We start from the raw sequence: 72,089 nt of genomic DNA, 5'->3' as shown, positions 1-72,089 counted from the left end.
TTGTAAAGCCTCTAACCAGGTGCAACATTTAGATTAAATGTTGTAAAATCCTTTAGCAAGGTAGATCTAATAGATCTTGTTACTCTTAATAGGGTAAGCTATCAGAAATAGCTAAAATGTAGCTCTAACTGAGCACTCTTTATTATAGCAGTAGTGAAGTTGTGGGTGCCATCCCCACCACAATTTTTCTCTTTAACCAAGAGTTTCTGCGTAACCAAAATATATGTGTTGTGGAGTGAATAATGTATGATTGTTATCTATTAGTTTTAACTTTATTTTATGTTACTACACTATTCTATTTATGCATAACTGTAAAGTTATTATTCAAGAAAAGTTTTGGAGTACTGATTCACCCCTCCCCTCTCAGTACATTAGCTTTCCATACTGGGCCTAACAATTGGTATTAGAGCTTGTATCTTGGAAATGGTTTTAACTACCTAAAGAGAAAGATGTTATCAATGGAAGGCTACAAACAATCTCGGAGGATTGTATATCTACAAGAAGAGCTGGATCATGCTAATCAAGTGATTGCAGACATGCAAAGGCAAATGCAAAAATCTCTGAAAGTAAGAAGAAGATTATCTGATGACTTGTAGGATTCTCAAGAGTTAGTGGAACAAATTGAGACATCATCTGAGAATAGTATATCTAAAGAGATTGAAGAAATTATTGGAGTATTGAAAGAAAAGAACAAGGTATTGGCTGATCAACTAAAAGCAATGAAAAGAGAACATGAACTTTTTAGCACATAAATGACTGAAAATCTAGATGCATTAAGGACAGCTAAGGATAAAGCAAGAGATCTAGAAAGAGAGAAACAACAACTTGAAGTCTTAGTATCTGATAAAAATGATGAAATCATAAGGTTGACTAGGATTCGACAAAATATGACAGATCAACTAGGTTATGCACATCATGAAGCAATTCTGAAGAATGATGAAAATCAAGAATTGAAACTTGAAGTATCAATATTGACCGATGAACTTGAAACAGAGAAGAAATCCAAAGAAACACTGAAGAAGAGTTATGAAGCATCAAAGATGTTGGATGAACAATTGAATACAAGAGGACCCAACAGAGATGAAGGACTCAGTTACAAAGGAAAAGACTTTACCGAGAAAGGAATTCATACTACCGAGAGAGGAGAATCATCAAAGCAAGCTGGAAAAAGGAATAACATCAAAAGAAAGAAGCCTATTTGCTACTACTATGGAAATCAAGGTCACACTGCCAACATATGCCAAATCAGAAAAGGTAAGCAACCGAATATCACTAAGTCCAATGGTTATTGTTACAATTGCAATAAATATGGTCACACATCTAATCAATGTAGGACAAAGTCTGTTAACAACTATCAGAAGGCAAAATTCAAAGGGTTTTGTAGAAACTACAATAGATATGGACATACTACTGAGAAGTGCTGGCTTAAGAAAAAGAACTACATGTGGTTTGCACACCGAGCAAACACTAGAGGTTACCAAACTTACACAGATTCTTACCGACAATATGCAGTAGTACCATGGGATTACAATACAAGGATATGGTGTGAGTGTTGTGGAAGATATGGACATATTAGTACCAATTGTTTTATCAGGTTTGGAATGAACAACTGAAGATCATGGAGAAATCCTGGTATGGCATGTTTTCATTGTCACAAAGTTGGACATTTAGCTGGAGATTGCAGAGATCAACCTAGAGGAGACACTAAAGAAATAAAAGAAAAATTAAAGATGATTTGGAAAAAGAAAGAAATTGTGTCAAATGAGTTAGGTGCACCTATTCCAAATTAATCAGCAAAGGTATGAAGGGACTGCATTCTCTGAAGGTTAAAATCATAATAGTTCCTATTCTATTATGTACAAAATTCAAAATCTGCATAGTGAAGATGCATTAGTAAGTTTGAAATTCTATTAAAAGTACTTTATAGGAAACCTATCAAGTCGGTGAATACAGGAAGCCTGTCAAGTTGGTAAATGAAGAAAATTTGGTTACTCAGTTAAAACGAAAAAAAGAGAGTAAATCGGTTAAAGGTGAACCGAGTGCATTTAATATTTTTGACCTAACCGGCATGGAGCCCGATAAGGTATTTTGTGTATTTAAAAGCATTTTCGCGGTCATTTACACTTACCAAGTTTTCGAAAGAGCAGAGCAGAACGATTCCAAGGCGATCAAACCTCATTCTAAGCGAATTCAAGGTATTTACATCAAATCTCATCACACTGTTAAGCTAGCTTACCGATCTTATCAAATTGTTATTATCTATTGAGTGTGAAGTGTCTGTTGTTTGTAAACCGTCAAACCCTAAGGATAGTTTGCTAAGTTTTTACTTGAAATCTACAATGGCGCCCAAGATCTAAGATCCCATTGTTGTCAAAAATGTAGAGAAGCCCTCACTGAAATACACTTTGACTCCTAAAGTCGCCTCTGAACTAGATGACAAAACCGCCTTTTCACTCATCCCAGATCGAGTCTTGTTAGTTGAAGATGTTAGATTCTTCACCAAATGCCATGTTGAAGAACTTGGTCATGTTGAAATAAGAGACACCTATGATGAACTATGTACCGATGGTGTATTAAACAACAAGTATGAACACATCAGAATCAAAGGATTGACTGAAGCCCTAACCTATCCTCATGTGCTCAAGCCCCAATGGGTCAAGTTTGTTTTAAGCAGAGTTCATGATGATTTCATGTGGCTAGAAGAGAAACCATTCAAAATCACCAAGGAAATCATTCATGTGATCACCGATTATCCTATCTATGATCATGCACGAGCACAAAAGATGATATCACAGAAGGAATTAATTAGTTTAACTGGAGTTGAATCTGATTACAGAGGATTGAAACTGAACAATGCCATTGATGCAGAACTTAAGTTTGCCATTAGAGTAATTGGTTACTATTTCTTCCAATCTGCAAGGGAAAATAGTGTACCCTGTTCCGCAATTGACATAGCTTATAAAATTGTGAAAAAGGGAATGAAAATTGATTTATGTGAAGTGTTACTGAAGAACCTGTTTGAGAACCTGAACACAATAAGGAAGCCAAAGAAGAACAACTCGGCAAATACACTAAATTTTGGTTCACTTCTTGTATGCATGTTTTTCTACTTTGAAAAATTCTTTCCATCAGTCGGTAAAGTAGTTTGGGAGCTACACCGACCAATCACCCATCAGATTAACGACTTTATCAAGAAACTAGGTGATAATTTCAATGACATAATGGATGATTATTTCAGCAAATTTCAAGAGAAGATGCACAACACGTACCAGATTCCACCCCAGCTAGTGGAGAAATATAAAGATGACATATGCTTTGAGGTAGATACTGATTACTGTTATGTGAATGCTGTGGAACCAAGAACTCAATCTTTGCCACCTATGGGTTATGAGATTTACTTTGATATCACACAACAACAAATTGATGCATATATTTCATTACCAAGGCATGCCACCGAGCTGAGGTATGGAACCTATGAAGAGGTGAATGGAAAAGTAAAAATGAGCATTGTAGTACCCAAAGCTACAAGGAAAGCAACAAAGATGATAAAGGTTTTAACTGAGAAATTCGGAGAAGATTCTTCCTCCACACCTATCAAAGGCACTCTTGCCATCACTGAAGAGGAATCTGAAGCTCAAGAGGAAGCCATAACATTGAGCACCGAACTGCTTAAGGGTAAAGTGTTGAAAAGAAAGAAACATGACATTTCAAAGGCCCTACCGACTCCTCCAACAAAGAGACCTAATACAAGAGCATCAACTGCATCACCAAGTAAGAAACAAAAGAGTGTTACTGCTCCCAAGGTAACAAAGACCTACAAGAAATCTACTCGGAGACTCATTCTGGCAAAAGAGTCTAGTGATACAAAATCTGAGGATGCCAACAAATTCCAGATTGTCAAGAGCAAGAAGGTAAATATACATAGTGTTGAAAACTTCTGTGCCAATCTAAAAGAATATGGCGGATTTGGTTCTTTTAGATATGTCAAGTATGAAACTAGAAATAATGATGAGAAGAGACAAATTGAAGAAGCTGTCATCTGTACACTTCTAAAGTTTTGGCTAGCTCCATTGGAACTAGTAAAGTCACTTCCAAATAAACTTTACTTACATATTGATAACAGGTGGAAATATGCAATGGACTCAGAGAAACAAATTAGAGAAAGAAGTCTAGTCCATCTATTTCCTGATATGCCTATAGCAGAAATAAAGGAACATTTGACAACCTACAATTCAAAATTTCTTGTCAAACAGAGAGCCTTAAAACTGATGAATGGGCTATATATTGATGTAGAAAATGAGACAAAAGCAAAATGGCAGGAAATCTTCAAAATCAAAGATGTTGATGAACAATCTAAAGTTGAAATCATTGATGTCACTGAGCAAGATCCTGATGTCACCGAGCACAGTCTTGATGCTACCGAGCAAGACCCGGCTGACACTATTCAAATTGATGAAGATGTCATGGATACAGAGGAATAGGAGCAAGAAATGATGGAAGGCACTACATATGCAAAACTTGTATCTAGTGAATCCATTTTAGAACAAATTTAGCCTTATCCACTTATCAATCAACCTGTCTCTACCGAAGCTCCTTAGGATACAACACAAGGCACCAAAGGTCACAAGTCTACAATAGGAGAAGAGACTACTCAAGAACAAACCTCTCAAGCACCTTCGAGCACCGAAAATGTAGCAGTTGAGACACCCAGTACCGAGACACCAAAAGACACCACAACGGCTATAGGTACCGACCAAAGTATTGCCTCTATCGAGCAACCTACCGAGGGTCAGCAAGCCTCTCAAGCTATTGTCTTGGTCCAACCAACCAAAGGTAAAGAGAAAAAGGTGAAAAAGCATAGTTTCAAAGTTGATTTATCTAAACCAATAGTGTTGCCCAATGCGGATATATCAAAATTAAAGGGGCAAGCACTCATTGATTTCGGTGAACTATGAAAAGCAAAGGCCGAACAAGAAAAATAGATGGCCATACAAAAGAAGAATAAAGTACTTCAGAAGGTGAAGACACTGCTATCAGATATGCTACCTATAGCTACAGTGTCAACCGATGCAGCCATCCACATTCAACTAGATGAACTCCTTAATCAAAAGGAAACATCTGGAGTAGATGCATCTGAGTACTTGAGCAAGCTAAAAGACAAGGAGCTTACTGCAAAAATGATAGAAGAGGTACAAAAAGCTCTAGCTATTGGGAAAGTCAAACTTGTCAAATTCATTGCTGAGTTGTCCCCTCAACTCAAGCATATTCTTTATTTATTTCAAAAACTTTGTACATTTTCTATATTCATTAAAGATATCAAGAATAAAACTGATGCAATTGAGAAAGAGATCACCGATCTCTCAAATAAGTTGACCCCTGAGCCCAATTCAGTTCAAAATTTTTATACCAAGCTTCAACAACTCATGGCTCAACAATTGGAACTCAGAAATGAAGAACATAAGATCAAGATGGATATAATGACACTCTAGACATTATTCCTTCCTCATCTTTCATCAGTTCAAGAACAGATTAACCAAGCCACACACCTATCTACTATACAAGAGGGAAGCACTCTTAATGGCTTAATATCACTATTGGCTAATATTCAAGCACAAAATTCTTTAATGAAAAGTGTCAAAGATGCACTCTTTGTTGCTCTCACCGATGCCCGAAAGAAGTATAAATCTATTTTTGACTAGTTACTACCCCCAGATGGAAATTAAGTTTTTGATGTTTGTCAAAAAGGGGGAGTAATACAATATATTGAGTAATACTATATTTGTGGAGTGATACTATATATTTGGGGAATAATACAGTTCTGGTGATACAGTTTTGATATAGTATTCGGAGTATTGTATACAGGGGGAGTATACCGAGTAGAGTATGCAGAGTATCCAAGGACAGTAAGCAAAGCACACAAGCACAGAACCGAGCATGCAAAATCAAAGTTATGTACAGTATAATGATAAGGGGAGTATATCTGAATATACTATTTCATTGACTATTGTATATACTATCAAGTATAGTCATTCCGGCGAAGTATATAGATTTTTGAGTTATGACTGTAAAAGTAGTTTTTGTCAAACATCTCAACTAATATCAAAAGGGGAGATTGTTACTACTTATCAAATTGCCATTAGTTTTTATATTCAAAGTCATACTATATACTCTAGTCGGTTAACACTACTGAATCATGCAGTCGGTATACACAGAGAAGTTGGTATGCACAGTCTAGTCGGTTACAGAGGAAAGCAGTCACAGAACGCAGTATACACTGAGCTATCTATCGAGTATCTTTTTATGACTACCGAGCAGCAAAGATGACACACCGAGTTAATATACACCGAGTGAAATGTGTTACCAAATACATTGAACCTAGACATGCATATGAAAATGTGTTACAAGATTAAGGCACATCTAATCGTTATTACATTGGAAATTGCACTAGAAGATTGTGTATGATTTTGAGATCAATCTAACCAATGAAATATTTTGTACAGTTATTCATTCGATAAATCTTGTTTGTAAGATTGAAGCAAAGAATTAGATCACTGTCTTAAGAGATCTATTTATACAACATGAGTTAAGGGTGTATATATGAGTGTAAGAAGACTGTTACAGAGACACAGAGGTCACCAAGAAGGTTTTCACAGAATAGTCGAAGAATAGAGTAAACAAAAGGGTTTACCAAGTTACTTTATGGGTTACCGAGGTATGCTATAAGCAAGGTAATCTATTCTGAGCACATAGAATCTGCTATAACATTTTAGATGTAAAGTTGCAGATATTTGTAATAATTTTATTGTAATATTTTGAAGTTGAAAGAGAAACCTTTAACAGGGTAAAAGACTCTAACCAAGTCTATAAATTGTAAAGCCTCTAACCAGGTGTAGCATTCAGATTAAATGTTGTAAAATCCTTTAGCAAGGTAGATCTAACAGATCTTGTTACTCCTAATAGGGTAAGCTATTAGAAATAGCTAAAATGTAGCTCTAACCGAGCACTCTTTATTATTGCAGTAGTGAAGTTGTGGGTGCCATCCCCACCATAGTTTTTCTCTCTAACCAAGAGTTTCTGCGTAACCAAAATATATGTGTTATGGAGTGAATCATGTATGATTGTTATCTATTAGTTTTAACTTTATTTTATGTTACTGCACTATTCTGTTTATGCATAATAGTAAAGTTATTATTCAAGAAAAGTTTTGGAGTACTGATTCACCCCTCCCCTCTTAGTACATTAGCTTTCCATATTGGGCCTAACAGATTCCAGTTCGTACGACACCTACTGATGGGGTTTACTTAGCCTGCTCAACACTCCACCTAGTTGGTGTTGCTTAATTCCACCAACTCACCAGGCCTAGATGCACTCTAGACCTCCAAGTCTTTCTCAATCTCTTCTAGGGCTTGATTCTTGACCTTACTAATGTGTTTGATTCAAGTGTTTTGGGTAGGAACCCTATCAATTCATTGTGCTTCTCAAGTGCTCAATTCTAGCCTCTTGGCTTCAACTTGTCAAAATGACCTCCAACTATTGTGAGAGGATGCAAAGGTGTAGAGAGGTCTTTTAACATGTTTTTAGTACATTTGGGGTCCATTAGTGGTTTGCAACCTTGAGGTTTCTTAACGATTTCAAAATCTTGCCTAGAAAAGGGCTACAAGGAATTAGCCCTAATTAGGCCTCCAAAACTGGTTTTCTAGGGCTTGAGGGAAAATGATTCAAAGGACTCCCAAAAAAGTTTGGTTTTTATTTAATAATTCACCCATACCTAAAGGATTTTTGTGGTTTTAGGCCCTGGTCTGACTATACAACATGTGAACCCCACAATGAGGGTTTTGAGGGTTTTGAAGGCCTTTAACCGACAATGAATGGACAAATTGGAGTTTTGATATTAAATGGATTTTTCAAAGCTTCTCCCTACATGGTCAAGTCTTCCCCAACCCCATGAACCCATCAAAACTCTGAAATAGTGATCTTGCACTCACCCCTGCACTTTACACCACTTTTTTTACCTTATTTTCTCTAGCTGGGTTGCTCCTGGACTTGCCTAGAATAAGGGGGAATTCATGTTTAAAAACTTCTCCAGAACTTGAACCTGAATATGTACACTATAAAGAGTTTTTCCCATCATTTTCCAACAAGCCATGATGGTAGCATGTGTGGAACTCATGGGGCAACCATATTTACAAGAAAATTGCTATTTACAAGCCAAAACTAGTTGTTTACAAACTTGAACAAGAAAAAACCTATATATAGTAATTAAAAAGCTCTAAAATGAGAAAATAGTACAAAAACATGCAAGAGTAACTCAATCCATTGCTGGATCAATGGATTCAATCCATATTCTATTGTAAAATTGAGTAAAACAAGCCAAAATGTTGTCAACACGACTGAAAATGAGTAGTTTCAGTTGTTAGACTTACAAACACACTTCACCAATCTTGGTAAATGGGAAAGAGAGGTTTTATATAGCTTTCCCACATGTGGATTCCTCCCAGGGTATTGGGAAATCCCTAACTCCACCGCTAACCAATTTCAGGACAAAAGTTGTCATGACAACTTTCAAAAGTTGTCATGACAACTTTTTGCAACTTTGTGATTTTTGCACTTTTGGTCTCTCCAACCTATGAGACCTATTTCAAGTCATCACATATGACATTTCAAACATTTCTAAGACCTATTTAACACTCTCTAATGCTTTTACCAACTTTTGACACTTTTGACCAACAAAAAGGCCAAATACCTACTCAAACTCACTATTTACACAAAAATGCAAACCTAAGTAAAATGAACTCAACCTAGGCCTACATTGACACAAAATAATCACTCTTGGACCCTCCTGGAGTCCTTATTCACCACTGACTTGGATAGGGTCAGTACAAGCCAAATTTGTGAAAGTTAAATTGCCTAAGTCCTAGGTGCTCCTACACCACCTGTAGTTTGTCATTTTGGCCTGTGAGAAATGTCGTACGATATTACGTAGAGACTGTACAGATGAAAATCCAAAAAGTCAAAAATCTAATAAAATAACAAAAATAAAAAGTCAGTCTTGGAGGCCGAAAAATGTAGTCTTCTGCCCCACGGTGGGCGCTAGAAATGTGTGTGTGAAAAAGTGAAAAAGAGTCTGATAGCTATAGACACAACACTTCAATTAAGTCATTACATGTATGGTTAGTAAATCAATAATCAATAAATAATAAACCATAACAAAGTGACTAATTGCCTTCTAAAAGATGCGAGTATAAGATTGCTCTCAGATTTTTATAAGCAATACTAGTGACTAGACTACACTAAGACGAAGGATTTAATCTATATGATAATGACAAACAAGCTAAATGGATGCAAGATGGATGAATAATTCAAGCAATAATGGAATAAACTAAATATGGATGCAAATAATCAAAAAAGCACAATGTATTCAATGACTCCAAAGAAAAATCATCATAATAATAATCTCCAAGGTTCTTTGGATGAGAGCTGAGGCTGAATTTATAGAGAATTCTCAAGAGAGATAATGAAAAAGCTCAATTTAGGATTAATTGAAAATAATTGAGAAATCGGGTTCAGTTAACCTTGAGATAGATTACAATTATGGTTTAATTGAAATGCATTTAATTAAGAAGTTCAAGTTGCATTCAAAATAAGAATTAATTAATTCCATGCATTTGTGATAAAAATAGATAATTCTTTGATTTATTCAAGAAAAGAGTCTTTTCAATGCAACTGAACTTCTTTTTCTGAAAAGCTTTGAGTTTTAATTTTAGAGAATGATTAATAATTCAATTAATTGCTTTTCTAATCTCAAGTTCTAAATTTAGAAGAAGAAATAATATCTCAAGTTTGATTTCTCTCTCAATTCAATTCTTTTATTTTATTTTCAATTTAACTCTTGCTTTGTGATTAATTCCTCTTTTGTAATAAATTAATTCCTTTTTTGCATGATTAAATGGCAAATTTATTAATTAATTAAATATGCTAGGATATTTAATAAATTAAATAGGATAATTGATCAAAAATGATATTGTTGGAATGATTCAATTAATTAAATAAATATTTAATTAATATAGAGTAATTGACTTGCCATGTGATATTTGATGATTGAAGAATTAATTAATGTGCTCAAGATTGATTTAATTTCCTTTGGTTAGGACATTGGTGATGTTATCAAGATTAGGGGCCCATGGTTTAGATGACCAATTTTAGGGTATTACGCTTGTTTCAAGTCCTCTGGCAGATTATTCCAACATTGAATCAGACAGTCAATTGTAGTTGCACTTTCATTCTCAATCAAGTGTTCATATGCTTGGAATATTTCCTCCCTCATTGGTAATACTTGACTCCTTACATCTGGCTTTGCTAATAACTTTGCCAATAATATTAAAGAACCTTTGGGTCCTTGGATTTAGCCCTGAGTGGCAATGGACAATCAAATTCAAGATTGTTATATGCTTTGGCTTGAGCTCGCATGCTAATTTTATTTTGCACCCATGACATTAATGCTCTTATGTGGATATCACTGATGTATAACAAGGGATTCCACTCACTATCAGAAGTCACAACATAGTTATGCAAATAGAATTCACACAATAAATTTTTAATAGTTGCTAGAGAGGTCTGATAAGCATCATAAAATTCTTCTGAGGTGTCTAAAGAAGGGCTAAGGTCTCTAATAATGCGGTTTAGCTTGAAACTTAAATACCACTCTTTTAGATGCATCGCTTGCTGGATGAAGTTTCTATGTACTATGTCGAGTCCTTCTTGCATATACCTTTGGAGTAGCTGTAGGAACGATTTCTACTAGAGACTTTGCTAAAGGAGTATTTCCCCTCGGCTTACGCCTCTTGGCTACAGGAGGAACTTGCGTTGCTTGTGGCTGAACCATAGTTTCTTCTTTTGCATCAATTGTCTCTACTTCTTTTCCTTTTCTTTTAGAAGATATCACTCCTCTTTGGAAATGAGTGGAGGGTTGCTCAATGTTTGTTTCCACCACCACATCTTCTACTACAGTCAAAGCTTCTTTGGCAATGGGAGGTTCATTTCCTATAGAAATTCTATGAGATGAGGGCTCTCCTATATCCTCCTCTTGGGCTGCTAATTCCTCTACAATAAGAGCATCTTCAACCCTAAATTGCAGTATATCTTCAAATACCCCCCATGCTATTTCAGAAACATCCCTTAGAGAATGTTCTACCAACAATTTTATTAAACCATGATGACTGACAAAACGATTTCCATTTTTTTGTGTTTCTTTGACACTTATGGAAATAATGTGGTATAGAAAATTTGGAACATTTACCCTTCGGCCATGCCATAAATGACTAAGCAATTTGAAACAGACCAAATGTAAATTTGAATACCTTCCATCATAGGTAATGTATTTCATTATATACAATGCCACCTGGGGCCATTCTGCTGGAAGAGATACCAGTCTGGCTCCCTGCTGATCCATCGTTAGAGGTCCATCTGTGGGGTGCGTAAATTCTGCTCTGGTGCTTCTTGCATCCTTGGATTCAAGAAACAACTCTCCTTCCTATAGTAACCCAATAACTTCAGCTATTCATTGTTCTATAGCAATAACCCTCAATCCTTTGACAAAAGCTTCCCCTTGATTAAATGAATGCATGAAATTAGAAGCAATTTCTTCATCATAATATGTTATTTTTAGAAAGTAGTCAATCCACCCATGTAGCCGGAAATAATGCTCACATAGGGCATCCTATAGCAACGTGTCATGGATTACTGGTTCATGGCAGATAGGATCTCTACCCATTACTATCTTAGCTCACAAAATAATTTCTGTAGCTGAGAATGAGGGCCTAAAGTATTCTGCAGAACTGAAAATATTTTCTTGAAAATTCCTTCCTTACTTCCAGTTTTTGGCAACAGAATTCATTGCTCACTCGTACCAAAGAATATCTCCTTAAAAATAATGATGGTAGGCAATCAAATCAAGTTACTGACAAGGATGGATAATTAGTAATCTTGGAAATTGGACCATAAAACACCCCCCCAACTTATTTTAACATGTGTCTACACATGTGGAAAGGACAGAGGGAAGTGTACGCGGATTTGAAATAGGCAATAATCACAGTAAAATAATAAATGCATAATTAATAAAGAATAAGCTATGTACATACTTGCAGTCACGCGAATAAATGCTACATGAAACAGTTAGCCAAAAGAATGGTGAAATGAAATGATGTGATGTGAATGAAATGGTAGATAAAGAAATGAGGTGGGATGATGTGGATGGAAAAGTTATTAATGGAGAATAATATTTCCATAAGACATGGAAATATCTTTATGAAATGATGCTTGAAGAATTATTAAGTGCTAGAAATGTTCCCTACAGAAGCTGTAGGAACTACACCTTGAATGCTTCCTTCAGTTGTTGTAGGAACTTCTCTAGTTGCTCCAAGAACTTCTCCAATTGCTATAGGAAATTCTCCAATTGTTGTAGGAACTGATATTTGATCTTGATTGGTGAATTTCTGTAGGAAATGTTCTTTGGTTGCTGGCTTATGATACAAGCATAGTCGATGACCATTTACTAAAAGCTTGAATCAAACTGGATCAATAGTGGTCAAGCGAACTGTTCCATTTTTTCAAACTTCTATATCATATGGGCCCAACCATCTTGTCTGCAACTTTCCCATAGTATCCTTATATCTAGAATCATATAGCAGTGCCCAGTAACTTGCTTGAAATTTCTTCTCCTTTATGTACTTATCATGCCACTTCACTCTTTGATTTTGAATAAGTTCTATTTGTTGGACAACCATCTTTATCAGCTCATCCAAAACATTCAATTGTTGAATACGGTCTTTTTGTGCTTCAGAAAGTGTAATATTCAATTGTAGAGTTTTTCTTAGAGTTTTGTGTTCAAACTCAATAGGCATCATTGCTACTTTTCCATACACCATTTCAAAAGGTGTAAAACCAATTGGTGTTTCCCATGTTGTTCTATATGCCCCAATGGCTTCAAGAAGTCTTTGAGACCAATCTTTTTTATGAACAACTACTGTTTTAGTAAGAATGGTTTCTAGATCCCTATTTGTGACTTCTACTTGTCCATTTGCTTGTGGATGGTATGGGGTAGACTTCCTGTGCCTTATATTGTATTCATTAACCAATGCTACAATCAATGTGGAAGTAAATTGTGGTGCTTGGTCTGAAGTAATTTCTCTTGGAACTCCATACTTGGTAAATATTTCCTCATAGATAAATTCAACCACTTTATTATCTCTCACATGTGTCATAGCTCGTGCTTCCACCCATTTGGTTACATAATCAGTACATATCAGAATATAAGATTTCCCATTGGAAGGGGGGTCAATTGGCCCAACAAAATCTAATCCCCATTTATTAAATGGTGCAACTAATATCTATGGATATAATGGCATCTCATCAGATCTAGTAGGCCTACCCATGCACTGACATCTATCACATTTCCTGGTGTATTGTGTTGTATCCTTATATAATGTTGGCCAATATATCCTGTGCTCAGTATTTTAAGTGTTGTTCTCTTAGCAGCAAAATGTCCTCCACATGGCTCATCATGACATGCATGAAAGATATCATATGTTTCATCCTCTCTAACACCTTCTCATGACTTGATCAGGTCAAGTATAAAATAAACAATCAACAATCCATGAGAAGTTAAAGCTTTTCTCAACCAACAATCTTCTTTCTTTGGGAGAGAAATGAATTGGCATTTTATTAGCAACTAAATAATTGGCAATATCAACATACTAGGGAGTGTGTGCTTTTATAAGGAATAAATGTTCATCTGGGAAAGCATCATCTATGGTTGTAGGATCATCCTGCAATTGAAGCCTAGAAAGATAATCTGCAACCACATTGGACTTTCCTGGTTTATCAACAATTATGATATCAAATTCCTACATCAACACTACCCAACGAGCCAATCTTCATGTAATTGAAGGTTTATTCATCAGATATTTGATTGTGGTATGATCAGTATGCACAAATATCAGATATGCTATTATATAATGCCTGAATTTGTTGAGTGCATATATAACTGCTAACATTTCTTTTTCAATGATAGTGTAATTAAGCTCAAGCCCCTGCATGTTCTTGTTGATATAGTAGATTGCACTCTCCAAATTATCAATCTTCTATCCTAAGGCTACTCCTATGGCATAATCTGATGCATCTGTATGAAATTGAAATGGTAAGGACCAGTTTGGACCCTTAAGAACTGGTGCTTGGGTTAATGCTTGTTTGAGCTTCAAGAAAGCTTCATTGCATGAGGAAGTCCAATTAAATTCCATATCCTTGGTCAAAAGAGAATATAAAGGAATTGCAATTTTGTTGAAATTCTGATAAACCTTCTATAATATCTAGCATGACCAAGAAAACTTTTGACATCTTTTTGCTTTAGTGGTGCAGTGATATTTTGAATGACTTCTATTTTTGTTGGGTCAACTTGTATTCCATTTATAGAGATATGATGACCAAGAAGTCTAACTTCATGTATCATCATGAAACACTTTTCACTATTCAATGATAAATTGCAGTCTTCACACCGCTGCAAAAATTTCTTCATGTTCTTCAATGCTTCTTCAAATTCTGAACCATAGGTTGTAAAATCATCCATATAAATTTCCATGTTGTCCTGTGAAATATCTGAAAATATACTTATCACTGCTCTTTGAAAAGTAGCTGGAGCATTACATAATCCAAAATGAAGAACAAAATATGCATATGTTCCCCAAGGACAAGTAAATGTAGTCTTTTCTTGATCCTCTAGGAAAATTTGAATCTAGTTGTATCCACTGAATCCATCAAGAAATGAGAAGTATCGCTTCCCTACTAAGGATTCCAATACTTGATCTACAAATGGTAATAGAAAATGATTCTTTTTGGTTGCCAAATTCAAAGCTCTGTAATCCACACATACCTGCCATTTTCCTCTTTTCTTGGGAACTATCACTAAAGGTGATACCCATTGACTATCTGAAATAGGATAGATAAATCCAACATTTAACAATTTTTGCAATTCTTCTTTAACTATTTCTCTTAATGTAGGATTGATTCTTCTCTGTGGCTATCTAAGTGGTCTATAGTCTTCTTTTATGTAGATATGGGGGTACAAACTGTAGGATCAATTCCATGCATATCCTTGTAATCCTATGCAAAAGCACGTTTATGACAACTGAGCAAGTCCACAAGTGCTACTCTTTGAGTTTCTGTAAGCTTACTATCGATGTTCAAATATTTGTTTGAATCAACTTCCACTTTGATAGTAAGATCAATCTGAGATACTTCAGAAAAATGAGAAGTGCAGACTTCTTGTGGCAACAAAGTATGCAATATATCAGTGGCTGCAGGAAAGTCTGATTTTTAAATATTTGATACTAACCCCTGTGACTATTGCTCTTGTCTTAACTCATTTTTTAGAATTTTATAGAGAATTCGGTCATCATGATGAAGTTGGATGAATGGTCCTCTATTAATCATCCGAAGGTGATTTATAGAGTCAACTACTTCTTCGAATTCTTCTCCCAAGTTAGGCCAAATGACTTATTGTTGATCAAATTGGGGCTGAGAAGGAGAATACAGAGCTAATGTTTTGGTAGTATTTCCATCTAAGATAGTCATATCCCCTGACCGACATCCAATATATGCATCAGCTATAGCAAGCCAAGATCTTCCCAAAATCACTGGATATCCTTCCAGTGTGGCCTTAGGAGACATGATCATATAGTCTGTAGGGTATTCCCAAGAATCCAAAGCAACAACTATATCTTCAATCATACCATCATGTTGAATTGTAGAACTATCAGCAAGTTGTAGGATTGTAGGTGTAGGTCTGAGACTAGTTATTTCAAGCTGATGCATAATATCCCTTTTCATAACATTAATGGCTGCTCCCAAATCTATCAAAGCATTCTTTATCTGAGTACCATTGATGACTATATTCACAATAGGGCTACTAGGATTAGCATACTTAGGAATCGAAACTTTTCCTAACATAATATTAGCCAATTGACCCATTACATGCACTGTTTGTGGATATTTTTCTTTCTACCATGCTTCTTTATACATGCTTCTATAAGTGCCTTAATGTATACAAGGACATCCTTAATAGCTTGTAACAATGCGATTTTAACACATACGTGTTTCAACTAATCTATAATATAAAAACTTTGTTCTTGTTCTGGAAGAATATTTTTTCTTGCAACCTCTGAGGAAATGGAGGTATTTTCTGATTTTGAGGCATTGGGACTGTTGGACTAGAGATTTCTTGTTCTTTTGGTATTTCAGTTATAACTAGTGGGGACGGATTAGGCAAAGTTGTCCTAGATTTGAGGTGAATATCACTTATAGATAGAGAATAGGTTGGGTATTGATTAGGATTAGTTGAATAAACTTCTTGTTGTTGTTGGGATTTGCTATTAGGATTCGACATTGGTTAAGTGGGCAATTGTGTGGGTTTAGGTGGAACAATAGTGGTTGCAAGGGGAGGCATTATTGCAGGTGGTTGTGGCTCCTGCATGGGTTGTTGATATCTAGAAGACTGATTTGTCCATGGCTAATTCCCCCTCCATTGAGGAGTAGGTTGCCAATTTCCTTAAAATTATTGTCATGGTCTCTGAGGTGGAGACCAATTTCCTTGTGGCTGCTGCCATGGTGGAGTTTTATTAGCAAAATGCTGCCCTTGGCCTTGAGGACCATACTAATTTGGATAACTACCAAAATTTTGGGCATATGGAGATTGCCATTGATTATTTGGTGCATAATAATTTCCACTATAACTAGAAAAAGAAAGTGGATCGGGAGGCATACCTTGTCTTGGAAAATTTGGCCTTCTTTGAGCAACATAGAAAATTTGTTCATCATCACCTTATATTGTCTTGAAATTAGAAACTTCAAGATTTGCAACCATTTTACATCTGCGGTCTTTTTTCCTTTGTCTACAATGGGGGCAAAATTCTACAAGAACTACATCAACTTCCTCATGCTTCTTCTTAGCTGAGAGTGTGTCCAGTTGAGTCGTCATATTGTTTATGATATACTGCTTAAAGTCCTTCAACAAATGGTTAAGTTCCATTCTAGAAATTCCATTACCAGATGTTGATGAAGAAACTCCTGGCTTGAAATGCTTATTCTTCTTCGAAGAAGATTTGGAATACTTTTGACAAATTTGTTGAATGTCATTCTATGTGGATTGTGTTATGTCACCTCCTCCCATAAGATCCAAAGCATTTGTGCATTCATCATTGATTCCCCTCAAAAATATTAGCTCGAGAGAATCTTCATTTAGAGTGCTATGCTTGGACTTTTTGACACTGAATAGAAACCTCTCCAAATAATCTTCAAGACTCTCATCTTCTTTCTGTGTCATTCTAAAAATATCATCCCAATGGCGGTCAGTGCCTCTACAATAATCCTTGTATTTCGTGAGAAACAATCATTTCATCTCTTCCCATGTAGTGATTGTGCTACTCCCTAGACTCATAAACCATCTTAAAGATGATTCTTTCAAAGTGGGAGGGAATATTTTGAGTCTATCGGCATCTATAGTATAATCAAAACTTCTATAGAGGACATCAAACTCAAACAAGAATGTGTGTGGGTCCTTTGTCACTAATCCATAGAATTTAGGGAGAGAAGAAGTTGGAATGTTCTTGAGATTAGCATTATCATGCTGATCAGAGATAGGGAACTCAAATGTTGGTGCCACAGGTGGAGGTGGGTTATTCCCACCAGGGGGTCGATTTCCTTGTATTGGGATTTTGGGAGAATTCACTAAATGAAGTTCCTCTTCAGGAGATCCAAAGAGAAAATGGAGGTTGTTCTCAGGAAGTTCAAATTTAGGATGGTTCAAATTTTCTGGGATTTGATAAAGTGCAGCTAAAGGATTTACATCTAGGGGGTCATATGGATAGATTCCTGCATGATTAGTATATATGGTGAAAATGGATAACAATAATAACAATATTGAAAGGCTAAATAGATTCAACCACAAAACCCTAGCCTAACAATCAACAAAGATCCACCATAACATATGAAGATTACCTAAGACAATGCAAATCACATGAAATCACAAAGATTATACCATCATATGTCCAATAGGGTTTTGATCTCCATTCTTCCTATCTCCATTGATCTTGCTTGATATATTTACTCTCAGATTTTAGGCGCACAAGAGCTCAACAAAGAACGGAATGTGGTTGCAAGTAGGATAGTAGTGTAGTCAATTGATCAAGTAGTTAGCTCCTTAGGTCATTAGGGTTATTAGGTCATTAGGGTTTGATAATGAAGGAAGCATCTCCTTATATAGAAGACACTATATGAAATGGAGGGATAAGATTGAGAGGTGTAAAAGGAGGTCGGCTATGATTAGAGGGTAGGTAAAAGAAATAATAAAATAATGAGAGGGGTAGGTAGTGTATGAATTAAGAGATGAATGACATGTGTCATGGGTAGAAAAGGCTAATGAATTAATTAAATAAATAAAGATTTATTTAATTAATAGAAGAAGTGGGATCAATTAAATAAATAAGATATTTATTTAATTTAGGAAAATGATAATTTAAATAAATAAATGTATTTATTTAAATGAGAAATAAGGCTAGAAGAGGATAAATGAATTAATTAAATAAATAAGGATTTATTTAATTAATAGAAGAATTAAGCTTAGATAATTAAATAAATAAAATATTTATTTAATTAGACATGACAATTTTAGGTGTCTACATTTTGCCCCTCTTTGAGACAATGCGGCTTGTCGCGTTGTTTCAAAGAAGATAAGATGAACTGATACAGAGTTGCCCTAGAATGGGAATGATATGCCCCCTCGAGAGATTGGATGAAAATGTCTAAAAAGATTGCAGACAATCTCTCGATAAGAAAGAAAGGCTAGAATGGACTGACCAGATAAAGTGACAGAGTCACGGGATAATGAAGACTGACTTGGGAAACGAGGGCTAGGGCAGGCTATAAGATAGACCACGGGGGAAAATACATCTTCATTGTCATCTACACATTCACAAGAGCATATTGCAGAGCGGAAATAGAGCAGGAGCACTCAGCAGCAATGGCTTTCGCTCACAGATTCGACCGCGTTCGCCGATTTCAGAGGCCAGCAGAGGTAGGAGAGCTGGTAAGTACCACCAAACCTCCTCATACTTTGACGCATTTAATTTTGTCATTAATGCATGTCGAATAGGGTAATAAATGTGCTTAGACGAGGGTCCCAAAAGTTTGAAAAAACATCCAGACGCGTCTGCGTTGGTGCCAGGCACGTCTGTGTCAAGAAGGCACGTCTGTGTTTTTCAGGTGCGTCTATGCAGTCTTTGAGCGCGTTTATGTCATGTAAGCACATTTGCATTTGAAAAGTATGAATTTGCATCTTCTAGGTCAAATCGGCAGTTCTGTGATGAACATATGCTGTCGATTAGATAAGCTGCTGAGGGGATACACTCAAGCAGGTCCTCTAGGAAGACTAGGATAGATCAAGGCACTTTGTGATGAACAATGAGTACCAAGATAGAGTACTTTGTGATGAACAGGGAGTACTGAAATATGAGCAGCACTTTGTGATGAACAGGGAGTGCAAATGTGAGTAACACTTTGTGATGAACAGGGAGTGTCACACACGTAGTACTTTGTGATGAATAGTGAGTACCACTAGGATAAATAGCAACACTTTGTGATGAACAGTGATTGTCACTAGGGTAGAAGCAACACTTTGTGATGAACAGTGAGTGTCACTAGGATAGATAACCATATGCATTTAGATAGCAAGTAGCATTTTGTGATAAACAGTGAATGCCACTATAACTGACATGATTGAGTTGTTTGACTGCAGGAGTATTTGTCGATGCTAGAGTCACGGGAGAGATTCTCGTCGACGCAGAGGTTGCGACTTGAGTTGTCACTCGAAGACAGAGCTGCCATCGAGGAGATGGGTTTGAGACATGTGCTGTATGTGCCTGAGTTTCGGGCAAACATGGGTTTGCTGACTGCGCTAGCTGAGAGATGGCACTCTAAGACGTGCACATTCCATTTGCCTATGGGTGAGATGACAGTCACCCTGGAGGATGTATATAGGATTCTACGGATGCCGATCGATGGGGAGCTGATCCCATACGATCGAGATGGAGACAGGGAGGCATTGAGACAGTTATTTCAGGACCCTGGATTGGAGATGAGGGTAGGACACGTGGCATGGGACACCATGACAGCCACAGGGTTAGCATTGCCGGCAGTGATCGGAGGAGCTATCAGTGGGTTCCTATGTCCGGATAGGGTGACATGGGGATTGGCTGTGGGCTGGGGGGCAGCACTGGAGACGCTGATGACAAAGCATACCAGATATGCCTGGGGACCGTGTGTGCTGGCACACTTGTATTACGAGCTGCATCAGTTTGTTTATCATGGATCAGTGGGATTGGGCTGCGGAGTGACACTGCTGCAGGTAACGGCCTACGAGCATCTGCCGGTTACCCGATCGATACACTTCAGGGGCAGAGGTTATGGACGCAGCTTTGTACATTTGTATGACATGATCACATCACAGCCGTGGATTGGCAGGCTAGAGTACTAGCGGCGAGTGATTAATGACATTGATGAGGTCATATGGAGACCATATCTGGGCTGTGAGCAGTGGGAGGATGACGTAGTTGAGTTACCGTACACCTTTCGGAGCAGGTACCTAATTGGGCGGACGCCCTATGTGCTAGAGAGGCAGCTGGTAGACAGGATTGGCTGACAATTTGGTCGGATTCAGAGGATGCCCCGGGGATCAGGCATGTATGCCCGCACAGTCAGAGATCAAGCATAGTTTGGGCCGCTATTGTCATATGATCAGGTAGTGACTCAGCTGGTGGAGATGATACCTCTACCTTGGGACATGTGGCCTGAGATCGAGGACACCGGGATGGATGCTAAGTATACAGCATATTGGGCAGAGCATCCATTCCCCTGATTAACAGATCTAGGAGAGGCACTGGAGGGAGATGGTGGTGGTGATGAGGATGATGGTGGAGGCGAGGGGGGTCAAGGCCGATGGAGGAGGAGAGGAGTATTTGGAGAGAGGCGAGTTGCACCTCGGAGGGAGGGTGGAGAGGAGAGACAGGCTCGGGTGGTGAGGGGTCATGGTGGATTGCCTTTACAGGTGCCAGTAGCACAGGGTCCCAAGCAGGTGCAGATACAGGGACAGGGACAGGGATAGGTACCGGTACAGGCACAGGGGCAGGCACCCGCAGAGGAGGAGCCACAGGCAGGGGCAGAGGTAGAGGGGGTTGAGCCAGTGGAGGCTGAGCTGCTGGATCTGAGGGAGATCTAACAGGGCCAGGCAGATGAGATTCAGGATCTGGAGAGGGAGAGGGATCGGCTCAGGACCAGGCTTAGGGATACTGAGCGAGAGCTGGATAAGGCTATCCAGCGCTACACAGAGGCTAAGATAGCACTAAGGGCTGGGAGGCAGGTAGCAGAGGACACAGGGGCCGGATATGCCTATGTCCTACAGGCAGGAGAGGAGATAGCCTACTGGAGGGACCTCTACTATGGTGTAGTGCCAGCAGATCAGCGGGCGAGGAGCTTCCATAGACTGTCGCATACAGCGACAGCTACGGGAGGGAGCCGGAGGAGACAGGCATCGAGTGGTGGGGTCATGGGTCCTCCACCACCACTAGATAGAGGAGACAGGAGGGATGATCCTGGGGCGGGTCCTTCAGGGGCTCAGATTCCACCGAGGCCAGGCGGCTCCGAGGGAGGGAGTTCATCATAGCCTTAGAGGGCTCCCTATGTATCAGTTTTGTACCATTTTTGTATTGTAGACACCTACCAGTGATTGTAGCCATATGATTTTGACATCATTGTATTATGACACTTTATGATTATATATATGAGATGATTCATCTTTGCGGTAGCTATATGCATGTGTACCTATGTGATGAGATGTTCTTATGTGATGCTTATGATATGGATGCAAATGTGTATATGATGCAATGCGATATATTTTTGTTTTTTTTATATTTTAAAATGTTATGTCAATGCAAATGTAAATGTATGAAGTGCAGATGAATATGATAATGCAAATGATTATTGTGCTAACAGGTGTTGTGTGCAGGATGTGATGCAGTTGTGATATCTATATGTATGTATGAAATGCTTATATGTGGTAATGCAGGTGAAACTACATGAAATGCAAATGTTTTTGGTGTGTCATTATACTCAGTCATGTGATAGCAGGCTACGCGGATTCGAGAAGGATGATGGAAGTCAATCAAGAAAGGGGGATGGAAGACAGAAGATATGAAAGTGAAAGAGCTTCTTGTGCGTTATCATCATTGAGCTTTATTATGGCCAAATAGGTTATGACAATCGAGGCATATGTTCGACCCAGAAAGTCATTGTACCTGTTTGCATGGAGATAAGACGGTCACAAACAAGGAATGCCCCAGTTCACACTAGACTCACAGTGTCCTCATATCCTTGGACAAGTCATAGCATTACTAAGAGACAATCCACAGACAACAAATACAAATAGGTGATGATACCCCATCCTTGCCTTTCTAGTCAAAGACATCCTGGAGATAGAATCTCTAGTCAAAGACATCTTGGAAAAGCTAAAAGACATGTCACCAGAAAGATAAAATCAAAAGAAAACCAAGAATCGACACTAACATCCACTATAGTCCTCAAGTTTAGTGTCTCTTGTCACTTGTATAAGTCTTATTTGATTGTGGTCACAATGTTTACTTTCACAGAAAGGATAGATAGCACTGAACCATAATGTTGTCTGAGTCTGTTGAAAGATTTGATTTGTTGAAGCCCATTGTTGCTGCTGTGTCTCATCTGAAACTGGCTGAATCCATGAAACTGATACTTTATTGCGGAGAAGACAAAACTTTATTGCGGATCTGTGATGCAAATGCTACTTTATTGTGGATTGTGCGCGGATAGACTGAAGGAAGCTGGAAGAAACTGTACTCCTCAAAACATGTGATGTTCTTAGTTCCACACCCATCACTAGACGTAGGTTTTGCCTTAGCCACAAATAGGATCTGATTTATTATGGATGGAAAGGGATGAAAATGGAGGTTTATTATGAATGGCTAACCAATCTTGGGTAGATCAATAACAAGCCATGATGGGAATGGGTAAGTTTATTATGAACGAATAGGTTGTGAGTGTGTGCAAAGTGAAATGATGAAAGAGAATCCTGAAGGAGGGAGGAGCAATGTCTCTACGCATGGCGCTGGTGACCCAGTTTTCACCATGGTACTTGCCCAGGGTGCCACCGAAGTGGTTTTCACCATTGGATGAAATTATTTCTCTTTACTTTTTTTGATTTTTCAATGTTTTTTGTGTCACAAGGTGCCTGTTTGCGAGGTTTTCACCAAGTAACGATTTTTTTGTTTTATAATTTTTTTTTTGTATTTTTGAATTAGGATACTTTGAAGAACTATGTGTAGAACCTGCGAAGGTGCATGTTGTTGATAGGATCCTCCAAAGGTTCACCTTCTGTAGTTGAGAGCTGATATGCACCAGATCCATATGCTGCTATAATGATGTAAGGACCAAACCAATTTGGTTCGAACTTGCCCTTCTTCTCTCTGTCTTGTTGATTTTTAGGATTTTCTCTGAGAACTAAGTCACCTACCTCAAATGTGCGAGGCTTGACCTTGTGATTGTAGCTGCGACTCATTCGTTGTTGGTAAGCCTTGAGATGATTAAAAGAAGTTTGTCTTCGTTCATCCAATAGTTCCAGCTCTTGTAAGCGAGAGACCCTGTAGTCTTCATCATTGATGATGTTTTGCAAAGAGACCCGTAAAGAGGGTAGCTCGACCTCAATAGGCAAGATGGCTTCAGAACCATAGACTAGTGAATAGGGTGTAGCTCCTATAGGTGTACGGACACTTGTGCGGTAGGCCCAAAGTGCAAGGTTAAGCTGGATATGCCAATTACGACCAGCCTCGTCGACTGTCTTCTTTAGGATTTTAAGGATTGTTTTGTTAGACACCTCAACTTGGCCATTACCTTGGGGGTAGTATGGTGTGGAGAAATGATGGGCGATATGGAAGCAGTCACAGAGTTCGCAAACATCCTGATTTTTGAAGGGACGCCCATTATCAGTGATAATGGAAACAGGAATACCGTATCGGCAAATGATATAGTTAAGGATGAATGTAGCAATTTGTTTTCCAGCAACTTGTGTGAGAGGCACGACTTCAATCCATTTTGTAAAATACTCTATGGCAGTGATAATGAATTTATGACCATTGGAAGAAGGAGGGTGAATCTTGCCTATGAGATCGAGTCCCCATTGACAAAAGGGCCAAGGAGACGCAAACGGTTGAAGTTCTTGTGCTGGCGCATGTATGAGGTCTCCATGAATTTGACATTGCTTACATTTCTTGACAAACTGATATGAGTCTTTCTCCATATTGGGCCAGTAATATCCAGTCCAGATGAGTTTTTTGGCCCAGGTAGGACCACTAGCATGTGGACCACATATCCCTTCATGCACTTCCCGTAACACAATCTAAGCTTCGTCGCTTTCTAAACATCTAAGAAGAGTGCCATATAGACCTCGCCGGTATAGGATATCAGCTAAAATGACATATCGAGAGGATTGGCGAATGAAAGTGCGACGTTGGTTATTTGATAGATCAGGAGGTAAAGTATTGTCATGTAGGTATGTGAAAATGGGACCATATAACTGGGATTCGGGACCAAGAACGCATAGTGTCTCAGTAGGAATGAGCTCATATGAAGGGACCAAAAGTTTATCCACCAAGAACTCATAGCAGGTCTCGTTTGGAGGTAGATCGATTAGTGAAGCAATTGTAGCCATGGCATCTGCGGCGCGATTTTGCTCTCTTGGTATCTGCTCAAAGTCTATCTTTGTGAAATGTTGTTTCAGACTATCCACCATTCATTTATAAGGCATTAAATTTTCATCTTTTGTTTGGTAATTACCAGTTGCTTGACGGATAACAAGTTGGGAGTCCCCAAAAACACGAAGTTCCTAGATCTTCCATTGAACTGCAATTCGTAATCCTATTGTTAATGCCTCATATTCCGCTATATTGTTAGTGCAAGGAAATGATAAGCGGTATGATTTTGGTATAGAATCCCCTTGAGGAGTTATAAAGAGGATGCCAACTCCTACCCCATGCTGTGTATATGAGCCGTCAAAGTATAGTTGCCATGGCTTTGCATGTGACATTGTCAAAATGGATTCATCTGGAAATTCTGAACTTAGAGGAACATCATCGATCATGGGAGCATCTGCTACTTGATCTGCGATGGCTTTTCCTTTTATTGCTTTTCTATCTACATACTCGATGTCGAATTCACTCAGTATCATTACCCATTTGGCTAGTCTCCCACTAAGTGTTGCCTTATTGAGAAGGTATTTCAATGGATCTATCCATGCAACTAACTTTGTCTTATGATTAAGCATGTAATGTTGTAATTTCTGTGAAGCAAAGACTACAATGAGGCATGCGCACTCAATTGGTGTGTAGTTTAGCTCATATCCCACCAATGTGCGACTGATATAATATACTACTTTTTCCTTGCCTTCAGCAATTTGTTGCGCTAAGAGTGCCCCCAATGTTGTTGGAGTAGCTGAATGTATAATAACAGTGGTTGATCTGGAATTGGTGGCATCAAAACTGGCGGATTTAGAAGATAATCTTTGAGCGTCTGAAAAGCTTGTTGATAGTTGTCATCCCATTTGAATTTGATGTTTTTATGTAGCAGGTACTGAAAAGGATTACACTTATCTGCCAATTGTGCTATGAATCTTCGAATGGACTGGAGTCTACCTTGTAAGGATCAAAGTTGACTGATATTTCTTGGTGGTTGCATTTCCAAAATAGCTTTGACTTTTGCTGGATCCGCTTCAATTCCTCTTTTAGATACAATGAATCCTAGGAGCTTCCCAGAGGTTACTCCAAAGACACATTTCTTAGGGTTTAATCTTACTTTGTATTTTTCCAACTGATCAAAGGCAACTGAAACTATGTCCAAATGTGTATTTCTATCTATTGATTTGACCAAGAGGTCGTCAACGTAATCTTCCACAGTTGCATGCATGAGATCATGAAAGATAGTAGTCATGGCTCTTTGATATGTAGCACCTGCATTCTTTAGCCCAAAAGGCATGACATTCCAGCAGAAAGTTCCCCATGGACAAGTAAATGATGTTTTGTGTTGATCCTCGGGTGCGATTCTTATCTGATTATAGCTAGAGAATCCATCCATTAATAATAGCATTTCATGACCTGCTGTGAGATCAACAATCAAGTCAATGTTTGGTAATGGGAAGTCATCCTTTGGACAAGCTTTGTTGATGTCTCTAAAATCTGTGCAAATTCTGATGCTGCGATTTGGTTTACTGACAGGTACCAAGTTGAAGATCCATTCAGGATAATCAATTGGGCGTATGAATCCGACATCAAGTAATTTCTCAAGTTCTGCTTTGACTAGTAATGCCACTTGTGGATGCATTTTTCTTAATTTCTGTTTTATTGGTTTTGCCCCTGGTTTGACTGTTAGATGATGCATTACCAAATCCGGATCCAATCCAGGCATATTAGCGTATGACCAGGCGAAGTTGATTTGTCGCTTTTTGAAGAAACTTATGAATTTTGACCTTTCAGACTCTGTTAGTGATTGAGCTAGGAATATGTTGTGTGGAACCTCTTCTGTATCGATGTTTGTTTTGATAGTCTCCTCTACCAACATGGATGATTTTTCCTCATATGATGCTGGGAGAATGTCGAGCCTTCCATCTTTGGGCGCCTCAAAGAGGTTTTCACCTTCAGATACGTCCTTTCTTTTTACTTTTTTGGGGTCAGATAGCGCCACAATGTGGTTTTCGCCATAAGACCCTTGATTTGTTCTGATTTTCACATTTTTGTGACTGGAAGGTCCGACACCCTCACCAAAATATGCCACGCTATTGAGTTCTATAGTGTATCCCACTTTATGGTCTCTTGGGGGAAGATCATCTTGTATGCCTAGATAGTCAATAAAAGCTTCATCGTTTTGAAATGTATCCAACTGTGCAGGCCCTTCATGATCCCAGTCAATGAGTTGGTGGTGAACAAGGGGAAGGCTGTTAATGTCTTCAAAGTCAGTGGGGCTAAGAGTGAAGATGTGGTTATATTCGGGTATGTCAAGGTAATTATCGAGGTCATCGATGGCACTCTCCTCATTAGTCTCGATCACGAGCGAATCCAAATTATCATCACTAGTAGCGCATTCTGGGACAGGTATTCTCATCCTATGTGATTTCAACCTAGAACCTTGAGACAAGGACTATGTAGACTCCTCATGGGTTGTTTCTTGACCAACTCTGAATTTGTTATAAAACTCCTCCTCTTCTGTGGGTTCACCTGGCTCTCTGAATGTCTCGGTGAGCTCGTAGTCACTTGAAGACTTGTCGAAACCCCATTCCCATTCATTGGAATCTGTGGAATAGCGATTCTCTTGTTGAATTTTGGCAGCTTTGATTTGTAAGGCTTCTTCTGTCCTTTGGGTGTGGACCTTGGAAGTTAAGAAACCAAGTCCTTTTGAGCGTTCCTTCTTGAAAGTCAATTCAAGTTTTAAAGGTTCAATGATGCCTTCCTTTCATAACCCCAGAGGGCTTTTTCCATCATACCCAAATTTTTGTAGAATTTTGAAGCCTTTGCCATATTTCTCACATGGTAGATTGATGTGATCTTGTGTTTCCTCTTCATTATCTCTGAAAAGCATTTGTTATAAATCTTCCTCTTCTAGTTCACCCCATCTTTGAAAGGTAGTAGGGTCCCATTTGAGCGTCATGATGGAGATTTGCTTGTTAGGATGTGGTCTTCCATATTCTTTTGGGGAACTCATGACTTGTCTTAAGTACATGGTCTGATTGAAAGTATATTCCCCCATGCCTTTGTCCTGAAACTTGCCTCTAAGCTCACCTTGTTTGGATGTCGAAGGTTTTAATGACTCAAGATCAATGTATGCCGACGAAGGAACAACCTCCCGATTACTAGGAATGATGGTCTCAGTCTTTGATTTCAGGTTATTGCAATATATGAATGGATTAGGATCGCCGTTAACTGTTACCTCCACTCCATTATGAGGAAACTTAATGCATTGGTGATATGTGGATGGAACTGCCCTCATTTCATGGATCCAAGGACGTCCTAACAATATGTTATAAGTGAGATTTAAATCCAGGACTTGACAGACCACATCCTTTGTAACTGGCCCAACTTTGAGAGGTAAGATGACTGTACCCTTGGATGAACGCTCTTCATCATCATATGCCTTAATGGTGATCTTGTTTGTAGAATTCACAGCTTTATCAGAATATCCCAATTGTGTGATAGTGCTTAATGTGCAAATGTTCAAACCTGCTCCTCCATCTATCAGGACTCGTTTTATTCGATGTTTGTGTATGAAGGCTTCAATGTGTAATTGTGCATTATGCGGCTGACTTACAGAGGCGTCATCAACTTTTGTGAATGTAAGGGAGTGTGGAATGGAAAGGTATCCCACCATGGCTTGAAACTGGTCCACGTTTAGATCAGTAGGGACAATAGTATCTCTCAAGATTTTGTCAAGAATGGCTTTATGTGCGGGAGATATGCGTAATAGTTCAAGAATGGAGATGAGCGCGGGTGTCTTCCCTAGCTATTCTACAAGGTCATACTCAGGTTTGGTTGATGAAGAAGTGGTGTTTTTAGTTGGAGCACCTTGCAAAGTTATTTTACCTCAGTGGGTTGCAACATGACATTCAGAGGTAGGTTCAGAAGAAGATCCAACACCTTTTAGGACAATCTTGGGTCTCTGGGTAGAATTCTCAGACGTTTTGTCCTTGATGATAATGGTAGAGACATAATTGTCCATCGAGATGTGATTGATAGTTGAATCATAGTTATAGGATGCTCTGGTATAGTTGGTTTAGTCATTTGTGGCTTTAGCTTTTCCCTTGTCATGTTTTGGGAATGGTTCCTTAAACATCTCATGTTCTTGATTGGATGAATGTCCCTCAATCTCAATATCACCTCTATCAATGAGATCTTGTATGATGTTCTTCAGTCGATGACAATTTCCTATCTTATGACCCTTGCTCTTATGAAATTCACAATACTCATCATCGTTCCACCAATTTGGTTTAACCTTTGGTTCATATGGAGGAAAATCTGGAACTGTGATTACCTTGTTTGCCACTAGCTTCTTGAAGACTGACTCAAGTGGTTCTCCCAATGGGGTGTACTTCCTTCGTGATCTGGAAGTTGTTTGAGTATTCACTTGATTGTTTGCAGAACTTGATCCCGAAAAGATGACTTTGGGTCACACTGTGTTGGCATCAACAACACCATCATTGATTGTGTTCTTGTTTTTATTCCAAAATCTTGGCTTGTCTTTGCCTTTAAAGTCATCTTTGTTTTCCTTGAATATTTTAACGACTCCTTGTTCAATTAGGACCTTTTCTGTCGCTAAGCCTTTTTCCATGATGTCCTTGAAGGTAGACAAACAAGCTTTCCTTAAGTCATAACCAATCTCTTTGTTAACATTTTGGGTGAACATTTCTACCATTTGTTTTTGTGGAGTTTCACAAGAGCATCTGCTGGCCAGATTTCTCCATCTTTGTAAAAATGATGCAAAAGATTCTCCTTCTTTTTGCTTAGTATTGCACAAAGTAGTGACTGATATGTCTGTCTCTATGTTGTAGGAGAAATGTTGAATAAATGCCTCTGCTAAGTCACCCCATGACTTAATTCGAGGTGGAAGTTGGGAGAACCATTCCATAGCTTGATCACCTAAGCTTTGTGGGAATAATCTCATCAAATATGTCTCTTCTACTGCTACCTCAATGCAAGCTGTGAAAAATTGTCTTATGTGTGCCTTAGGATCCCCTTTTCCTCTATACTTATCAAATTTAGGTGTCACAAAGTGTGTAGGAAAAGGAGGCATTGGAATGCTCTTGTCAAATGGATAAGGACATATGTCTCTCATTGTGTATGTTGGCTTCAGTGTATTTATGTCCTCCATTTTCTTTTGTAAGTCCCTGATTTGTTGCTCCAAATTGCTCTTAGGTGGTCATCGACTTCTTGGACCATACCCCATGCTTGAGGCACCAATTGTAGGAGGAGCATGTTGCATATATGGATGATATTGAGAGGCACCAATTGCAGGAGGAGCATGTTACATATATGGATGATATTGATCATACACATGTTCATATGGAGGAGGTCTGTAGTAATGCTGTGTATGTGGACCACTTGGTATAGATTCATGTTGAGGAACACCATATCTATTTTGTGCATGTATACCATATTCTACAGGCATGTCATGTTCCATTGTGTTGCCCCCAAATTTGACATGAGGTTTCCTTGTGTCCAAATTTTGAGCATGCCTTTGAACATCCAATTGTTTTGGTGGTTGATCCTTAGCATTAGTATGTGATTGAGCATATCTGTCTACATAAGACTTCCATAATGGTCTACGAAAGTGAGTATCATATGCTTGACCATGTGTATGTGGGACCTCTGGTTTTTGAAGCAAAGCTGATGGTGATTCAGGTACCATATGTGGTCCTCTATTTCCTCCACTATTAGGTCTCCTTTGATCCATATTGGAGTGAGGTTGTTGCAAAGGTCTATGTTCCATTATTTGAGACATTTTAAAATCATGAGGTATCTTGGCTCCACTTTGTGCCATCATTTGTAAGAAGTATTGTCTATCCCTCCTCATTATTTCCTCAACCAATCGATTGAAATGGGGATTCATAATGGATTCTTCCACATCTGCTGAATGTACTAAAAAGTTGTCCACATTGTCATTGTGTGTAGCATTGTTGTTTATAGTGTCCATGTTCTCAACATTTGGAATGTTTCTATAGACATCCATGTCAGGTAATGTAGTATGATCAGAATTGAAAAAGATATCATTGTCATACTCATAAGAACTCTTGTTTGCGGACTCTTGAGCCTCTTTAGTTTCTCTCCTAGATTTTTGAAGACGGGTTTCAACCATGAACTAGGTATTGACCAAGATGTGAGAGACTAGATGAAAAATGGAAAGAGTATGGAAGACCAAGAGTTGAATGGAATGTAAATGAGTCTGAAGTGTACTTGCAATGTCCAAAGTGTAAGACCAAGTATGTATGTAGTAGAGTAGGTGTGACTTCCAAAGAGAGGATAGTTTCTCTTGATGAGGTAAGTTGACCTTGACTCTAAGTAAAACCAAATGAGACCCAAAGGTAAGAAACCTTGACGAGGGACCACTTAGCAAAGTGTTGTTGTATGTAGTGTGTTGACAAAGTATGATGAGGACAAGCAAGTGACCTTTTGACTCAAGTTTAGACAAATGTGAATGTAATGTAAGATGTGAAGCAATGATAGACTTTGTGAGACCCAAGGATAGGTTGAACGCTAAATGAAACCCTAGAGAGATGACCTAGGAAGCTCAAGAATTCTGAAACTGACTGTGTTGTTTGCTGGACTGTAACAGTTTTTCAATTCTGGACACAGACGCGCCTGTATACTTCACAGACGCGGTTTCCCGACACAGACGCGGCTCTGTTTAACACAAACGCGCTTCTGAGATTTTTTTTTTTGTTTGCTAAATGCAATGTTGACTGTCGGAACACAGACGCGATTCTGTCCTTCACAGACGCGGCTAGACAACACAAACGCTATTATGCCCGACATAGACACGTTTCTACAAATTTTGTGCAATTTCTCCAATCTGTGAAGTTGTTTAGTTGTGATCAAATCTGACTGTTTGCCTGATTTTCGTGACAAGAGGACACAGTGTTGATAAAGACTTAATGTTTGCAAGTGTCTAGACTCCAAAATAACTCCAAGAAAAGTGTGTTGTTTGATGTAAAAATGTTTTGCATACACTTGAAGACACAAAAGACACAATGTTTTGCTGTTTGGTTTTGAATGTTTTGAATGTTTAAAATAAGTCAAGCACAATTCTTATGGCTGGCCAAGACAATAGTTGTTGATCCCACATGGGGTTTTACCCCCGAGGCTATGCTATTCAGAGCGGATACTTAGATGCTTGACCTCACTGGCTCCACCCTCGGCACTCACTTCTCGGGTCAGCCAAGCATCAGTCCCCATGAAAACTCCCCATGGCAAACTTTGTATCTCTACTAAGAACTGTATGTGTGTGGGCCACTACCAGAGGTCCAACCTCCTGCCCCAACAACTAGAAGGATTTGGGCTTCTAAAACAAAAAGGTGCTAGTAAAGGCATCCGCTCGTGTGGCCATACATGCGGCACTTTCAGCTCTGTAAATACAGAAGGCTCCCAGCCAGTAGAGGTTACGCCCTATAAATGATCAAATAAATTTGATCAAACGGGTTTATGGGGAGACATAGTGTCGGTATGAACTAATCAGCACACATTATCCATAGTTTTCACCATGAATACATTTATTTATAGTGGTTCGGAAGAAGATGGCTTTTCTTTTGCTACCACTTGGGTCGTTCTCTTCTCACTAGTAGTCCTAATGACCACACGGGAAGACAGACCCTCTAAAGATTAAACAAAAAGAGCCTATTGCTCAAGACACAAAAGACAATGATTCAATTTTAGTGCACCAATGGAAGTGTTTGCTAGTCTATGAAAACAAGTCACATAATAAAAATCCAAAAAACCTTGCCAAGGCCCTGCAACAAAGATTTGTTAGTAGTTTGGGTTTGTTTGAAATAATCACCCCTTCCTGTATGCACACAAGTTAGGTAAATTTTAAAACCCAAAAGACTTTGTGAAAATAGGGGCATTCAACCAAACGATTTTGCTTCCAAGACAAGTTGCACCACTTTTGTTAGCTAGATCTGAAAATGTTAGTCCAAAAATAAACCAAATCTGAAACCCTAAATGCAAAATCCGAAAACTGAATCAATGAAAAATGTGAAATTTCAAAACTGGTGAACACAAACACGGTTACCCTCTACGCAGACGCGCCTTTGTGACACAGACGCGGTTTTGTGAATCACAGACGCTGATAAAAACCACAGACGTGCTTCCCAGACTTAGACGCGGATTAAAATGACACAGACGCGTTTCAGTAACACAGACGCGCCTTTCGGAAACCTGCAAAATAAAATTTTGTCGAAAACACTGACGCGATTCCAGATGTCGCAGACGCGCTAGAAAACCAAAAATGCATCTGAAAGTATGCAGACGCGAAAATGTCAAAAATGTTGTCAAAAATGCCAGATCTGCAACTTCAAACACAAAATCTGTGACCAAAGGTTAAATGCAAAAGGGACAAGAGTCCCACCGGGCATGCCAAAATGTATATGGTGAAAATGGATAACAATAATAACAACATTGAAAGGCTAAATAGATTCAACCACAAAACCCTAGCCTAACAATCAACAAAGATCCACCATAACATATGAAGATTACCTAAGACAATACAAATCACATGAAATCACAAAGATTATACCATCACATGTCCAATAGGGTTTTGATCTCCATTTTTCCTATCCCCATTGATCTTGCTTGACATATTTACTCTCAGATTTTAGGTGCACAAGAGCTCAACAAAGAACGAAATGTGGTTGCAAGTAGGATCCTAGTGTAGTCAATTGATCAAGTAGTTAGCTCCTTAGGTCATTAGGGTTATTAGGTCATTAGGGTTTGATAATGAAGAAAGCATCTCCTTATATAGAAGACACTATATGAAATGGAGGGATAAGATTGAGAGGTGTAAAAGGAGGTCGGCTATGATTAGAGGGTAGGTAAAAGAAATAATAAAATAATGAGAGGGGTAGGTAGTGTATGAATTAAGAGATGAATGACATGTGTCATGGGTAGAAAAGGCTAATGAATTAATTAAATAAATAAAGATTTATTTAATTAATAGAAGAAGTGGGATCAATTAAATAAATAAGATATTTATTTAATTTAGGAAAATGATAATTTAAATAAATAAATGTATTTATTTAAATCAAAAATAAGGCTAGAAGAGGATAAATGAATGAATTAAATAAATAAGGATTTATTTAATTAATAGAAGAATTAAGCTTAGATAATTAAATAAATAAAATATTTATTTAATTAGACATGACAATTTTAGGTGTCTACAATTAAGATGACTGGGAAGAAATCTACCTTGAGCATCTCTTCTTCGCCTATGCATGCATGTTCATAAGAATTACTTTAAACAAGCAGGGCTATCAAAAACAATTAAATTGAAAACTAAAAAGATAATAACCATAACAGGTTCTTAATTTGACACCATCCCCGACAACGGTGCCAAAAATGTTGGGTCCAACAATGAGAATAATAACTATAGTTAAAGTCTCAATCCAAAGTTTGGACATTCACTCTGTAAATTTACTATCTCCATAACTGGAGTTCATTTGATTGTCAACCCAGGGACGCATTACTTGAAATGGGTCAGCACTATATATGCACTAAGTGTTGGCATTATGGATGAATTGATTATGTGTTGAATTGATGTTTTGTCATTGATTTCCACACTAGCTGTTATGGTTGGTTATCGACAGACAAGTTTTAGTTACCGGTAGAAGATCTAGTGTTACCGACAGAAGAGACTATTTGTTGGACACTTCCAGCATGTTTGGATCATTGAAGTATATTTGATTTCATGTGTTTTATGCTCCATGAGTATGTTTTAGTCAGTTGGTATTGGCTTGGTAATCAGATTCTATCATACACTCTGGTAAACCCTTACTGACACTGGTTTAAGGCTTTACCGGCAGAGCTTTCATTAAGGAATCGTGATAGGATGCATAGCTGGTGTTGGTGTAGCTTCTTCATGGATTTTAGGATACTGAAGATGTTATTTGATCATGCTTCAACTGCTTGAAGACATTGCTTTGGCGTGGTGGACCCAGAATAGGTTTGGTACCTATCTAGGTTATGTACCGGTATCATGCTAGCGTGTACTCTACACGTTACCAAGATGTTTCGAGATGATATATGGATTTGTTATTATTGTTTTGGTTTTAAGACGACATGGAATATCATTGTAATATGGAATTATGTAATGATCCTATTGTAATATCTCTAGGTGGCCGACCTAATCAGTTTAGGCCTTAGGGTTTGTATAAGTAAGAGGTAGAAACTCTTTGTAAAGTATCATGGTTATTGGAAAGGTCATGGTCAAGGAATGTAATGTGTGAAAATTGTAATATCATTCAGGCAGAGGAGTTGGTCGATCATTGGTGATCGAATTGGATTCAGAAGAGGATTTAGTCCTCTGACACTGAGCTTAACCGGGACTGTAATCAGGCATAGTAGATTCTATTTCTAGAAGTTCACTCTTTTGGATTGTTGTCCATTTATATGGTTGTAGCCTCTATGTAGTCAGTGAGACTCTTTTGTAATGAGAAGTACGCTCTAGGCAGTGTGCCTTCCTACAAGTGCAGGTTGTAACACATATTTCTGCAGAAGTATCATCTGACTATGGGTAGGCTTCCCACCATTGTTTTTCCCTTTCCGGGTTTTCCACATACAAATCATGGTGTTATGTGGTATGGTTGCTTTGCATTGATTATCTGGTTAATTGTTAAGTTGTATTGTTTACCGATATCTATTCCTACCAACATCTATATATGTTTTACTGGTACTTGATCTGTTTAAGGTTATATTTTGGATTAAAAGTTATAATTTGTTAACAACTGATTCACCCCCCCTCTTAGTTGTTCACCGGTTATCCTAACACTAAGTTCCTGCGATAGCTACTCTGCATTACTGCAGCAACTAAAATCTATCTCAGAAAATTAAGCAAGAATTAAAAAAATTGAATGGCTACAGGAAAACTCTGAATTAACATAAAACTCACTCAAAAAATGCTAACTAAGCCCAACGCTGTCAAATAGGAATTACTCTGTTTGCTTTGGCTGTAGGAACAATCAATGGACATGTTTCTAGTGGATGCAGGAACAGTCAATGCAAGGATGTCTACTATAGCGAAAAAGGAAAACTAAATTTAAAAAAGGCATAGGAACACTCACCAAGTGGCCCCCCTTGGATGAGTGTATCCAGGCTTACAAGATAACTCTAAGTGCTCAGAATAACATCTTTATTCATTGTTTCTCAAAAGTCGATACATTATTCAAAATGAAAGGAAACTCAAACACTCTGCAACTTTATTTTTAAATCTTCTTCTCTTTTTTCCTCTCTTTCCTTCTAACCTCAGAGAAGAGATGGAGACACTTATTTAAAAGAAAACAACTTCCTACAATTAAGATCACACTGATGAGAAGAGGTGAATAACATTCATGAAGGAGAACAATCGGAGTTAAGCCACTAAAAATGTGGATCTACACCAAACCACAACCAAGAATATAGCATGGCAGTATTACAAGATTAATGCCCACTAAATTCGGACTTAAATGAGTCTTGCGCATCCTTCTACTCCTCTATTGTTCCTCACGCTCATAATCCTCTTCGCTGATTTGAACTTTTAGTCACCCTCTTGAATATCTCTAACTGCCTTTGATGTGACAGGACAACCTTCTCCGCAACATCTCATTTATTCCTGCAATTTGAAAAGAGAAAACATACAAACATATACATATCTATTTTAATTAATCATAACCCCAATTCATTTCACACATGATATCGCCTATGACAATTCGTATGGCAACAAGAATAAATCACATGGCTGCAAGAATAACTGACAAAGAGTAAACATGATTTAATGGGTTCAATTAACATCGAAAATGCATATAGTCAAACTTTAATACATCATTACCATCCCATTATACAAATCAAAACGTGAGAAAAACTTATGAGTTCTATGAATAAAAGGAGGTAATATCTCATCTCATCACCTATTAGCAATATACATAGTGAGAAATATCTTTCAAAGTGCATACAGGGAGAAGGGAAGTCAATGCACAATCCCAAATAAGGACAGTGCAGGAAGCACAAAATGTCAAGGAGCCACAATCACTATTTAACAGTGAAAAATGTCAAGAACAGTGCCTTGTACTAGTAGATATGCAGTCACATACTTTCTCAAAATAGAAAAGGATAAGTTGTAGGTCCAAACCATAGAAATAGGACCAATAACAAAGTTATCAAATGATAGTCAACAACATGGAGGTGATAATCATAATGTAGTAGCCATGAAAATGATCATTGTCATTATAGCAGTGCTATGAGTCTTCAAGAGAGATTATTAAAGCAAGCATTGAAGGAAAGGAGCAAAGAGATACAATGAGAAGACTCTTAAGTCATAGCCATTAAAGAAGGCTTCAAAATCTCAAAAGGCAGTACCTAGGTCATCAAACATTCATATTTGCAGTCAAGTGTTTCTGGCATAGAATAGAGGTTTAGAAGACAAAGAAATAGAAACTTGTCAATGTAATGATAGGAAATCCAAACATGGGGAAATATTTAGGTCTAGGACCATTATAGTAGCAACAAAATAAGGTATACATAGTCACAATGATAGGTATGAGCAGTCAAAAGACTAAAAACAATCATTATTTGACAACTAAGGGAAAAGAAGCCATCATTTGAGCAGTAAAAGGGGGCTAATAGTGCCTGTGATATGTGAAGTGATGAAGAGAAATTGTAGAAAATTCAATGACAAATGAGTAGATCACTGTTTTGTTGTAGTAGTACAAGGGATCATAGAGAAATATGAGGATTTATACTAATGAACCTTAAGGAGTTGTAAGTATAGGAAGCATAATGCAAAAGTGGAGATTGCACAATGATCTCATGAACCAAAAAAAAATCCTATAAAAGAAAATATGGGCACAAATGATAAAGTACAATCTCAGCCCTAGCGCAGTATGATAGCTTATGTAGTAGTCATTACCAATTCTGAACACATTCAATGACAATCAAGAAGAAATGGTGTAGGTTAGAATCCTTGAAGAGTGATGAAATAGGTTGTCAATAATATCAAGTATGCAATATAGGAGTCCCCAACATATAGTGGAAGCAAATTGGGATAAATAAAGAAGCCCTAGTGAGGTAGAGACCAGTAGAGAAATCTTGTGACAACCTTTATAAATAATCAAAGGATGCAACATGCGTATGATAGAGCACCAAGCAAATAAATAATAGTATTCATGACAAGGGTGGTTGAAGAATATTGACCCAATACACAAAGAAGATATGGTTGCATGAAAACACATTTCAAATGCAATTGTTGTAGCCCAAAGTGCATTCAAACCCTAAGAGCTACATTAGAAAGTATAACTTAGGGTAGTAGTGGCCAGGAGGAAGAGAAAGTCACAGTAATCACAAAATAGTGACAAGGTTTTGACTATGATAGTCATGAGTAGATAGAGATATGTAAAATACAAAATCATTAAAAGCCTCTATTGGTGCAAATAAATATTCGTTATGGATATTATTACACTTTACTTAAGTTAACTTAGGATAATGCATTTCTTCGTAGTTTGGATTTGAGACACTTAGGGAAGTGTGCACATAGGGATAGAGCTTGTAGGAGAAATTCCACCTTTTGTGGTCTTGTTTTGTTGTTACACTCCACATTCGGTGGGTCATCCACCTCTTGTGGAATATTATATTATTTCTCCTACCTACCCCTAGTATTTCTTACCTACCCTTGTTTCTCATTGAGCCACATGTCATGATTGTGTGCTCGTACATCCATATGGCCTTTCCTATATAAGAAGGCCTATATTCATTGTATTGGTGAATCCAGTTGATCATTTTCATATTGATGAGAATACAGTTTGTTCTTGTCAATCTTTTGTCTCTATTTTAATACTTGTCATTGTGCCCTTGATCTTGGCAAAATATCACATGGTATCAGAGCCATTGGAGCTTCATTGATTGGTTTTTGGAGACATCATGGAAGGCTTCTATTTTCGGATCTGAGGAACTGCGCTTTTTGGAGGCATCTTGGAGCATTTTCAACCTCACCATTGCGTCCGAGAGGCCGTTTCCATAAAAATCGAGTATAAATTTGACCTATTTTGGCGAAAATCGATTTTTGGGTGTGAAGGAAATTTTCTACCCAATTCGGGCGGGTACGGTACGAAATTTTCGGATTTTTTTTCAAAAAAATAAAATAAAATTATTTTAAAAAAATAATTATTTTCTAGTTTGAAAATTAAATTATTTTTGGGATCCGTACCTTCTGCCCAGTCAACAGCGCACAGTCAGCAGCACCTAGTTAGCGCCCAATTAGCATTTTCTTTGGAAATTTTTAGACCCCTCTCCGTTGAGCAGTTTGGATTTTTGTGTCAACTTTGGAGGCCCATAACTTGCTCAATTTTCCCCCTTTTTGGGTGAATGTTTTTTTGATTTGGGCTAATTTTTCGTGCTCTTCGCAATGGTGTGGTTATTTTTTGGTTTTGGTGCACAGGGTTTTTGGAATTTTCAGATTTTCTCAGTTGTACCTGTCTAATCCTCAATTCTGCAACTTCAAAGGCCTCATTTGAGCTGATACGACCTCCTTTTTAAGTGCCGTTTTTTTTGAAAGTGCATTTTTTTTAATCTAATTTCATAATATAGGATCAGATTTCAGAGATTTTAAGTATAAATTGTACTTTCAGATATTTGTCTTATTTGGCCTATTTGGTACTTGTAAATTGCTTGGATCTTAGTTTAGATCTCTTGCATTATTAGTTTTAATCTCTTTTGGCTTTATTGAGGAAGTTGTAAAATTGAAATTGGAAGTCCACTTTTCCATTTTTTGCAAGTGGCCCATTGTACATGCACTAAGTATAAAGTGCCAAATCATCACTTTTGGGGGGGTTCTTTGATTGAGTTAATTTGGGGGGGGTGTCTTGTGTGATTTTGCCTCTCTTTCCTTGTGCTCTTTTATTTTTGTTGCAATGAGTCCTCATAAATTTCCACCTTTAACTCCACATAATTATGAATCATGGAAAATTAAAGTATGGAGCAAATTAATGGAAAAATGTCTCACACATTACATAGATGGAACAATAGCAGCACCACCTGATCATGAGGCTGATCCTAATGCTCAGTTAGAATGGCTCACTAATAATTGCATGGCTCTTGGAACTTTGTGCAAGTATGTATCAGATGACCTCATCTTTCATATTGAGAAGTGTACTACAATAAAAGATGCTTGGGATATGTTTCAGAAATTGTATGGTCAAGTTGATGAAATCAAAGGTTCTAAGATTGACAATGAGCTCACCAATGTGGATCCCAAGAGTTTTTAGAATCCAAGATTATGTCACCAAAGCAAATTACCTAAGAGCAAAGCTTATGTATTGTGGAATTGACAAAACAGATGCTCAATTGATATTCAACTTGTCGGACAAGCTTGCACCAGAATATGCAGCATTTGTGTCTAGCTTCCAAACTCATCATTTGATAGTAGGGAGTTCCTATATTATGCCTTCATTTGATGGCTTTCACAGAAATGTTGATATTGGAACAATCTAAGTTGTTGAACATGGGGCTTCTCAAGTCTTCAAAGTCCAAGGCTTTGGTGGCTAATCAAGGGAATCAAGGAAGTCAAGGCAAAGATTCCAACAAGAAGAAGAAGCAATCTAATTCACAGCCACAACAGGAAAAAGGACAATCATCCTCTCCATCACAAGGCGATTTTTCATCCTCTTCCAAGAAGGGGACACCAGCAAAGAAGGATAAGCCAACTTGTGCATATTGCAAGAAGTATGGTCATGATGGGCATCGATGCCACACAAAGCAAGTTTATGAGTTAACTAATCTTCTTAAGAAAAACAACATCAACTTGTCATCCGCCTACACAAAGAAGGATTCATCTCCTTCCTCTTCCTCACAGTCTAAGGGAAAAGGGCAAGCATTTGTGGCTACAACAAGTTCTTCACAGTAGTGGAAACTTGACTTAGGTGCCTCATATGACATGGGTTCTACAAAGGAGCAGTTTTCTTCATTGGAGCCATCTAAGGTACCTCACATTTACATAGGTGATGATACACAAGTAGAGGTTGAAGGGAAAGGTTCAGTTGACATGGATGATGGAACATTTGAGAATGTTCTCTATGTTCCTAACTTGTCTACCAACCTTCTCTCTATCTACCAAATCACTCACTATGGGAATGGGAAAAAGGTTGAGTTTACACCAGATTTAGTTGTGGTAAAGGAACTTGATGATGATGCCTTGGTAGCAATGGGACAAGTCAATGACAACTCAATGCTTTATTCATTCTCCCACTTTGTGTCAATTTCACCTTTTAGGGCCTTGCTTACTCATTCAAATTCAGAAAGTAAGCTATGGCATGAGTGGTTTGGTCACCTCAACTACTGCTATCTTTAGCAGCTCAGCACTAAAGACATGGTCACAGGTCTACCTCGAATCAGTTTTTCAGAGGGTGTATGTTCAGGTTGTTCCATGGGCAAGCATCCCAAGGAGAAGTTTGATAAGGGGAAAGCTTGGAGAGCTTTGGAAGTTCTTCAACTTGTTCACAGTGATGTAGCAGGTCCATTTCCAGCATCTTCAGTTAGCAAGGCCCACTATGTCCTCACCTTCATTGATGACTACTCCCGCTTTACTTGGGTCTACTTTCCTATTCATAAGAGTGAAGTATTTGACATATTTCAGGACTTCAAGACTCGTGTGGAGAAGTAATCAGGGAAAGTGGTGAAGATTGTTTGCATAGATAATGAAAGGGAATATGTGAACAAAAGACTTGAGGATTTTGTGCATTTGAGGGGATTGATCTTCAGCAATCTGTTGCATACACTCCACAGCAAAATGGAGTTGCAGAGTGCAAGAATCGAACTCTCAAAGAAATGGCTAGTTGTATGATACATGCATGTTCTCTTGATCCCGCCTTTTGGGCAGAGGCTATCAGTTGTGCCACACACATCCAGAATCGGGTTCCTCACAAAGCTTTGCAAGGTATTACTCCTTTTGAGGCTTGGGCTGGTAGGAAACCGATTGTGAGACATTTCAGAGTCTTTGGGTGTCCAGCATGGGCTCGCATACCTCCATAAAAACACAAGGCATTGGAACCTCAAAGTCGGCCTTGCATATTTGTTGGATATCCTGAGGGTGTTAAGGCATATAGATTGATGGATCCCGAGACACATGAGGTGTTCATTGAGAGGAGTGTTCACTTTGAGGAAAGCTCTCCTAGCTTAGCCTCTCTACCTTCTCCACCTTCCTACATTGTGGATAGTGATGCTAGTGATTCAGATGATGAGACTCCTTCAACTCCGACTCGCAGGGTTACACCTCCATAGGGTCCACTTGTAGGTGAGGAGCCTCATTCTCTACCTCCACCTAGACCTCGTTGGGCTCGACAGACACTTGAGTCCACGGGTTCTCTTGTTGGGGATCCTTCAGATACACGGAGAACTCGATCACAACATCAGGATCTTCCACATGCATTCATTGCTACCGCTTCTGATCCACAGACATTTAGGGAAGCATCAGGGGTTCCTGAGTGGGACCAAGCTATGGAGGAGGAGTATAGTTCCTTGATGAGGAACAACACCTGGGATTTAGTCCATCTCCCCAAGGGGAGAAAGATGGTTCGATGTAAGTGGATCTATCAGACCAAGTATGTAGCGGATGGTAGTGTGGATAAGTACAAGGCTTGGCTTGTTGCGAAAGGTTTGTCCTAGGTAGCAGGTGTTGAATATACTGAGACCTTTATGCCCATAGCCAGGTGTTGAATATACTTAGACCTTTGTGCCCATAGCCAAGATGAACTCCATTCGCTTGACACTTGCTATTGCTGCAGCTCATGGTTGGGTTGTACATTAGATGGATGTGAAGAGTTCTTTTCTTCATGGTGATCTTGATGAGGAGATTTATATGGAGCAGCCACAGGGTTTCATCCAGGATACTTCCTTGGTTTGCAGACTAAGGAAATCTCTCTATGGCCTTAAGCAGGCCCCCAGGGCTTGGTACGCCAAGATGGATTCCTTTCTTCTCTTTGCAAGGTTCACCAGGTGTCATTCCGATCCGAATGTCTACATTTTGCGACAAGATGACTCTCACTTGATACTTGTGCTCTATGTTGATGATTTGATCATTACAGGGAGTACCGCATCCATCATTAGCAGGGTCAAATCTATTTTGCATGACAGATTTGCTATGACTGACTTGGGTCTTTTGCACTACTTTCTCAGGATAGAGATTTCACAATCACCTTCCGGGATTACACTATCGCAGCCCAAGTATGCTCTTGATCTACTTGCATGCTTTCATATGGCTGATTGTAAGCCTGCACCAACTCCCTTTCTTTCAGGAGTCAAGCTTGAGGCTCAGTGTTCTTCTCCACCAGTTGATGCCACTTTGTATCGTCAGCTTGTGGGTAGTCTCATCTACTTGACCCATACATGCCCTGATATTTCATTTGCAGTTGGCATGGTTTCCTGCTTCATGCAGGAACCACATGAGCTTCATTGGATAGCCGCGAAATGCATCCTTCACTACATCCAGGGTACACATCACTATGGAATTCACTATGTAGCAGGCACAGGACTTTTCTTGGTTGGTTACACAGACTCTGATTGGGCTGGTGATCTTGATGATCGTAAGTCTACTTTAGGTTACAATTTTCACCTTGGTTCAGGCCCCATTTGTTGGCAGAGCAAGAAGCAACATGCTATTGCTCTCTCTTCGACTGAGGCTGAGTATCGAGACACTGTTAACGCAGCGACTGAGACCATTTGGCTCCAGCAGATTCTCATAAAGTTTGGGTTCACCACTCCATGACCAATAGTTCTACATTGCGACAATCAGAGTGCTATTGCAATCTTGAAGAACCCGGTCCAGCACCAGCGGACCAAACACATCGAGATTCATATGCACTATATCCGAGAGCTCATTCAGGAGCAGGCCATTGATTTGCAGTATTGTCCTACAGTGGAGTAGGTTGTTGACATATTCACCAAACCTTTCACTGAGAGTAAGTTCCAGCAGTTGCGAGCTCTCTTGGGGGTGCAGGATGTGTCATTAGGGGGGCTCAACTGACTTCTCCTTGCTCTCTTATGGGGGGGACTTTTTCCTCTTTGAGGTTTTGTCCATCTTCTTTGAGAGTCTTTTGTTCTTTCATCTCTCTTTTGGGGGGGAGTTTTTTCCCACTGGGTTTTCTCCCTTTCTCTATTTTTGAGAGATTGCATTGCATAGTTTTTCTTGCATTTTCATATTGTACATGGGTACCTATCATGGCCTAGTAGCCGGGACCCATCTTGCATTGTTGACTTAAGTCTTCATTCCCCTAAGTTGCACTTAAGGGTGGGTGTTGGTGTAAATAGATATTCATTATGGATATTATTACACTTACTTAAGTTAAATTAGGATAATGCATTTCTTCGTAGTTTGGATTTGAGATACTTAGGGAAGTGTGCACTTAGGGGTAGAGCTTGTAGGAGAAATTCCACCTTTTGTGGTCTTGTTTTGTTGTTACACTCCACATTCGATGGGTCATCCACCTCTTGTGGAATATTATATTATTTCTCCTACCTACCCCTAGTATTTCTTACCTACCCTTGTTTCTCATTGAGCCACATGTCATGATTGTGTGCTCGTACATCCATATGGCCTTTCCTATATAAGAAGGCCTATATTCATTGTATTGGTGAATCTAGTTGATCATTTTCATATTGATGAGAATATAGTTTGTTCTTGTCATTCTTTTGTCTCTATTTTAATACTTGTCATTGTGCCCTTGATCTTGGCAAAATCTCACAGCCTCAAAGCTTACAACTAAGAACAGTCAAAGATAGTCTTCATAACATTAGAGAAGACCCAAGAATATCTTAGTCAAGGGCCTTAGGATATTGCTTCAGCTCTATAGTGATGGATTGTAGAACTATTGACTTCTCAAAGGGATTATTCCATTTATGAAGAGTAATGCAGTCCATGAGGAAAGCATGGCGAAAATTAAACTTATGACAAAATTCAAATCCAAAGACACAAAGCGAAGAAGATTCAAAGTCAAATGCAAAGGTTCCATTTCTTTGATCACAAGGCTATGTAGTTTTATCTCCAAGGCGGGGTATAAGGAATTAAAACAACAATCAAGACAACGAAAAAGTCTGGTCTAAACTTAATAAGACAACAACATGTAGATGACAGTGACAAGCCTTCTATACATATCTAAGGAAAGAGATTGTGATAAAGTTCTCATAGCATCAAAGTACAAAGATTTAAGAAATTGTTTAGCAAATAAAGAATGCGGCCTCATGATGCAAATTGTAAAGCAACTATCACAATCATTTCACTAAGATAAATAGCCTTTTAGATTGTATAGCTTCATCTCCCAAAGAGAGAATACAGTAAAAGATGATCAAGAGGAGACTTCGTTGAAAAGAATCAAGTGCAACATCATATCAAGCATGGAATCCGGAGTGGACAAAAGTCATAAAGATGTCAATCATCATCCATTAATGAAAATATTAGTTTGAGGTTAAAAACAAAAAGTGGATTTAAGAGACAAATACCATAGTTAACTGTTAGTGAAAGATTCCTCATAGGTTGAGCATTAATCAACAAGGGTTTTGAGGCTACAAATAACTAGTTTGGGGTATTTTCAATCCCTATTTTGTATACATGTCTATCAAAATAGATACATGATATGCTAAAAATTATGAGGAGGTTGATGGGAGACATGAAGAATGACAAAGACTATAGGTGTATGCATGGCTAAATTGAAAGCCACAAAAGATCTACCTACCCAAAGATGTTGTATGAGATCTTTTAATTAGGTACTCTTGTTGTTAAAGATTGATTATACAACCTGAAGTATAAGAGTGTTCAGTTCTTCTTTACATGAAGTGAAATGTCTATCCCACTAGCCACAATGATTAATCCCAAAGACAATTAGAATAATAGAGGGGCAATCATTGATATATACAAAAGTTAGAGAAATTATAATACCCAACATGACAAAATAGTTGTAGGTAGCCAAATCTGGAACAACATTGAAGGTTGATTTATCGTGTAGTGCCACAATTACAATAAATGACAATCAAGTTGTAGTCCCACATGTTAAAAAAAGACATCACAAAGAAGTTTATGATACCTTTGAATATTGACCATACATTAATCTAATTTTATTACAAGCATGTGAACAAAAGTGTCGAGTGAAACATAGTAACTAGGTTCAAAGTCCCTATTGAGATATTACAACTTCCCATGGAGACTAAAATTTAATTGGTTCCTTAGTTGAAATCTTCTTTGATTGCCAACTTTTTTTTATTCCTTTTAGTAATACAAACTTGTCTTAAATTTTTTTCTTTTGGCATATCTTTTATTATTGTCAAATCATCATTTTTTTTTGGGCCTATCTTTTATTATTATCAAATCATCAATTATAATTCTTTTGTTATCCTTATATTAACTTTTGTTGATTGTAGCAATGTGAAATTTCTTCATTTTTTTGTCCATATTGTCACTTTCGTATTTATTTGACCCTTGATCTATATTCTGAACATGTATAAACAATATTATCAGCAATATATAACTTGTCATAAATATGCAGAAGTATTTCCAGAACATGTATAAATAATATTAACAACAATAAAACTTGTCATAAATATGCAGAAATATGTCTGGAACATGTTTAAATAATATTAACAGTAGCATAACTTGTAATAAATATGCAGAAGTATATGTATAGTGACACTATGCTATATTGAATAATTGTATGCAACAATATTTTAATATGGAGAATACAGATATAAACATTGTTACTATGTATGTAGATCATACCACCAAACATAATATATAATCGCACAACTATATGAAAGATTAAACTCATCATGGCAAAAAATAAACAACAATATGAAAGATTAACCTCTTTTTCGCTCTTAGATTTAATGTATTAAGCTTTTATCCCAAAAAACACAAAAAAGTTTAACCTATTTAAAATATTTAAAGAACACTATAGGAAGTATTCGTTGTAGTTCTGATGAAAATGATAATGAATAGAGAATAGATGCAAAATTTTGTGTCTCAGAACACAGAGAGTTTACCGCTGATCAATAATTCCCAGATGCCATAATTATATTAATAATTACAACTGCCCTGGTGACATCTGCTATGGAAACACCAATTAACGATCATGTGTCTGCATCAGGATAAGTAGTCAACTTGGATGGGGCTAATCCAATATCGTTTTATTCTTCGAAAAACATAAAATCTAGTCTAAGGAGTTTGAACATGCAAAGAAATCTAATAAATTCTAGCCTTCCAAGAATGAATGAATTTACAGTAATGTTGCTCTAGTTTCTATTTGAATTTACATTCTTGTCTTGTTAGAATTTGAGAAAATGAGAAATATAGAAGTCATTTGCAAATATTATTTGGATCAATTTCAATAGTAAGAGGAAATGTTTTGTTGAATATAATCAGGGTGACTAAATTGATTGTTGTTTGAGATTCCTTTCTTGGTTAATAACACTAGAAAACATAATTGGAAAACTTGGACTCAAGACATGGACTTGGGAATCCAAAATATTGACTTGAACTCAAGGGTCGACAAAATCTTAGCTAAAAGTGGAACATAATTACAAACAAAGATTAATACATTTAGAGAGCAAAGAAGTCTATTATAAACATCATTTTTTCGTACTTTAAAGATTACATGTCTTATGACTCCAAAGAAACTTAAAATTTGAAATTTAGAAGTTAAACAATACATTGTATAAAATTATAAATAATAATTGTTTAACTGTTGATAATGGACATATGTCATAAATAGTGAAATACAATCCACACTACCCTCATTCCCCTCTCAATGTAACTTTCAAGCCTCAAATTAGAATGTAAGTCGATATCAACACGAGGATTAAGTTTATAGTATCCTTGGGTTTAGGAATAACACATTTGATGTATTTGAGAGTGCTACAAAATTTAAATAATTATAATGGCTAATTGTTTGTATTTCTTTCTTTCTTATAATATAAAACCAATGGACGCCTTTTATTTCAATAGAGTTATCTATATAAGGTGCTATAGTCCACAAATTGAACATATAAGTCATCTTAATGTATGATTCAAACAAACAATTTTAAAAAATTCACATTTTTCATTGAAAAATTGCATTGTTCTAGCAAAGTTGAAAAGTTGGGTTTTGTGTTGTGCAGGCCTTGACCAAATATCATGGTTTCCTAAACTATTGCAATGTACATAGTCTACCAACAACTGGATAATTGCATGATTTCATTGAAGGAGTTCATTTAATTAAGGCCATTCTACTATTTCATAATGTTTTCTTTGTAAATGTGCTCTATTTCTTTTTTGTTTACCTATCTTTGCAATCCCTGTTGGACATCTTTTTGTTTTCATAATTTATGAGTACCCATTTTCTATTGCTTTTGCAAATTAGTTTTCCTATAATTAGACAATTTCTAAATTCCACCATAGCTTCTTTACCATTTGCTTGAGGGGATATGTTCTTATGATTTTGGGTTACCATTTCCAACCATCAACTTGATATTTGGTACAACCTAAAGGCCTATAGAGGCACCACAAAATAAGTCAAAGTGTGCTAGATGGATTTGGTGTTGATGAAAGTGTAAATGTATGTGCACCTACTATATTGTGGAAACTTTTTTCTATACATACATATCTATATTATCAATTGGTATCCACATTTATGAATAAAATATATTTTTTCTTAATTCTTGAGTTTGTGCCACTGAAGTTGAGGTTGCATTCCTTACAATCAACCTTTTGACAATGTCATCGTTGTTTGCAGCCTTCACCAACAACTTATGATGAAGTCTTCAAGACCATGTTTGATTATACAGATCGACTCTTTGTGATGGTACGACCCATGAAGATTTTGTACATGGCAATTGGTGAGTATTTCAATAATGTGGAATACTTTTGACAATTTTTCTTTTGATATGATGAAGTTTTGGGTCATGATTAGCAAAATATAAGTAGAAATAATTTCCTAGTCTTGCAAATTTTTAATGTTATTGATTATAATTGGATTTTTTTAGGTTTTAGATGGTTTTGTTATGTATGCAATAGGGATTTCTGTTTGACAAGGCATGGAGAAGCTAACTTGTTCTATAAAGATGGTTCACATGCTCATAGGACTGGACAAATTTGTCCAGTTCAGTTCAGATTTTTTTTATCACCATTGAATTTTTTTTCAAATTCTGGTTCCTTTTGAAAATTCTGGATTTTCCAAGGTTTTGACTTGTCAAGCAAATTGAATTTGTCAAACTTAGTAACCATTCTCTGGATTATATAGTTCTAAATGTGGTAGTTACTCAAATTGCTAGGCAAGGTTTTGTTGATAATTTCTTAGCCAAAAGTTAATTTCTCATAGTATATATGGTGTAAGAGTATATTCTCTTATGTTGATTTTTCTACTTTAGTACCATTTTACATTTTAATTATTATTTTGCTTAGATGAAATTTTATCAAGAGAATGAAGACTTTATTTCCGTCTCAGATGGTGTTGCACCAAGAGCTAAGATGAATCAACAACGTTCATGATGTTTCAGAGCTGCAAAAGATGCAACTGATGCGGTGAGTGTGTTGGAAGTTGAAACTAATTCATACAAAGCACCTCCTTCTTGCATAGAATAAAAACATAATATATAGCACAAGAGCGATAATTCCAACTTTTTAATTGTTTTATGACCACGTTATCTGTTGCCCTTCAATATTATATACACTTGAGATTAAATTATGATCCTGGATGGCAAAAAATCAAGGTGTGTCTAATAATGATCATTTAATTTATATTCAATAATTTAATAAATAGGCACAATATTTACTCTCTTAATATTTTTCTAGGCCTTTTAAAGAGAAATTTGTAGTATATTGCTTTTGTTTGCTTGTGCTTGAACTTTTTTGTACATGATTTTTGAATGTTTCTTCATTCTAATCATCTCCGAGTCAATCATTGAAGGTCATCTTATCTAATGCAAATGTTCCGAGTGAAGGTGAGCATAAAATCATGTCATACATTCATGATCAAAGAAACCTGGCAGGTTTTGATCCAAATACCCGACATTGCCTGTATGGGTTGGTATGTCCTTTCTTATGTACCAAGTGATAAACATTTTAATGGATAATTTGGATTTCAAATTAATTCTTTTCATGTACCAACTTTTTTTATTGTTGTGGAATTTTTGAATGTTTTCTTTTGGATTACTACAAGATGCTGACCTAATTATGTTAGGGCTTGCTACTCATGAGATCCATTTCTCAAATTTAAGAGAGGCCAGTACTTGATTCCCTACATTTTTTTTCTAATCTATTGCTATTATTTATTGTTTTGTACTTGTTATAACACTTGAATGACAATCTACAAAATTAAAAATCCTTGAAAATCAATTTATGACTAGGCACCAAGATATATTTGATAATATGATAAGTAAGTTTAATTCAAGCAATTATGCCTGTTTTGTGTATTTTGTTGTTATCTTTAATTATTGTGCTACCTAAGAGGGGTGTTTATCTCTTCATCTACAATCTTTACAGAGAGAGTGCTTCCATATTGCAATGACAATTATCCTTAAATGAATGTTGCAAATGACATCAAGTGATAGTTTTATTTTTTATGATTATGATATGATTCCTTTTTCTCTCCCTAGAAGCTTAGGTTGTGTTTATCCCCAGACAAAAAGACTAATTATTTATGTGTGGTCAAATGGGCCACTTGGCAGTTGCATGTGAAGGTAAGCCAAAAAGAAAGCATGGGGACTTTGATAAGAAGGGCGGTGAACAAAATATTATTCCTAAAAAGCCCTATCAGGTTACTCAAACTCTTTGATATTAGATTGAGATTGAAGCTACCCTTTTATACAAACAAAGGTCCTTTTTGAACTTGTAAACACTAGTGCTCCTTTTATCAAGAATAAATTTTGTATTAGTAGATTTTGTGAATCCTCCTTACAATGTTTACTATTGTGATGTTTATTTTGATGTCTTGAATGTTTGGCAGTTTCTTCACATATGGACTTTGCATGAGTATTTAGAGTATGACGTGAGAATTCCAAACCCTTCATTCCACGTGTGGCCTTATTTGTGATGAGTTTGATGACACTCTACTGCAATTTGAGAGGCTCATTGATTTAGTTCGACAGTCTCTCTTGAACCCTGCTCTAGATGCTTTAACGGGTACTCATTATCTTTTGATTTTGCGGGCTACTTAGTTGGATGCTCCTTAATTTGCTATCCTCTTGCAGATTATCTTCCCCTCTGTGGATATTGGGGATCCTCCTCTTGTAAGATCGAGCTCTTGATTTTTGGCTTCTTGATTGTTGGGTTGATTGGGTCTTTGTTTTGGGTTGCATCTACATGGTTGATGCTTTTTGTTCTCAACTGTTACTTGTATTGGGGTTGGTAATGATCTTCATGTATTCAACTTCTATATGTATTGGGGGACTTTTTGTATCTTGACTTGTGGGGCCTCTCATATGTAATGTGTTTTTTGGCATTTTGGGTAGCGTTAGGATTTTCGTTTTATGGGCTACAACCGGAGGTTCTCTTTCAGATTCTTTACTGTCGGTATGCCCTTTTGAATCCAGTTGTAAATAACTTAATATTAATAAAATTTTAATGGATTTGCCATTTTTATCAAAAAAATAAATAAAAAATGATTAAATTATTGACTCAATATATGACTAAATTAATGACTAAATATATGACTAAATAAATCACTAATATGACTAAATAAATCACTAGATAACATCAATCAATGACTAAATTAATGATTAAATTAATGATTAAATATATGACTTAATTAGTGACTAAATATATGACTAAATTAGTGACTATCATGACTAAATAAATGATCAAATAACAATAATCAATGACTGAATTAATGATTAAATATATGACTAAATTAGTGACTAAATATATGACTAAATTAGTGACTATAATGACTAAATAAATGACCAGATAACAACAATCAATGACTAAATTAATGACTAAATTAGTGACTAAATAAATGACTAAATCAATGACCAAATTGATGACCAAGTTGATCAATCAAAACAACCAATAAATGACTAAAATAGTTTAGTCATAACTTTGGTCGCGTGATTAATGATTGGGAATAAACTACTAATGATCATGTGATCAAATTTAGTCATTTATATGTAATTTTTGGTAGTTTTTTTAAGTCATATATTGTTATTTTTGTACTAGTGTAGGGTATCCCACGTGTGTCTAGGACTCCTCCCGGGTGAAAGAAATCATCGAGGATGCCTAAACGAAAAAAGGTAATTGAACATATTTTCAATTGACACAATTGTTTGTAAAGGTTGAAATTGTCTTAATTGGAACTTGTAGATTGATTAGTGTTTTTTATCTATTTTATATACGACGACAATTGGGATCTGTAGAATTTTTTAATGCACCTGATACGCCAGAGGATCGAGAGAGGGAAGAGGTATGTATCTCTACTTTATTTTCTTGATTTGATGATTATATGCACATGTACATGTGAAATTTAGATAAATTATAATCTTATCATTTTTCATACAGGAAATACCCATAGTTGCTTCATCAATGGCAAGCCATCCTAAGTCTACTGGAGAAGCATATTAGGCTACGGTACACTTTTGTTCTATATATTGTATATTTTTAGTGTTTTTGATCTATATATAATACTATTACCTTGTATTAATTATATTTAACCTACAATACTTATCATTATATTAATTGTATTTAATCTTAATCATTTTTCATACAGGAAATAGCCGCAACTGCTCCATCAATGGCGAGCCCTCCTAAGTCTACTGGAGAAGCATATTAGGCTCCGGTACACTTTTGTTCTATATATTGTAGATTTTTTGTGTTTTTGATCTATATATGTTAGTACCTTGTATTAATTGTATTTAATCTACAATAGGCCCCTTCGCGGTTCGGCCATAACTTGGATCCTTTGAAGTTCCATTTTAAGAAAACTCCTAAGTCTGACAAGGAAAAGAGAAAGAATTCGTAGATCCCAGATCAGAAGATGAGGTAATCTACAATTCAATTGCAAAGAAATTATAGTTAAATGCATAGTTATGTTGATAATTGTGAACTATTTTCTACAAAGGATTCTAACTTGGCTTTTGAATTGTGGTTGTGCAACCATCTACAGAGTCACGTACTGCATCAAAGAGGCTTGATTTTGATGATCCACCACAAGTATATGATCATATAGTGTTAGCTGTGGTCATTGAATGACCAATACATCTAGATATATTCTACATTTTTATTGTATATTAATTTGGACATGACATTTGACACATTTTTGTAAAACTTGTATTTACTTGGAATATATATGCCTTTTTTGTATACATACATAATCATTGTGCATTTTGATATATATAAATGTTGATATTCGATCCAATAAATGTGTAGTGTTCATAATTGTGCATTTTGTTGATATTGATAGGCACATTCGATACATACACAATTTGTTCATTGTGTTCATTATTTTGCATTTTGATATATATAAATGTTGATTTATAATTGATACGGTTAAATTTTGCTAAAACTATTCGGTGTATTTGGTGGCTACCCTTTTATAAAGTTAAATGAATATTTGCCTATGTAATCAACAATATGAATATAAACTACAAAAATCTATGATATAAAGCATTGCAATTGTGGAATATGATTTGATAAGATTTCTAAAATATTGAATTAACCCTACAAAACTCCTTGCCTCAATCAAAATGAAATTCATTGTTAATGGTCAGATTTAATCCATGGTAATGATCACTGGATGCTTTTGATTTCTTTCCTTTATATTTGTCAATGTGAGTGGTGCAAGAGCACCCTCATGCTCGCAATGGTCAAATTTGGGTTTTTTGTCTTGTTTTCCATTGTTTCATTTAAATAAGGTGATTTGGGACCATTGATGATCATTTGGAGTTATTTGTGAAATTTTGGGTTCGATTGGATAAAAGATGTAAAAGTTGCTAAGTTGTTGTCAAAGTTGCTCAGTTGTTGTCAAAGTTGCCCAGTTGTTGTCAAAGTTGCAAGATAGGCTAGATTTGATTTTGTTCATCGTGAGCACAAACTAGCATCATGAGAAAATCTGGGTGGGTAGGTTTATGCTAATCATGCTCCTATTGTGCCTCCCAATGAGCTGGAACATCAAGAGCCATACCCTACCAATGCGATCTCTCAAGTGCCGTGAGTCCAAAAAATTGTCAAACTTTGATGGACTGTTTCTCACAATCCAGGATGCATATGATTTATCTATTTGAACCTATAGGGTCACATGAGGCTCTTCTACAATGACTTATCTCAGTTTTTGACGACTCAGAGCCATTTTCAAATGGTAGCATTTTTCAGTTGGTGCAAAAACCGTCAGTTGCATGCAATGCAAAGTTGCAAGATAGGATAGATTTGATTCTATTCATCATGGGCACAAACAAGCATCACGAGCACATCCAGATGGGTAGGTTTACACTAGGCATGCTCCTATTGTGCCTTCCAACAAGCCGAAATGTCGAGAGCCATACCCTACTGACGCGATCTCTCAAGCGCCCTAAGTCCAAAACATTGTCAAACTTTGACGAAATATTTATCGCAATCCAGGATGGATATGATTTATCTGTTTGACCCTATAGGGTCACACAAAACTCATCTACAATGACCTATATCATTTTTTGACGACTCAAAGCCATTTTCAAATGGTAGCATTTTTTCACTTGGTGCAAAAATAGTCAGTTACATGCAATACAAAGTTGCAAGATAGGATAGATTTGATTCCATTCATCATGGGCACAAACCAACATCACAAGCACATCCGAGTGGGAAGGTTTACACCAGAAATGCTCCTTTTGTGCCTCCCAGCAAGCTGGAACATCGAGATCCATACCCTACTAGTGCGATCTCTCAAGTGCCATGAGTCCAAAAAATTATCAAACTTTGACGAACTATTTCTCGCAATCCAAGATGCATATGATTTATCTGTTTGAACCTATAGGGTCATGTGAGGCTCTTCTACAATGGCCTATCTCAATTTTTGACAACTCGAAGCCATTTTCAAATGGTAGTGTTTTTTCAGTTGGTACAAAAACCGTCAGTTGCATGCAATGCAAAGTTGCAAGACAAGCTAGAGACAATTCCATTTATCATGGGAATAAACTAGCATCACAAGCATGTTCGGGTGGGAAGGTTTATGCTAGGCATGCTCCTATTGTGCCTCCCAACGAGTCGAAATGTCGAGAGCCATACCCTATCAGTGTGATCTCTCAAGTGCCTTGAGTCCAAAAAATGTCAAACTTTGAGGAGTTGTTTCTCTCAATCCAGGATACATATGATTTATCTGTTTGAACCTATAGGGTCATGTGAGGCTCATCTACAATGGCCTATCTCAGTTTTTGACAACTCAGAGCCATTTTCAAATGGTAGTGTTTTTTCAGTTGATACAAAAAACGTCAGTTGCATGCAATACAAAGTTGCAAGATAGGCTAGATTTGATTTCATTCGTCGTGGGCACAAACTAGCATCACAAGCATGTCTAGGTGGGAAATTTTATGCTATGAATTCTCTTTATGTGCCTCCCAATGAGCCAGGATGTCGAGAGCCATACCCTATCGATGCGATCTCTCAAGTGCTCTGAGTCTAAAAAATGTCAAACTTTGACGAACTATTTCTTGCAATCTAGGATGCATATGATTTATCTATTTGAACCTATAGGGTCATGTGAGGCTCCTCTATAATGACCTATCTCGGTGTTTGACAACTCAGAGCCATTTTTAAATGGTTGCATTTTTTCACTTGGTGCAAAAACTGTCAGTTGCATGTAATGCAAAGTTGCAAGATAGGCTAGAGACAATTCCATTTATCATGGGAACAAACTAGCATCGCAAGCACGTTTGGGTGGGAATTTTTATGCTAGGCATGCTCCTATTGTGCCTCCCAATGAGTCAAAACGTCGAGAGCCATACCCTACTGGTGCGATCTCTCAAGTGCCTTGAGTCCAAAAAATTGTCAAACTTTGAGGAATTGTTTCTCGCAATCCAGGATACATATGATTTATCTGTTTGAACCTATAGGGTCATGTGAGGATTTTCTATAATGACCTATCTCAATTTTTGACAACTCAGAGCCATTTTCAAATGGTAGCATTTTTTCAATTGGTACAAAAACCATCAGTTGCATACAATGCAAAGTTGCAAGATAGGCTAGATTTGATTTTGTTCATCATGGGAACAAACCAACATCATGAGTGCATTCGGGTGGGAATTTTTACACTAGGCATGCTCTTTTTGTGCCTCCCAACGATCCGAAACATCAAGAGTCATACCCTACCAGTGCGATCTGGAAGTTGCACTTAATAAAATGGCCACAACTTGCAAAGTACAACATGAAAACGCACAAATGAATTGTTTTGACATCTATGGACTTTATGTACTTAAAAATCATAAAAAGAACATTAAAAATAGTTACAAATGCAATATGGCCTTATAGGTCACCTCAATGGCTAGGTGCCCATGCACCATATAGTGGTGCAAGATCATCTAGTTGAGCAAAACTCTCCTTTTTGAGTATTTAATGCTTTCATGTTTGTAATGTCTTGTGTAAAGTTTATAATGTTTTTTTAGGTTGTTGTGTGTCTTTTATAGTGGTTTTGATCTCATTTTGGGCTCAAGAGGTCAAGTTTTGCCTTTCAGGCTTTGAGTTGACAATTTTTGGCAAAAATGTGCAAAATTGCCAAAAAGGTTTTCTAATGCTTTCCAAAGCATTGAAAAATGTTTGATAAGTGTTTTTAAGCATTTCTAAGGTGTTTATACATGTTGATAAGGTTATATTGTCAAAAATGTCTTGTGGAGCAATAAATGTTGTCATTTGGGCTTGCAAAAGTTGTCAAAGTTGTCATTTTTGGGTTTTTGTAGTAAAATACAGTTGTGGAACCCTCATGTCCATATAGGGCTTGGTAAATAAATGGAAACATTATAAAAAGGAATCCCTTTTCCTTAAGAAATTTGGTGATTGTAATGATCAAGAAAACTCAATAAAAAAGATGAAATTCTGGTTCTTTTCTATGATTTTTCCTTCCTTGGAGTAGCAGTTTGTACTGTAGCACTTGTGTCCATATTGTACCTTCTAGGAAGTTTTCCTATTGCTTATTAAATTCTCCCAAAGTGATCATTGTACTAGTTTTTCTTTTGCAAGTTGGTGTAATAAAATTCCTTCCATTTTGTATGCTCACTGCCCTGTCAAGGGTTTGGAGTTGGAAAATGCCACAACTTGACTAATCCAGGTCTGGGATCCCACAAAATGGATTTAATAAAGTTTGTACACATTTATATAGTGTACATATGCTTCATTTTGGGCTAAAGTTGTGTTTGGAAGAAGGATTTGAGTGAATACTAGGCAAGTATTGATTACTCGGCTAGTAGCATGATCAAAACTCAAAATTTGCACCCAAAAGCAATTTGGAGTGAACAAATGTATGAGGCAAAGGTCTGGACATATGGCCAAAGGTTTTGAGAGTCACCTTGGTTTGTTAGAGAAGCTTGTTTCTACTAAACATACTTAGTTTGTAAGCAAAACAGTGAGTTCACTATTTTTGTGTATTTATTGATATTGTGTGCAACAAGTTCTTTAAATACCTTTCAAGTTTTGAAAACTCTTCAAAATCAGTGCTACAAGGAATTTTATGAGTGTCTTGATGTTATTCCATGCCATGAAGTGTTTGGAGTGTAGTATTAATGTTTTAAAAGCGCAGACTTAACAGTGAACTAACAGTGACAGGGTTATGACAGTCAAATACATGTTTTTCCAGTTGTTTTCCAAGTGTTTGGTCTAATGATTGTAGGGTAGTAGTAGGGGAAGGCTTCATTTTGGTGTGGCAGAAGTTCTAAGCAAGTTTGGAGGCTTGATTAGTGGAGTTGGGAAGATTTCTCTATGTTCTTTGGTCTAAACCCTATCAAACCCTACAATTATGCCACAAATAGTGGATAGTCCTTATTTTGCATTAATAGTGGCCTAAACCATGAAAATACACTAGCATATACCTTAAAAATACCATCCAAATCAAGGTTGTTTGAGGAGAGACCCATCGTAGAGCAGGACAAGCAAAAAAGTGTCAATTACCCCTCCACGGGCTAGTAGCCCTTTTGATTGCATAACACACACTTTACAAGAACCCGATTGCAAGGAGGACTTTGGGGCTCATGGAACTTTGTGAGATCATCCTAAAATAGTGAAACAAGTGTCATATAGGACCTTTGGACAATGTGTAATCCCTTTTTGAGGTTTTGACCCTTGGTTGGTGAGTTGAGTAAGCCAAAGGCTATGGGCCTTAAACTAAGTTGTGATCCTCAAACCTTGAGAAGACCTTGTTGCTCTACATGACCATGTTGGAATTGCCTAATGCACACTGAAAGAAATAAGTTGAATGCCTAATAAGACAGGGATTGAGAAATGTGTAGATGGGTGGAGTGAGCAATTGGAGAAAGTTTGAGCAAGGGTGTGAGTTTCCACCAAAAATGGAGGTTGTTGGTGAAGACTTGTAGAGAGACCTGACTATTGTAACTAAACTTGATATTTACAAACATAAGGAGCAGACATAAACAATACTTTTGTTTCCTATTGTAACTTCTTGACCAAAATTGGCCTTTTGAGCACTTGCCTAGCAATCTCCCTATCATATAGTAATACAAAATTTGAAGTATGATAAAAAAATACAAAATGCGTCACAAAATCTAGTCACATATATTCAAAAATTTGTCTCTAAATATGGACAAATCAACTCTTGGCTATTTAAATATTCAAAAAAATATTTTACAAATTAGCTCATGGGCTTTTATAGAAAATTTGGCATTTAAATATGTATGGACCAGCTCATGGCCATTTAGATATACAAAATTTGGCACTTAAATATGTGCGAATCAACTCATCGGCATTTAAATATACAAAATTTGGCATCTAAATATGTACAAATTAGCTCATGACCATTTAAATATACAAATTTTTACCTCTAAATATGTATAAATCAGCTCATGGGCATTTATATATACAAAAAATGAATATAAAATAATTCGCCGATGATAAATACAAAATTGTCAAAACCATTCTACCCTGAACCGTAGAATCAATCAAGTGAGCCTTCTAGATCGACTCTAACCCATATTGTGTCAAACTTATTGCCTCTGGTCAGATTCATGAACTTTCCATAAATTCTTGTTATGAGGTCTACCATGATACTTAATCAATTGAATATTTGTTGCAACAACAAGGTTGGAGAAATGAAGACTATGTCTATGTGTTTCAAAGTCCTCAAACAACTAAACATCAGAATTATTGATAGAGTATCTCCTAAGCCATGTGCCTATCATGACAATAGACCCTACTAGGTACTTAAAACCCTCTCCATCAATGATTGTGGTTGTCAATTTTCTCTTAGGCTCAATACAACGACACAAAAAGTAATCCATTCCTTCTTCATTGTTCTCTTCTGCAACAACTGCGTACACATGACCTACATTTTATAGAATGATAATTAATACCAAAAATAATTTTTGATGTAACAAAATGAGCCAAAAAAAAATCTTGCAATAAAATTAACCAAAAAAATCACCTAGTTCCACTAGGTCGGATACATGGCGAAACCAACTGATGCTTCCATCTAGTTCAACTGCAGTGCTTTGGGAATTTGATAGGTATAAATGGGAACCAACGCTCTACAAGATCATTTGTCAACCCACAAAAAATACAATTTGTCTAGTATAAAAAACTAGTGAGCTTGCATTTGAACTTCTAAATGTGTGCATGTCACTCAATCCTGCAACTATACAACAATCTTGAAAGTTTTCAATGTCAGATTCAGTGATCAACCAAAAATGTCTATGAATCATTGACTTACCTACATTACCTAGTCCCATTGTAGAGTTACACAATCACACAATTGTTGTTGCATCTGTCAACTCAACACCACCTTCCTACTTCAATTATTCTCTATCTAGGGCTCTTTTTACACATTCTCCTACACCATCGTGCTCTCCCTTTCCATGTCTAGCCTCAATGAAATTCCAAAAATGTTGTACACTGCTCATCACATGCATCTTAGTCAACCAATAGAACATCCTTGCAATCTTGAATTGTGAGGTGCAATTATCTGACCATATTACATGTTTGTTGAATGGTATGTTGCTTTCCCTTAAATTATAATAGAAAACTTTAAATAATCCTTGCACAAACTTTGACGAATGTGTACGATCTTCACTTATGTGGAAGTGATACTATCTTACAACCTTTCTATCCTCCTCTGTACTATCATTTGCATGCATGGATACTATGTGTACAAAAATAGAAACTTGTATAGAATGGTAATACATAGATTGCACTTCATTTTGAGATTGTTCTATATAAAAATCTAACAACATCTCTTTGACAGGCGAAACCCTTGTGTTGTCATGCTAAAAAATTTCAAGTAATGTTCTTAGTGTATCAACAACAACCTTGTCTTTGCATGGTAGTCTACCCGAGAATGCCCAAAGAGAATTATTGTTAAGATCCTCTATTTTCTACCACCTCTCTAATGGTTTACGTAATGTTGTTCTACTTATGTTTGATGACTTACTTGTTTTGCTTATCAAATGACCTTTTTTAATTTTCTTTCTCATTATGGTTAATGTAATAACACGTCGAGTAACATTAGAATATTTAGTACATGATTTTGAACCAATAGCTTGATATGCATCAAATAGATTTCTTACAATAGTTCTTTCACTATTACTTTCAGATGATCTTAGGCCAGGAATTTTCATTCTCTCTAAAATTCAAATTTTTAATCATTTTAGCAATTAATTGGCATCTTGTAGTTTGATTTAAGTTTTCAAAATAGTTTTTCCATATTATTTTAACCATTCTTCTACAAGTTCGTTCATTTATTTTATCAGGCATTGGCTTCAAAATATTCTCATCGATGTCAATTAGATACTTTGGTTTCCTATGAATGATTCTAGGAGGTGTTAACATTGGTGCATTGCGTACATTAGGTACATTCATCACATCAAATAGAGTCGGTGTATGTTCATCATTTAATTGATTATTCACTGTGGTCTCTTCTTCAATTGCATTAGGTTCATTTGGTAAATCAAATATTGTTGGTGCATCTTCAACATTTGTTTGATTATTGATTGTGATTTCTTCTTCAATTGCATTAGGTTCAATTGGTACATCGAATTGAGATGTTGTGGATGACATACCTTCTTGTCCCATTGTTCTTAGGTCATGTAATTTCTTCATATGCTGCCTTTGTCTTTCCTTTTCAACCTCTCATTGTTTGTTGTGATAGCTCTGAAAAATTGATTGCATGTAATTTTTAATTTTGAGCTCTAATATTGATTTTCTGGTTTTATTATTATCCTCTGTAAATGATTCAAGGTCTAGGGTTTAGGGTTTATCAAGATTTCTTACATTTTGTGAAGAAAGCCTTAACAATGTTATATTCTACTGTTACTTTTTCCCACTTAAAGCCAAGGGTTGTTTACCATGGGCGGGGGCATTTCATTTCCTAAGTGTTAAGTGATGGTTAACCGGTTTATGAAAAATAATTTTTCATAAGTCGCAAAAAATTTCCTTATGACTAGTTTCCTTGTAAATATCCACGCCCATGATTTCCCTAAGCCCAAAAGTCCTAAGTATTTCGACCATTTTCTAAAGACAGGATGGATCCAAAGGTTCACACTTCCCCATGATCAAAGATGTGAGGGTTTTAAACATTGCGACACTGTGAGATTGTACCATGTGTTCTCAGCGAAAAAAGATGATGTTGGCAGTATAACCGGTCGAAGCATTGTGTTACTGGTTCTTAGGCAGTAAAGGTTGATCTACTAACAGCCCCATCAATGTGCATGTGTTCAAAATGAACTGAGATGTTTTGTCTTGAGGTAAAATTTGCTCTATTTTTAATTCTAGAGGAGTTAACAGGCATTGTGCAAAGCGGTAAAGTTTGAACAGATTTGACGATCCACATATTCCTGTGATGGAAGTTACAAGGAGGTTATGAACCACTACATCACGAGATGATGCCACATGTCCCAGGTTGGCCAGGAAGGCTTACAGTAGGGCCACTGATGGAATTTGATCGAAGGATGATGTGGTACTGCTTAGTTAGGATTTGGTGGGTCTGCGGATACAGATGAAAGGACAAACACTGCATCGGCATATAATGACCATTAGATTTGCCAAGAAGAATGAGGTATGTGGTTAAGTTTCAAATGAGAAATTAGGAGGGATTTTGAAGGCACCGGTCATAGCTTGCATGGGAAAGGCAAAATGAATTGGATACAAACTTGTCGACTCAGAATTGATTAGATAGTCAAAGATGATAGCCTAGAGATGTGAAAGGATTTGGATAAGCTTCTAGTTCAAGTGTGATGGATCACGAGTTCTCTAATGAATTCAAATATTTGTCTGTTGGCAGAGATCCTAAAGCAGAAGAATGTACACCCATGGCAGAATAAAATCAGGATAAAATCACTTGCATCAGATGAACCTTGACAAAAGAATACAGTAGATGTGATATGCATGAATTCTAGTGTCCATAGCTAACAGAGTAAATTAAGAACACCAGAGTGATAATGTTTCACAAATAGGCACTACTTGATGAAGTATTGTTCAACTATAAATTCAACAAAGTGGTGATCAAATTGGTAGGAGAGTATGAAGCCTTTTCATTTTCTAAATGCAGTTTTTCCTCCTGCACAGAGAATGATGTTTGAGAAAGTTTGTAGATGAAGTTGCAATATACTCTATGATATTGGATATATTTTTTCTCTCATGTGTGAGTATGTCTATTGCCATAGGGGATGTGAAAGTGGGGAGGATTGCCAGAGGGGGCATGAAATAGTTATGCCTAAGGGAATAGCTGACCACGTAGGTATCAAATATGAACCTATCACAAGAGGACTTGTGCAACTTGATGACACATCAGTTCAAACTATTGGGGTCGTCATTAAGGATTTAAATCTAACCTTGCATGCTTGCTCAGGTAGTAGTGTGTTGCAAGACATTTTAGTGATTTAACTCCCTGCTTATTTTGCCATTTGTTTATCTAGGGAATTCACTGCTAAGATGGGTGGCTACCTATCTTTTGATTGGTCTTAGATGTTGTTTAGGACAAGATACAATACCAAAGTAACCATTAGGGTTGATCCTATTGCCAATGATCACATAGAGCCCTATACCCCAGGTCCTATCAATATGAATTGTACCCTTCATGAGGAGAAAGAATAAATATCAGTAAGAGAGCCAACAACTCAGTTGGAGGAGGTTCTTGATTGCCTACTTGATGAATGGGAAAATGCATTTCAGTTTGATCCCATTGATGAGATCAAAGACATAAACCTAAGCACCTATTGCATCCATGAGGAGGATTCCCCTATCTCCAATCTCTCAAAATAAGACAATGACATGCATGGACTATGGGAAATGTTCTTTGATGGCTCAAGGAACAAGAATGGTGCAGGGGCCGGTGTGCTTCTTATTTATCCAAGATGAGAGAAATATTGCTTTTATTTCAGACTTCATTTTGGTTGCACTAACAATGTGGCTGAGTATGAAGCTCTGATTTTGGGTCTCCAAATGACACAAAGAGGGGGATCAAATCCTTGAAGGTGCATGGAGATAATGAGCAGGTTGGGAATCAAATTAGAGTCCAAAGCACCACCAAGAACAACCTTCTCAAAGCTTACAAGCATAGAGCATGGGATCTAATTGAAGGTTTTGAGGTCTTCAATATTTCTAATGTGCCTAGAAATCATAATAAACATGTTGATAGATTAGCAACAATTGGAGCTCAACATGACATCCCATCTCATGTTGCAACAAAGAAAGAGAAACAAATCAGACTTGTGGTGAGACTTGCAGTGCCTGATAACCAAGTGAATTGGCAAGTCTTTGACTCTGATCAACAGATTGTGAGCTTTCTACAAGATGAAGTATAGTTCTCACATAAGAAGCAAGGCATGTTGCAGGACCAGTATGGAGATCAGATTATGCAGCTAAACTCAAACAAGCTGCCCAAGGGATTGATCACCTTGGAGGGGATCTTCAACACTGATGATCAGATGAAAGGGAGAGCAATGAACTTGGCCGCAAAGAAAAGAGACTACAAATCAGTCCCTATATCTGATGGAAGAAATCTCAACTTGAGAAAGGTATGCTCCTAAAGTGATCAAGGTACTTTTGTCAATTTTTGTCAAGAGTATAATGATATTTTTTCTTTTACATATGAGGATCTCAAAGGGTTTGACCCTATCTTAGCTTAACATACCATAGAATTAGATCCTAATGCCAAGCTTGTTAAACAAAAGAAAAGACTTATAAATCCCAAAATTGAGCCTTTGATGAGAAAGGAGATATCCAAGCTTATAGAATCTAGCATTATTTTTCCAATCAAGCTTTCTTCTTGGGTATCTAACCTTGTTCTAGTTAGGAAGAAGAATGGGGAAATCAGATTGTGTTTATACTTTAGGGACCTCAACAGAGCCTCCCTCAAAGATCATTAGCCCCTCCCTTCTATGGAACAAATCTTAGCCAAAGTTAGTAGCTCAGAAAGATTTGCATTCTTGGATGGATACTCAGAGTATAATCAGTTCCTAGTCCAAGAATCAAACCAATTTAAGACTACATTTACTAATAAGTGGGGCACTTATGCCTATTGTAAATTGCTCTTTGGACTAACAAATACAGGTGCGACTTTTCAAAGAGCCATGGATATGGCCTTTAAGGGAGTATTAGCAGAATTTGTAGTAGTATATCTTGATGACATCACTGTATATTCCAAGCATGTAGCATACCACTTTTCTCACCTTGAGCAAGTATTCAAAAAGTACAAAGAATATGGTGTATCTTTGAACCCCAAAAAGTGTTAATTTTCCACTGATCAGGGAAAACTACTGGGACATATTGTATCCAAGGATGGTCTGGCCATAGACCCAGAGAGAGTGGAAGCCATTATGTCTCTTCCACTTGCACATCATAAGAAAGTGTTGGCATTATAACAGACAAGGGGAGATTGTTGGCATTTCAATAAGGATATTGAGAAGGTTGTTGATGATTATGGATATAACTGATTAAGTATGTTTACTGTCTTAATATTATTATTTTGTCATTGATGTCAATTAATTGATTTTCTAATTCAGTATGATGTTGCCATATCTTAAGAAGTATGATTTGATGAGTATAAAGATGTCAGTAAAAGACATAGAAAGATTGTGATGAATAAGGAGAGAAATAAGTTATTCAATGGGCAACTATTACCGAGTTAGACAATGATGGGATCATGATGTTTAGATTGTTTTGATATCCTACATATGCTATTGATTGAAAGGTTAATACTATACTATGTTACCGAGCAAAGAACCTAGTCGGTAAACCCTAAGGTTATCGCTATTGGTTAATGAAGGCGAAAGGTCTACCGAGTGAAGTTTAGTATTTACCGAGTTGCAACCGAGTTGTAACAGAATGCATTAAATGATTAAAAGCGTTATTTAATGAAGGAAGCTGATGAGCTGGAATAGATTAAATGATTGGTATGTTGTGCATGAAGTTTGTTAAAAGAATCTATGGCAATAGAAAATTGGCAGAAAGATCTACAACTCAGATTGAACCGCAATACCTTAGCATAAGTTCCAAGAAATGTATGCAAATTCCAAGGCGAGGTAAAATATTTTCAGATTGAAGGATACATTAAACCTAGTCAAGTTTAAAGATTTGATGGCTATGATTGATCATGGGATATGTGATCAAGGAGATTAAGCAGTTAGCAAATTGTTTATAAATAAGGAACTGTTGATAAACAATGTATGCGGGCAAGTATAAGAATAGGGATGCTACATAGTGATTACTGAGCTCAGAAGCTTGAAGACCTATTTGATTAACATAGTATAGAGCCCAATAGAGGGACAAGATAAGTCCAATGACCAGATTGTTTTGAGCAAATAAGAATCTGCTTCAACATTTTAGATGTGAAGTTGCAGATAGATTTTTATTACTGTTATTTTGTAAAGTGATAGAAAATCTCTTAACCGAGTGGACTTAACAGTCTTATTTGTAAAACCCTCTAGCAAGGTGACATTCTGATTGAGTGTTTGAAAACCTTTAACAAGGTGAAGATCCTAACAGATCTGAGGGAAATCCCTTAACTAGGTCACATCTAGCAATGTGTTTGTAATCTTTAACAGGATTTTCTTTTAGTCGAGCATACTCTAGAAGAGTATATTTCTTAGTGGGTCCGAAATCCCACAGTGGTTTTTCCCTATTTGGGTTTCCACGTTAAATCTGGTGTTATGAGTGTTATGATGTTTATATGCTTATAAGTTTGCATATTTAGCAGTTTTGGTTATATTGCTGAAGTATATGTTACTGAGGTTGGATCTGTTGTTTTTATGGAAGATTAAGTTTGTATGATTCACCCCCCCCCCTCATCTTGTTAGCTTGGCATCTGTACTCAACAATTAGTATCAGAACTATCAGAAAGGACTTCAAATCTTCTTCGGAAGAATCAACTTTGTTAGAAGGTTTATTCCAAACCTTGTAGCCTTTGTTAAACCTCTCACTGCCATGCTCAAGAAGGATCTTCATTTTAGATGGACTAATAAAGGGAAGAAGGGATTTGATCAGATCAACCAGGCCATTTCTCAGGGTCCTATCTTAGTAAATCCAAACTATGAGAAGGATTTCATCCTTTATACATTGGGAGGGGATGCAAGTATATATGTTGTCCTAACACAGTTAGATCAAGAAGGATTGGAGAAACCTATAGCTTTTTTTAGTAAATGCCTAAAGGACTATGAACTCAAGTACAACTATATGGAAAAACAAGTCATCACAATGGTGAGAGCGTTAAATTTTTTTAGGCACATGCTCTCAAACAACCGGATTCAGCTCCTAATTCCACATGCTAGTGTTAAGGATTTCCTTCTCAATAAGGACATAGGTGAGAAAAGAGATGGATGGATCACTAAGGTAACTGAGTATGACCTGTTAGAGTAAAGTAATTAATTAACTTTGCTCTCCTCTTAAGATTTCTCTTTATGCATACATTAGTCATTTAATAATTAATATTTAATTATTAAATGCTCACACCTTAGGGTTAGGTTTTCCTTTTGGTGTTGATCTCCTTTATAAGGATTGATCTCTTGTATTATTCATATTCTTGATTTATTTTTCTCTGATAATACATCTTTTCTCTTTGTCAGAGCCAAAACCCTTGTATTCGTTCTCTCTCTTTCTCTGTGACAGGTTTCTTGCATGCAGGTTTCTTTTGGGTTCTGTGGATTTGTATTTCTCAAATCCTTCATGGTATCAGAGCTCCAGACCTGCTGCTTCCTGTTCGTCTTCTGAAGAATTTGGAGCTACGAGGGTTAGATCTGATTTTCCGGTTTTGGTTGCATCAGATCTGTGTGTCTTCTGTTTTTTTATTTTGGAATAGGGGTATTTTTTTTTCGGTGCACTTTGAGCCCAAACGGACCTCACCGTTGAGCTCGTAGCGCCCAAAAACCCCTATTTCCATATAAAATTCGTCCGATTTGGACACAGTTGCACCAGGAGGCAAATTTTTTTTGGCCCCAAGGCCGTACGGCCCTAGGGCACGAAAACCGAGGCGGAAAAATTTAAAAAAAAAACAATAACCACGGTTTTTTCAAAAAAACCGGGCGCAGCCAGTGTAAACCGCCGCGCCGCCGGTAAGCAGCCCGGCGGCCACCCGGCGTCCACTGCCGCCGGCGGTATCTCGCCCACGCGCCGCCTGCCGCCTGCGCGCAGCCAGCCGGCCCGCTCTCAGCCCACGCCCAGCCAGCGCGCCGCCCGCCGCCAGCCGCGCCGCCACAGCGCCGCCCCCGCGCCGCCGCCCCCTGTGCCAGCCCCTGGTCGCCCAGAGGACCAGGGGCTTATTTTTTTTAAGCCCTTAAGGGCTTAAAGGGCCTATTTGGGCATTTTTGGAGCAGTTTTACTAAATCGGGTATAACTCGGGCATTTTAACTTGGATTTTCGAATGAAAATAGGCGTTGGAAAGCTGGTTCCGAGCCCGATCTAAAAGATGGAGATCTTTTTTTCTGATTTTTCCGTTTTGTAGTGTTTTTTGCCAGTCGAAGTCAGAACAAGTTTTTTGCACTCCAGGAGCCATATCTTTTGCATACGGACTCCGTTTTTCGAAAGCGAATAGGCGTCGAAAAGGTGGTTCTGTGCTCTTTCCAGATCTATCATGTATTTTTCCAGAATCTACACCAGGTACATTTTATTCAGTACTTTGTGTTTTCACACATCTGTCACTTACTTGGACGTTTCAGACTTGGAAATGATTTGTTTGCATGGGATGGCTTTATTTGATCTGCTTTATCAGTATTAAAGTCATTTAGTCTCAGATTTGTTAATTTGAAGAGTTATCATGGGTTTTTCTACTCACCCTTCAGTTGTATTTCTAGAACGGGGTAATTATGAGTCATGGGCAACGGGCATACTTACACACTGTAGGTGGCTTAATATTTTGCCTTATTTGTATGATCTCATACCTGAACCAGAAACTTTAGAGGGAAAACTAGCTTGGGATATCATTAGAAATCACATAGTAGGAGTTATTTTGTCTAGTGTTGATTCTGACACTGTGTGGGCTATATCGGGCATTGATTGTCCTCACTCACTTTGGACACGTCTTTGGGAGATCTATGGAGACCCCAGTCTTTCTCCATTCCCAAAGGATCCTGCTTCAGATTGTCTTGTACCCATTGGTTGGAGAGATAACACACCTTTTGATCATGATACTTTAAAGGAACTTCAATATTTAGACACCCTTACATATTTCGATGAATCAGAGGATTGTCTCACAGTTCCTACTCTTCAGACTGAGATTATACATGTATCAACATCATCTCCTTTTGTTCCTGATCAGTTTGATATTGCCTCTTCTTTGGCTCCTATTGATTCAGCTAAGCAGGACATCATACATCTTTCAGACATGGCTACTTGGGATTCTTATCTTGCAGGCATTTCGTCTTTGTTTGTAGAGTCCTATATTGCAGACTTGGAGGATTACTTTGAGGATTTTCAGCTCCTCTTTGTTGACAGCCATATTCCAGCTGTTAGCCCACCATCATCTGTGCATTCAGAGGTTGCAGTTTTTGAGTCTTCAGTTCAGTTTGGATTTGACATCTTTTGTTTCAGTTCAGACAGAGGGATTCTTCAGCATCCTATTATGGCACACATCTTGAGACAGATTGATTCTTCTCTCTTCACAGGGTTTCTTCATCTTCGTCCTTTGGATCCATTTCTTCCCAAGGGGAGGAATATTATATGTCGCTTCAAGATCTCTTTCTGGCTTCTACCTCAGGCATCCATATGTGCGATAGGAGTTTCTTCATTGTGGGGGGGGATTCTAGCCTCTTTCTTTTTCTCCTATGGAGACCATTGTATATGTACTTATATGATAGGAGTTGTCTATGGGGGGTATCATGTTATCCACCTCCTATCTTTCTGTTATTAGTGCATTTATTTCTTTATCTCTTTTTGGAGAGGAGTTTTTTCCCACTGGGTTTTCTCCTTTACTCCACTTTATAGAGATTTTCTTGTATTTGGGTACCTCATCAGGCCTTGTTGCCGGGACCCTCTTTTGCATTGTAGTTCCTTTGCTTTCTTCTGCATTGTTTGTAGCTGCATTGTAGCTCATCTTAAGGGGGGGTGTTAGAGTAAAGTAATTAATTAACTTTGCTCTCCTCTTAAGATTTCTCTTTATGCATACATTAGTCATTTAATAATTAATATTTAATTATTAAATGCTCACACCTTAGGGTTAGGTTTTCCTTTTGGTGTTGATCTCCTTTATAAGGATTGATCTCTTGTATTATTCATATTCTTGATTTATTTTTCTCTGATAATACATCTTTTCTCTTTGTCAGAGCCAAAACCCTTGTATTCGTTCTCTCTCTTTCTCTGTGACAGGTTTCTTGCATGCAGGTTTCTTTTGGGTTCTGTGGATTTGTATTTCTCAAATCCTTCATGACCTTGACATAAAAATTACTAAGTTAGTGAGGGGAAGAGGACTCTATGAGAAGTTCAATTCATCTTTTGGAAAAGATTCAAAGGTTTCCCTCTTGCTACGGGAGAATATGCAAGTTGACTGGTTCCAGAATATGATTTCCTTCCTATGGGATGGAAACTATCCTCCTCACTTTGATAGAACCAAGAGGAGACATCTTAGGTTGTAGTCCATTCCCTATGCTGTGGTGGATGGGATTTTATTCAAAAGGGACCTAAATGATGTCTTGCTAAGGTGCATCCATGGGGATCAGACCAATAGGTTGCTAAAGGAATTTCATAATGGACCCTTAGGTGGCCATTTCTCAGTAAGGACCATGGATATGAAAAGCATAAGGGCAGGCTATTATTGGCCTTCTCTGTTTGGTGATGCTCACAAATGGGTTAGGTAGTACAAGGAGTGTGCACTCTTTGTAGGAAATAGAGGTTGGCAGCCCTGCCCCTTCCTCACATCTCTGGTGATCAACCTTTTGCACAATGGGGGCTTGATTTTATAGGCCCTATCAATCCAGTGCCAAGTGCAGGCTGTTAGGTCCCGGAGACAACTGGGAGGGCAGGGAGGGGGGGGGGGGGTGAATCAGTTGTCTAATAAATTCAAACCAAAAACAACTCAATCAACTTAATTCTTAATACCGGTAAACCAGTTAAGTATGTCGGTAGATAGTGTTAACAGTTAATTGCTATACCGGTAAAGATTAATGCATGAAACATAAACACAAAGTCATCCACAATACATAACACCAATAATTGTACATGGAAACCCTGCACATAAATGGGGTCTACACATGCAAAAAGGCCAATAGCCTAGAGCTCACTGCTCAATCACAAAATGGGAGTCACACTGACTGCAGTTGGATGGTTAAATCCAATAAGAATGTACTGCACAAAATAGCATCTTCATATGCTAGATTCAGTACTGGTGTAATGCTGATATGCTTCCACAAAAAAACTAGCTTCACCTTCAAATGATGTCTTCATGTATAGCTCTGCTTAATCTCGCATATACCTTCACTTAATTCTTTTTCGCATTCCACATTCGATCTTACAAATAAGATCTTACATTTATACCATAACCTAAGACCAATTTTAGTAGGTCGGCTCTACAAGATATTACAATAAAAACATTTTACAAACAATATGTTTTTTTGATGCAATAACTGATAAAACATGTCAGCTTAAAGCATTTACAACAATAATAAATCATCTCCATAGCGTGCCATGCTGATCTGGAAAAGATAAACCTGCTGGTGTAACCCTAGGTAACCCTGGACCTATTTGTTAGTAAAAGAAAATATGCAAATATGATTATACCAATGATTAATTCTTCAAAACAAAGTGTCCACATGATGTCTTCGACATTACCAAGTGTCTTCCATATCATTCCAAGTGTCGGTGATCATTATATCCTATCAGTGAACCATATACCAGTAACTGTGCAATAGTTGCTTGCCGATGAATGTTGTTGGATCTCCAAAGTGCTAGTGTTTTAGTAGGTGTTGACATCAATGACAAAACCATACCAAAATACCAATAATCTCCCCCTTTGGCATTGATGGCAACACAAGATGGAAAAACCATCAAAGTGCCAAAATAGAAATGCCGAAAACCAAAAACCAACAATCTCTCCAAAAAGATCATAACCAGAATACAGAGAGTAATAGTCTCTCTCAAACAACAATCTCTCCCCTTGGGAGCAACATGTGTTATCCAAAGTTCTCTTAAAAGACAATGTGTTTTTCCATAGATATCTCTCCCCCTTTGACATCAAATGCTAAAGTTATAATAATAAAACCAAGTTCATATACAAAATACCAATCAATTCAATATACCAACTACTCCTCCTGAGAAGTAGCTTCCTCATCAAAGAAGAGTAAAAGATTTGTCTTTTAATTCTGTCGGTTGAAGACAATCATCAACTGTCTAAGTCTCTACCAGTGGTGGTATGACTCCAAGCTGATCTCTGAGATATTCAAAAGTCTCCTTAGGCAAAGGTTTTGTGAAAATATCTGCAAGCTGTTCTTTAGTATTCACATAAACTAGTTTTATCTCTTTTTCTTCAACTTTTTCGCTTAGAAAATTCAGTTTAATAGAAACATGTTTTGTTTTAGAATGTAATACCGGATTCTTAGATATATCAATTGCTGCAGTGTTATCACAATATATAGTAATAGGTTCCT

The 72,089-nt window shown here is 37.3% G+C and overlaps 1 pseudogene; it reads left to right on the top strand.

The window, feature by feature from the left end:
• Window positions 1–16,218: 16,218 nt before the first annotated feature.
• Window positions 16,219–64,883, top strand: LOC131858613 (5'-3' exoribonuclease 3-like; annotated as a pseudogene).
• Window positions 64,884–72,089: the final 7,206 nt, after the last annotated feature.

The sequence above is a fragment of the Cryptomeria japonica genome, chromosome 9 (genome assembly GCF_030272615.1).
Source record: "Cryptomeria japonica chromosome 9, Sugi_1.0, whole genome shotgun sequence".
NCBI classification, from domain to species: Eukaryota; Viridiplantae; Streptophyta; class Pinopsida; order Cupressales; family Cupressaceae; genus Cryptomeria; species Cryptomeria japonica.
Note: the sequence above shows the minus strand (reverse complement) of the source record. Positions and strands in the feature narration are given on the sequence as shown.